At 40.6% G+C, this 72,089-nt stretch overlaps 1 protein-coding gene across 2 annotated transcripts; it reads left to right on the top strand.

The window, feature by feature from the left end:
* The first annotated feature begins 55,610 nt into the window (after nt 1-55,610).
* LOC148033027 (uncharacterized) lies at nt 55,611-59,770 on the top strand. 2 transcript variants are annotated; one of them, XR_015691772.1, is made up of 9 exons: nt 55,611-55,894; nt 56,082-56,206; nt 57,208-57,352; nt 57,582-57,670; nt 57,801-57,872; nt 57,979-58,153; nt 59,121-59,258; nt 59,355-59,447; nt 59,548-59,564. XR_015691772.1 is itself a non-coding variant. In XM_087684221.1 (9 exons), exons 1-9 carry the CDS (start codon nt 55,838-55,840, stop codon nt 59,644-59,646), a joined length of 966 nt encoding a protein of 321 aa, XP_087540347.1. In that variant the 5' UTR covers nt 55,611-55,837; the 3' UTR covers nt 59,647-59,770. The 2 variants fall into 2 exon arrangements, 1 of the variants encoding a protein (XP_087540347.1); XM_087684221.1 differs by having other exon boundaries at nt 59,382-59,447; nt 59,548-59,770.
* Nucleotides 59,771-72,089: the final 12,319 nt, after the last annotated feature.

The following is a 72,089-nucleotide window of genomic DNA, read 5'->3' as shown; positions in this document are numbered from 1 at the left end:
ATTATTGCTGTTTTTTAATGTTTGAACCTTACTAAAAGGTTTTATGAGACAAAAGATTCCTTATAGCTTCTAGAACATTTAAAAATGTGAAAAATGGTATGAGTAGACCGATTGAGCAAAATACATCAATGTAGATCATTTTGAGCATAAACCATCTCTTCGTGCATTAGCAACAATAGCACAATCCATAAACATTGCGATCTCTGCAAATCTTGAAGTTTCTCTCTTTCCTTTCCTTTGTTATAGAAACAAGCACAGTCTCTGCTTAAGGTCCTAGCTTGACTCCTCTACTTAAAACCCTATGCTGGCAACAAGCATAAGACACAAGTTGCTCCCTTGCTTAAGCAAGCCATGTGCTTGCACATATGAAGACCATGTACCAAGATCTCTTCTTGAGTATCCAAAGCTAGGCCATTTTGTTTCAATCCTAGCCACTAATGCCAACCCAAATCAATGCCAAAAAGGTATATTATAGCCCCAAATTAAGCCTCAATGGCTTAAGCACCTACTTGACTCATATCTAGATCCAAGCGATGAGAATTGTACCTCTATCAATGTGTGGATAGTAAGTATCAATGTCAAAAAATAAGCTTGAATCCTCAACCTTTGTAGCAAAGCTTCAATGTGCCCATGCTCCTTGCTCTAAGCATGAGCTCCCACGAACATTGTTCTAATACTAGTTGAGAGGGAAGAAATGGTGCGATACGAGGTATGAGCTATGAAGTGCAAGAGGGCTAAGAGAGAGAAGAATATAAGAGAGTTATGTGGGTGCAAAATAAATGGTACTCTTATTCTTTGATATCTTCACTTATATATGATTGTACATTGTGTATATATACATGGAGTGCTTGAACAACTCTAGGCCATTGGCCTTTACCCCAACACATAATAATCATTTGGAATGCAATTTTAAGCATTAATGATAATATCAAGTTATTTAATGAGATTATTGTTTGAAATAAAAGAGTACTCAAGATGATTGTAAGAAATATATATTCTTATGGCTACTTCTTACTTTCCTTTTGATTTCAACATGTGCATGATGTTTGTAATTAGCTAAGATAATTCAAAACAAGAAAAAGAAGAGGTCATGCTATTTAATCTCGTGTAAGAAAAATGGGCAGGAGAATTTGGCATAAGGAACTATATAAGGGAGCTTGCTCTTTTGGATAACAACAAGTCTTATTAGTAATGCCAACAATCGCAACAATATAGATCACCATAATCTAGATTACTTTTATAGAACATTTCATGGAGACATAGCATACAAAAATCGAGAAAATATACTTGATAGGATATGAGAGAAATGAACTTGTAGTCAGCTTTCTTTTGGAGTGCTTTCGTATCATGTCTAGAGCCCCTTGTTGCACCCCATGGCATCTCCCATGCCTTTTGGGTTGGACATTGGTAGGGTCCAAGATCTTAACAACATGCTCACCAACAAATATTTGGTGCTTAAGGACTCCATTCTAGCCTACTTCACCAAGCTTAGGTTGCCATTACTCGTCATGGGGTTGCTTGGTTCAAAGCTCAATTAGTCCTTTGATGTTGCTAGCACTTGCATAAAGATGAGTGGTTCGAGATTGTTTGTGAGAACACAAAAGAAAAGCTTGAGGTCTTTAGCTTATTACGTCAATGGCACACACTACACATAACAAAGAGGAGTAGCAAGAAGTAGTGCAGGCTGGGGGAGAAACAATAGACATCACACACATGTTGTCAAGTGTTTTCACAAAAACTGAAAACCCCTAGAAAAATTGTAGATAGGATGGAGCTTTGTTAGTTAGATTGTTTGTGTGGTTGCTTGTTTTGTCAATTTGTAGTTGGATTTTTTGTGTTTGTCTAGATTAGGATTTGTTTTTGTCATTTTGTTTGATTTTTTGAGTGTGGAAACTTGATAGCCTTGGTCGAGACTGGTATTTTTTTGGACAGGTTGGAGCTAAAGTTTGATAGAAGATGCCATACATCGTAAAACATGTATGTTTTCTTGTCGAGACTCTTGCACATCAAAGGGATTATGGGTTCACGAGCACTTCATGTTGCACTTGTTCTATACACTGCATTCAAGGGTCGTCTCCTGGTTCTTTCAAGTGCTTCCATGCTAAGGGTTGGGTAGATACACAAATTTTGCACCATCATTGAGAACTAGCATGACATGAGGCCCGATGCAGCTATATGCAGTAAATCTTAGTTGCATGTGCACTTGAGAGAGCATCTTCAATGAGCACACACTATTTCTTGCACAAACGAGATTTGGGATATTTACCACCAAGTTAGGAACCTCTAGTTCTGTGGGAAAGGTAGTTGGGTGAGTTTGAGGGTCGTGAAGAACATTGCCAGTTGTGAGATGGGTTATTTTCTTGGTCAACATCTTGAGGACCATCATTTTTTCTTGAGTGATAGTGAGATTTTGGGTGGGAGGAGGGGAGTACAATTGCTGAGTGTTGAGAGGTGAGGTTAAGGATTAATTCTAATTAAGGAATTGTGTTTGCATTTTACACGATACACGGGCACATGTAGTAGGCTAGGCATTATTTTCCGATGCATCCATATTTTTGTGTGGAAACATTGCTTGTTTGATTGCATAGCATGGATTTGACTTTGCATGTCTTCTTCAATTCATATGAATGATTGAGCACAATGTATATTTTGAAAGCATGTTCTCTAGGACACATTGCATGAATAAAAAAATTAGGTACAAATGAAGAAAATATCAGTTTTTGAAAACTCAAGGGGGGGGGGGGGGGGGCGGTTAACATGAGCCAATGTTATTGACTTGGAGTTTTTTTAATTAAGGCTGGTGCTAGTGACTCTGGTGACCATATTTGAAGTTGACTTTATGAGATTTATGGTGGAAAGCTCTTTGGAGGTAAATGGTGATTATAATGCCCGAGAAAAGGAAGAAAAATGTGATGATAGTGCAAGGGTGGTTGAGTCTTAAACTAGAGCAATCATTTAAGAGGTGAAAGGAGAAAGAAAGTATAATGGAATCTAGCTTAACAACAAATTGTAAATGTAGTCGATCAGCTAGTGAAGTTTTCTTAGAGGTTGATCTTACTAATCAGAAATTATTGGGGATTATCATTTGATCATGCGAATAATAGTGATGGAGCAGTGTATTTTGGAAATTCTATTGGTGCCACAGGAGCTCGTAAGTATTATCAATCATATCACATGTCTTGCCCTAAAAGGCAAGAGGTCACACCTTCTAGAGATGGTGATCTTAGGACTTTGGCTGATTATTTATCTACTACTAAGAGAAATATTGCTACACGTCCTACTGGTATAGAAGATTATGTAGGTAGTTGGACAACTGTGGATTCTTTATAGATGAATGAAAGTGTTGCTGCACGAGAATAGGATTTTGTCCAATCTGATTGGGATGAGGGATTCAAGGAGGCTCCTAACAAAGTTGATCAAAACAACAGAGCAGTGTCAAGCTTCTAGGAGAGAGAGTTGAGGGAGGGTGTGTCTCATGGAATTGGAAGTGCCCTTTCATTTCCTTTTACTACACTGATTAGAGCCTTGAGATTTGCTATTGGTTTGCTAGGGACTCTACAAGGTTCTAGGAGGCGTTTGGGGTTTGACCAAGTGCATTTAGGATCTGATAATCAAGCTTATCATAGGGTGGATTGTGGGAGTCATCAGGATGAATGGAATAGTGGTAGTGAGTTAGCATATGAAGAAAATGAAGGGTTGAAGGACACTTCTTCAAGTCAAAGTCCTGATGAAGCTATTAGGAACACACACGGTTTTGATGGTGTACCTGAGGCTGATGTTAAATGGGCAGAAGCTTCTGACAGTGGAATTGGCAGATCATAGACTGTAGAAATTACAAGGGACATTGTGGAAAAGCTTAATGCAATCATTGAAGACAATGCTAAATATTATTGGAGGGGAAAGTGAATGCAAATATGGCAACCTCAAAAGCATCGCAAATGAACGGGGGAAGGTGGCGACAAAGACAAATTAAAAGCTAAAAAATCTTTATGGAAAAGATTTTAAGTATTTTAAGCCTTAAGATTTACGATTTTTTCCCAAAGCGTTTAAATAATTTAACAACGATAAAAAAAGTAAATGTTTTTTAAAAGCTCCAAAGCAATTCATTCTTCTCATCAGCGATGATTAAAGCTTTTCAAGCTTTATAAAAAGCAAGACGATTAAAAACTCAACGTATGATGATGATAACAAAACTATAAAAATGGATAAAGAGAGGTGGAGAGGGTTGGACCCTTCTTTTGTAATCCAATTTGTACCTTATGTGAGGCGAGAGTGGAGGGTCACATGCAAGCAAGGAGACTTGCTGTGATGGATTTCAAGTTCGAAGATGCAAAGGTATTCAACATGTTGATTTTCAACCGTTTGCAAGGTATGGAAGCTATTCGCAATTGTTTTGATGTTTGTATTTGATGCTCTACCCGAAGTGTATTCTTCATGATTTTTAAAGCTACAAGAGGCTTAGTTGTTTTGTGTGGGTTATGTTATGTTCATGAAACATAAAAAAATTTCATTTTGCGTTATTTGTCAACAAGGTCAATATCCTATCCGGCACTCCTTAACGTCTCATTATTGGGTTGTGTGAGTGAGGCTTGTTATTAATCACAGCTCGCTTAACATATCTTTTTTCGTGCCTGTGCTGAGGAGTGTCGAAAAAGTTGACTTTATGTATGATTTGTGGATTGATTTCTTTTTTGAGATTTTTTTTAAATGGCCAATTCATTTCTTGAATTTCATGGCAAAAAAGGTGAGGATCCTTAGTGATTCCTCAAAAACTTGGAGCTTGGATGTATTATCCAGCGAATAAGTGATTCAACCTTGAAACTCCAAAATCTGAAATTTCAATTGTTGGATAAATGTCGTACTTGGTTTGAGGATTATGAGAAAACTCTTAGATTGAGAAATCCTCATGTTCCTATGGAATATAAAGTAACCAAGCAGCAGGCATTTCTTGACCCATTTAAGGAAACAAACTTCCCAGGACCTTTGGAGAAAAATAGAAACCTATCAGAAAAAAGAAGACCAGACCATATAATTTTTTGCCTTAGAATACACCAGACTTTGGGATTGATGGGATGCATCTCTAGGCCCACGTGAGAGAGCCCCAGAAATGTTGAAAAGTTACAGGAGAGGTGAGAACAAAATTGAAAATTAAGAACCAAGTACTCTTGAGGAAGTTGTAATGATTGACATAGAAAAAATGAGAGAAATTTAGAAAGAGAGAATCATTTAAAACACCAAACAATGAAACGAGAGACCAAAATTGGCAAGGGGATGGAATTTTTTTAAGATTTTAATGAGACAAAATTCTCAACCAGCACCACAGATTGAGGATCAGTTTTGTCAAGAGAAATGCAAAATATGAGATTAGGAGCTTTGAGAGGAAGGCCTTGGGGAAGAGGAAGTGGAGGACTAGTAGGAAAAACTAGTCAGGAAAACATAGGAAGAGGAAGAGGAGGGGAAATGCAAGAGGATATTATCAAAGACCAATGGTGGCTTGTTTTTCTTGTGGAGAGTTAGGCCATGTGAGCACAAGTTGTCCTTATGTGCGTGGAGCACGAGGGGATATGTATCCTTTACCTTAAAACTTTCCTAATAGACAAAATGATTTTGGGATAGAAATAAAAAATGATTCTACATCTCAATTTTTTGGGTTGACTAGAGAGGAGAAAGGAAAAAGTGCCATTAGTTGTATTCTTCTAGAAAATCAGAATGAGGAGAAGAAAACTGTGGATGTAATGCGTGCAATAAAAGAAGGAGAGATGTTGAGAGAGATGAACTTGAAACTAGTAAAGTTGATGAGGAAAGAGGAAGAAAAACAAAGAGAAGAGAGAAGAGAGAAGAGAGAAGAAAATAAATCAAGAGCGCTTAGGAAACATTATCATGTTGCTGCTGTAGATATTCTACTGGGGGAAGGAGAGAGCAACTATGACCTTAAAAGGGATATGATGGGTAAGAAAGTTGATGTATCTTTTGTCTAGTTAATGGAGTTGTGCCCTAAGATGAGAGGACAATGGAAGAAATTAGTGAATTCGAAGTTTAAGGAAAAAAATAAAGGAACAACGAGAGTTTTGAGTATAGAAGAATTGCTTGATATTCATACTATTGTTGATGCTTCATATAAAAATCAAAACATAGGTGAAGCATATATTGATGAAGGAGCACAAATTAGTGTGATTACTCAAGCTTGTGTAGAGCAGTTTGGACATTGAATTTTTGAAGGGTCTAAGTTTCGAATCAGGCTTGCTAATCATGCTAAAGTGAGGTGCTTAGGTATCATTCAAAATTTGGAAGTGAAGGTTTATGGTGTGTCTATGAAAATTGATTGCCATGTTATGACAGTTGGGTTGGGAGGTTTTCCGCTTATATTGGGTAGACCTTGGCTTAGAAAAGCAAGAGCAATATAAGATTGGGGAAAAGGAATCATAACAATTTATGATCGAAGGGGAGTACCAAAGAAATTTGATATATCATCAAGAAAAGAATTGGTAAATAAGGATAACATTGAAGAAGAAGAAGAGGAGGAGGAGAAGGAGGAGACTGATACTTCTGAAGAAGATGATAGTGAGGAAGAGAGTTCACAAAGTGATTCTGATCAGGAGGTGTCATCTATTGCAATTGAGTTAGTAAATCTTGAGAGAAATGGGGAGAGATTAGAGAGTCAAGAAAGTCCTGATGGAAGAAGAGATGAAGAGAGTATTGAGGAGGATTTTTTGAGCCTTTTAGAAGACCATGAGGGGGAGGGATTAGAAACTCTAAGGTTCCAAGGTGAAGTTGAGGGTTCAGATTTGTTGCTTGATGAGGTTGTTGAAATTTGTAGTGAGTTCTTACATGTAGGTGTTGATCAAGAGAGTTTTGAGGTTATGGGTTTTGACTCATGTTGTGATTTTGATGGTGTTGGTGTTGTAGATCTGGTGAGTCTTGTGAGCTGTTTGATAATAGTTTGAGTAGCCTTGGAGAGGCTTCTGTTTGTGGTGTTGTTGATGTTGTTTTGGGTAGACCCGATCTCATCCTTCTTGATAGTTGTGTGGGTGACTGCATGGTTGATTTAGGCAACAATGATGAAGAGAAAACTTCATCCAATAGCCTTTTGGTTTCATTGAGTTATCCTAGAGTTTTTGATGATGTTTGTGATGATTTAATTGGAGTTTTGAGGACCTTGAGAGTGATACAGATGAGAATATGAGAGATAATTTGGGCAAGGCTATGAAAAGTATTGACAAATTGAGGGAAGAGAGAAGGGGAAAGAGTGTAAAAATGATTGTGAGGTTGAAGTTGAAGAGGATTGGATAGTTGGGTATTCAGAAAAGGCCTATGACCTTAATGTTTTGCCTAAGGATTCTGTTTGTGAAAAGTCTCTTGAGTTTGTTTGTGAGAATGCTATGGAAAGGGTTTAATGTGGATGATGGGGTGTTTGGATGTTTTGTAGTGCTGGAAGATGTTTTTCTTGTTTTTTTTGGGATATATGATTTCTATGTGGATGGAAATGAAGTTGGCAACTTAGGGAGGGTTAAAACCTTGTTCCAAAACCTTAGAATTGTATGGTTTTCCCTTTTGAAGGATGGGAGGGTTATGTGGATTATTGTGGATGATGAGATGTTTTGCATTAATAGTGTGGGGTGTTTTGAGAACTTTGGATTTGAAAATTTTGCAAATTTTAAAGAAAATTTGTGGATGATTTTTATGTCTTCACTGAAGAGTTGTTTGAGAATGATGTATCATTGGTTTTTTTGATCTATGAGTTTGAAGAATTTAGGGATGGAGTATTGGATTCAATATTTGATTGGCTCATAAATGTTGCATTGGTTTATGAAAACAACTGCTACACACATTAATGTTTCTAGACTAGGGGGAGGTCTAAATATGTCAAGCATTTTTGCAAAAACTAAAAACCCTTAAAAAAATGTAGATAGGATGGAGTTTTGTTAGTTAAATTGTTTGCGCAATTGCTTGTTTTGTCATTTCATAGTTGGATTTTCTATGTTTGTCTAGCTTAGGATTTGTTTTTGTCATTTTGTTTGATTTTTTAAGTGTGGAAACTTGATAGCCTTGGTTGAGACTAGTATTTTTTTGGATAGGTTGGAGCTAAAGTTTGATAGAAGTTGCCAAACATCATGAAACATGTATGTTTTCTTGTTGAGACTCTTGCACATCACGGGGATTATGGATTCACGAGCACTTCACATTGCACTTGTTCTACTACATTGCATTCGAGGGCCGTCTCTTGGTTCTTTCAAATGCTTCTATGCCAAGGGTTGGGTAGATACACAAATTTTGCACCATTGTTGAGCACTAGCATGACATGAGGCCTGCTGCAGCTATATGTAGTAAATATTAATTGCACGTGTACTTGAGAGAGCACCTTCAATGAGCACACACTATTTCTTGCATGCATGAGAATTGGAATATTTATCACCGAGTTAGGAACCTCTGGTTTTGTGGGAAAGGTGGTTGGGTGAGTTTGAGGGTCGTGAAGGACATCACCAATTGTGAGATGGGTTATTTTCTTGGTCAACATCTTGAGGACCATAATTTTTTCTTGAGTGACAGTGAGATTTTGGGTGGGAGGAGGGAAGTACAATTGCTGAGTGTTGAGAGGTGAGATTAAGGATTAATTCTAATCAAGGAATTGTGTTTGCATTTTACATGATGCACGGGCACATGTAGATAGGCTAGGCATTATTTTCTAGTGCATCCATATTTTTGTATGGAAACATTGCGTGTTTGATTGCATATTAGCATGAATTTGAATTTACATGTCTACTTCAATTCATATGAATGATTGAGCACAATGTATATTTTCGAAACATGTTCTCTAGGACACGTTGCATGAATTAAAAAATCAGGTACAAATGAAGAAAATATCAGTTTTTGAAGACTCAAGAGGGGGAGTTAACATGAGCCAATGTTATTGACCTTGGAGGAGTTTTTTAAATTAAGGCTAGTGCTAGTGACTCTAGTTACCATATTTGAAGTTGACTTTATGAGATTTATGGAAAGCTCTTTGGAGGTGAATGGCGATTATAATGCCCAAGAAAAGGAGGAAGAATGTGATACAGTGCAAGGGTGGTTGAGTCTCAAACTAGAGCAATCATTTAAGAGGTGAAAAGAGAAAGAGAGTATAATGGAATCTAGCTGTATCAGTAATTTGTAAATGCAGTCAGTCAGCTAGTGAAGTTTTCTTCGAGGTGGATCTTGCTAATGAAAAATCATTGGGGATTATCATTTGATCATGCGAATAATGGTGATGGAGCAGTGTATTTTGGAAATTCTATTGGTGCCACAGGAGCTCGTAAGTATTATCAATCATATCACATGTCTTGCCCTAAAAGGCAAGAGGTCACACCTTCTAGAGATGGTGATCTTCGGACTTTGGCTGATTATTTATCTACTACTGAGAGAAATGTTGCTACACGTCCTGATGGTATAGGAGATTATGTAGGTAGTTGGACAATTGTGGATTCTTTATAAATGAATGAAAGTGTTGCTGCACGAGAATAGGATTTTTTCCAATCAGACTGGGATGAGGGATCCAAGGAGGCTCCTGAAAAACTTGATCAAAACAATAGAGCAGTGTCAAGCTTCTAGGAGAGACAGTTGATAGAGGGTGTGTCTCATGGAGTTGAAAGTGCCCTTTCATTTTCTTTTACTACACTGATTAGATGGACTCTACAAGGGTCTAGGAGGAGTTTGGGGTCTTGACCAAGTACATTCAAGCTCTCATAATCAAGCTTATCGTAGGGTGGATTGTGGGAGTCATCAGGATGAATAAGATTGTGGCATTGAGTGGGCATATGAAGAAAATGAAGGGCGGGAGGACACTTCTTTAGGTCAAATTCTTGAAGCTATTAGGAACACACATGCTTCTAATGATGTATCTGAGACTGATGCTAAATGGACAGAAGTTTTTGATGGTGGAAGTGGCATATCACAAATTTTAGAAAACACAAGGGATTCTGTGGAAAAGCTTAATGCAATTGTTGAAGACAATGCTAAATTATTGGAGGAGGAAGCGAATGCAGATATGGCAACCTCAAAAGCATCGCAAATGAACATGGAAAGGTGGCAACAGAGACAAATTAAAAGCTAATTTTTTTTAAATGGAAAAGCTTTTAAGGATTTTAAGCCTTAAGGTTTACACTTTTTTTCCAAAGCATTTAAATCTTTTAAAAACGATAAAAAAGTAAATGTTTTTGAAAAGCTCCAAAGCAATTCATTCTTCTCAGCGTTAAAGCTTTATAAAAAGTAAAACAATTAAAAACTCGACGTAAGATGATGATAAAAAAACTATATAAAGGGCTAAAGAGAGGTGCAAAGGGATGGACCCTTCTTTTGCAATCCAATTTATACCTTATGCGAGGTGAGAGTGGAGGGTCACATGCAAGCAAGGAGACTTGTCATGATGGATTTCAAGTTCGAATATGCAAAGGTATTCAACATGTTGAGTTTCAATCTTTTGCAAGGTATGGAAGTTATTCACAATTGTTTTGATGTTCCTATTTGATGCTCTACCCAAAGTGTATTCTTGATGATTTTTTAAGCTACAAGAGGCTCAGTTGTTTTGTGTGGGTTGTGTTATGTTCGTGAAACATTAAAAATTTTTGTTTTGAGTTGTTCGTCAACAAAGTCAATATCCTATCGTCGGCACTCCTTAACGTCTCGTTATCGGGTTGTTGTGAGTGAGGCTTGTTCTCGATCACTGCTCTCTTAACAACGTGCACACATGTGGAGAGAGAGAGAGAGAGAGAGAGAGAGAGAGAGAGAGAGAGAGAGAGAGAGAGAGAGAGAGAGAGAGAGAGAGAGAGAGAGTGTGTGTGTGTGTGTGTGTGTGTGTGTGGTAAAAGACTTACCATGATTAAGAAAATAGTATGGATGCACACAGTTGTTTAGTTAAGGACAAGTTTCAAAGATGCTTCTATTGGGCTCTATGCACCTAGATTGTTGCTCTACACAATATTGTGCTTCATACTCTCCAATGAGTCATTAAGGCTTTGAACAGAGTATGTAAGGTTATTTTCTTACTTTCCTAGACTTTTACAAATACCATTTGGGTGAAATTACTCATATTGTAAGGGTAATAAGAACATCCATGCTTCTTAGGTGTGATGTCTCCATGCATTTACCATTATTGAAGGAAGCCTCTATCCAACAAAGCCATAGGAAAATGAGCAAAGGAAAATGTATATACAACTACCACATAATCTTACAAATTGAGAAGAAAGTGATTTATATAATAAATAGATCCATATAACTTTTAAAGGGATCCATAAGGGATGAAAGATGTGCCCCTTTAAGGTGTTCAAGCATCTTCTTGGTGGTGCATAAGACTAAACTTTTTTCGTAAAGACCCTACCACTTTAATTTGAAGTATAGAGCTAAGGTGAAAGAAGAGGTTGACATACTTATGAAAGCAACATTCATATATGAAACAAGCACTCAAAGTTGGTATCAATCATGATTCAACTAAAAAGAATGGCAAGTTCAATGTGTATCCATTAGACATGAAGAAAGTAAACACAAACCTTTTAAAAAAAGCTTTAGCTCAAGAAAAAAAAATTATTATGCTAAGAAATCTTGGATACTTATTGATGTTTTGGAAGTGATGATGGTAATCTTCCATGATGATGTGAGATTAATCAAGGGACCAAACATAACTACTGCAATCAACGAGTTCTACCAAGTAGACTCAAGGGACCTAATACAACTATTGCAACCAAGGGAATAGATGGCTACTCTATAGTTTTTATCAATGCCTTCTACCTCTCCATCTCAATAGCTTCATTCGTGTAGTCCTCTTGTAGAATACTTGAGTGATGATGGATTGATCAATGATTATTGGGGGAACTCCCTCTCTCATCGAGTGCATGATGATGGCCTATTCATCCCTTTTCTCTTGTTTTGATCATGGTGATGATGGTGGCTTTTAGGTTGATAACAAGGCAAAGAATATGAAGTCTTCTCTACCATTTGATGATGAGAAGAAGAATTAAAATGATTCAACAAGATTTTTCAATTGTTTACTAAATTATTTGCTCATGATTATTTTTAAGGCTATTGTAAGGCCCTTATTCTGTTGAAAAAATGGATAATAATAAACAATTAAAAAGAAGGATAGTACCATCGTCAGACTTGTGCCCCCATCCCCACACATCGTTAACCCTAAAGGAGTGAAGAAGGATGTAGTGTAAAGTAGAAGCATATTGTGGCAGAATTATTTGAAAAGGATTATATTTGTAGATTACATAAGAATAATTAAGGCACTAACATCTATAAGATGCAATGTCAATGCATTCCAATTATCTACAATTGCACCATTATTTCATAACATTATTTGAGAGTCTGTGCAAATGGTATAATATCCCCAAGTTAGATAGGAAGGCCTATAGCTATATGAGGGAAAGACAACATTTTTCTTTGATGAGTGACGAGAGGTAAGGTTGAGGATCTAAAGTAATCAAGGGATTGTGTTTGCATCTTGCATGATGCACGGGCATATGCAGATAGGCTAGGCACACATTCTTCAGTGCATTCATATCTTTGTGTGTAGCATTGCGTGTATAATTACGTGGTATGGTTTGGACTCTACAATTCTTCTCAAAACATGAGTGACTGAGCACGTTGCTCATCCTGAAAGCATATTTTTTGCGAGGATACATTGCATTGAGACAAAAGTGTAATATGCCCGCTCCTCAAATCGTGGGACACGTCTTAGCAGTCCATCGAGAGATATATCTAGAAGACACCGCCCGGCACTCCCAAGGAATTACACGGGGTTTGCAAACTAGGGTCTCTTGAGTCTACCCCGCAATGAAACTTATCTAACCATTCCCACTAGGATCAATCCCTGAAGTCCGAGTTCCTTGTAATCGGGTCTTCCTAACAGCCTTCTAGCATCGGTCGACAGTCGCTCCACTTTGCATAGATACAACTGGACCCAAGCAGACTCATACTGCACTTAGTTCAAAGAGAATGGAAAATGAGAGGGAGGCATCGCTCGACCTCTCTGCCCGTAGGGCATAGTCCCATTCCGGTCCCCTAAAACGGTATGAATCAGGGTTTCAACTTATAAGTTCTAAGGTCCTTGTCTAACTAACGATCACATCAAATAAATTCCATTGAGTAAAGCTCTCAGCTAATCGAGACCACCCTGCCGTAGCCTCTGGACCCGGCAGTCACATCCACCACGCTTCCCTCGAGGGTCATTTTAGTTATCTAATTACCTACCACATTACGTTTGACACATAAAAGCATCTTCCTTAATTAACTCGTTAATCACAGGTTCCTTTACGTAATTTAGGGCACTGACACGAAGACAATATAAAAAAGATCAAACACTTCCTTAACTTATCTTCAGATTAATGTTTGTCTCCTGCCCATACAGGAGAATTAAGTGTCCCTTTCTGCCTCTGCAGAAATAATCCTTTCGTATCCCAAAATACATCAAGTATCATGCCTGAAGGCTATCCCAGCAATCTACAGGATTGTTGCTCCAAGTTCCGCCCGTAGACTAGTACACGGGCCTCGAGATCCCATCTCGAGTCACGTCGGCCTCTTGTGCAGGATGCAGAGGTAAGGGATTTACAGCCAGAGCCTCCCCTGGCACCCAAGCGTCCTTCTGCTTCAAGCAGCACCCACAGAGAGACCTCTCGCGACAGGTTAGGTCCATATACCTGGTGCGGCTAACAACCCCCTTGGACAGGGCCAGGCAGACAATCGAATGTAATTGTTCTCGCCTCTCCCTCCAGGATTTTAACCTGAAGTATTAAATTTTTTTCCATGAATTAGTTCCTTGAACAAAGGAGATCAAATAATGTGCCTAAGTGTACAATCACAAACATTTCAGAGGCCGTTTGTACGATCGACTGCTAAGGTGTGATTCCTTTTTCCCGAATGCTCCCAGCATCCCATCGTGGATCGTTCGCGACTTGGCGAGATCCCAATAATCTCAAACAAGATCATGCAAGCAAATACTCTTGGTAAGTTAACTCATTTTGACTTGCTCTTCCCATTTACGGTATCTTAACCCTAACACAAAGCATTAAATGGTCAACCAAGGCAACAGACATGCCTTATCCGCAACCCAATCAAGGGTCTTTTATTCTTCCAGTTCTTTATATCATCTCCTTCTAACCAAGTTCAATTAACACACTTGGCAACGCAAGACTTTTCATCTAGTCCTTCAGGATATAGTCTAGATGCATGCGTCCCTTCCATCTCTCTTAGAGCGGTACTATGCAGAATTTTCCGATCAAACTCATCTTACTTGCACTTGGGATTCTTAATGCATTAATACAATCCGTGATCTTTAACTCTTTTCACATTTAGTCAATGAGTAATTAACCCTAATGTGCAGGTACTTGTATGGCCTAAGTTCCTTGCATCAGTGCAAATGCATCCTATGAAATGAAAACCGTATCATTTCATGTGCGTCAATCCATGCAGAATCCATTCTATTTGTCCACTTGACTCCCATTCAATCATCCCGTATTTGCAATATTTCGTGCAACAATATTCATGTACTAGGCTAGTTAATATTTCATGCAACTCATGCACTTGACTTTTCATAATCATGCACTTTAAGTATGGAAGAAAACCATGAACAATAAGCAATAAGAATAGCGGGAGGGTTAGAGGACACCATTTTTGAGGGGATTTCTTGATGGCCACGAACGAGTCTTCGTGTTTGGCCTTCTGATTTCTCTTCGAGTTCTCTTCTTTCTCACCTTTTTCTTCTTCTTCTCCCGATCTCTCTCTCTCTTCTTCTCCTTTTTCTTCTCCTTCTTCTTCTCTTCTATCCTCCCTCTTCTTCTCCTTCTTTCTCTACCTCTTCTTCTCCTTCTTCTTCACCCCTCTCTCCCTCTTCTTCTCTTCTCTCCACCCTCTTCTTCTCCTTCTTCTTCTAGTCCTCTCTCTCCCTCTTCTTCTCCTTCTTCTTCTCTTCTCTCCACCCTCTTCTTCTCCTTCTTCTTCTAGTCCTCTCTCTCCCTTTTCTTCTCCTTCTTCTTCTCTTCTCTCTCCCTCTTCTCTCTCTCCCCCCTCTCTCTCTCTCTCTCTCTCTCTCTCTCCCTTCCTCTTCTTCTTCTTCTTCTTCTCCTTTTCTCTCTCTCCCTCTCCCTCTCTTCTCTCTTCTTTCTCTCCCTTCCTCTTCCTCTTCTTCTTCTTCTTCTTCTTCTTCTTCTTCTTCTTCTTCTCTCTCTCTCCTCTCTCCTCTCTCCTCTCTCTCTCTCTTCTCTCCCTCTCCCTTCCTCTTCTTCTTCTTCTTCTTCTTCTTCTTCTTCTCTCTCTCTCTCTCTCTCTCTCTCTCTCTCTCTCTCTCTCTCTCTCTCTCTCTCTCTCTCTCTCTCTCCAGCAGCATAACTGCATAATCTTTTTTCCCCCCAGCCTTGTGATCACATAGGCCTTATATAGCCTTTGCAAGTGGAGTTGTTCCCTCTCTCTCTCATCGTCTTGGTCGACAAGTGGATGGCGGACTCCACCATGCAAGTGCACGTATTCGAGAGGAGGTGGAAGCTTTGAGAGGAGCTAACAATCATACTGATGTGGATGATAACGATGATAATGACGATCAGGGTGACGATGAGGGTCGTGATGCTAGCGATCAAACACGTGTTTGGAGGGAGATGGAGGCAATGATATTAATCATCATGACAATGATGATGATCGTGGACGTGGCGATGATCGCGAAGCTTCCAAGGGAGGATCGGTGGCGCTCCACGACGGCGTGTAAGTCTTCGTTTTCTTTTCTTTCATTTCTTTTTCTTCAAACATTTTTAGTTTGAAACCTTAATCTCATCCTTTTGATTTTTCTAACCCCTTTTAATCTTTAGCCCTTAACCCTTGTTCTTATATGTAGGGGCGAGGATGAAGAATTTTAAGATCCCCGAGGTTCTTGTGTAGGGCGAAGCTTTGAAATCCGTGTTTTTTTTAAGAGATGAAACTCCAAAGTAGTGCTTACCATGCATATGGAAAAGGAAAAAATTGACATTTTGATTCTTGACTAACCCGAGACGTTACAAAAAGCAAGTTCATACAGGAAAAATTTCTCTATCAAGACTTGGAAGTCACAATTCTTGTTAGTATTGGGTGGTATACAAGAAATGCTTATGCGGTGTTAGGAACATATATTTGATAGAAGTCAAAAGATGTCATAGTCAAGCTATGTTATGCCAGGTTTGGGATCATGAGTTGTTATTACTCGCTTGGTGGAAAAGTTTGAGGAGCTAAGGATAGAAGTGGTGGAGAATGCCTATGTGATGGATTAGGCTTGACATGGGGGACTTGGTATTCTTCATGCTATGCTCTAGGGGATGCGCAATAGGCAGCATATGTTTGGGAGGATGATAGTTTTCCTGACTTATAATAACCAGCGTGTTCTGTGGATGGTGGTAATGATCATGGGATGACGGCAGTAGTAGCAGCTTGGACTTCGGTAGGCATTGTGTTGCTAATGCTAGGAGTGATAGTACTTCAAGGAGGGTGGGTCGATTGATATACGTGGAGCTAGCCGTGGCGGCCATCGTGAGCCATCGACCTTCCGCCTTCTTTCGTAGCTCCCCGTTCTTTTGTTTGATGAAGACCCGATAGCTACGACGCCGGAGAAGGATGGCTGTCGTGATTATAATCGGAGGAATGCCGTGATCACGATAGGGATGTTCGTGTCTTCATCAACACGAGATAATTCAGAGATAATACTGCATGCTCTCGAGAGAAGCTATCGACATATAAATTTTAGGGAGTATTGAGGTACGATAATAGACACCGCGAGCTCAGCATATTTTGCTATAGCAATCAACCCGATGATGCATTATACTCAACCTGTAGTGCCAGCTTGACCTACTTATGCTGACATTAATGGTCATAATGCAGTTCTCGCTGACTGCAACAATATGCAGTAATGAGAAGTGTTCCATCATTCACAGCCCTGGCATAAAAAACGGTGCTGTACTGCTGGTCGATTTACCAAGACTGCGCTCATGAAGCACTAATATCGACGCTGATGATTAGCAAGAAGAGTGGCGCTTTTAGTGAACAAGCTCATCTGAAAGAACAACCGAAGTTCTGGTGACAATGCGGATGTTGGCCTGCGTGAAGGAAAGGAAGTGTGCTCTGTGCACTCCTCTTCATTCTGTAGCAATATAAAAGCATCTTCAGAAAAGCAATAATGCTTTTAATAATGGTCAGAACACAAAAGGAGAAGCTCGGGATTTTAGAAAAGCAAAACATAATGAAAAGCAATTAAACTTTTGGTGTTAGAGAAAAAACCTATATAAAGGAGAGAGTTGTGAAGAGATGGGAGGGCCCTTCTCTTGCAATTGTATTTCCCTGTTTTTATGAGAAGAGGAGGGTCACATACAAACTTTTGGCCTTAGGTCTACTTTTTTAAACCTCTTCGGGCACAAAATCAATTTGTTCGATGTCCATCACAAAAACTAGAGGTACAAAGATTAAAAGAGGTTATGCTTTTGCTGGACTCAAGCCTTTAATATGCTTTGATGTTTGAAGATGCTCTATTGTATGTGATTTTGGTGTATCTGAGGCTACGAGAGGCATAGTTGATGTATATTCTTAATCAGTTTTACTAATGTTTTGGTTGTCAATTTTCGAAGTTTCTCGTCAAGTATAGTATTTAGACAAACTCAATTACTCCACCGACATTCCTTATTGTCTCGTTTTTGGGTTGTGTAAGAGGATTATCTTCGATCACCGCTCGTGGTAAAACATCGTCTATCTCCACACAAATTCTAACTTATTGCAAAACACTTGCACTACAAGGATATCACGCCATAGCGATGCCGATTAGCGACGATAAATAGCAGTGTCGCTATTTGTGTCGCAAATGTGACGCAAATAGCGACGCTCCACAGAGAAAAAAACGCGGGTCGAAACCCGAGCGCATTTCATTTCGCGTATTCGTGAAAGTTTTCGAGAGGGAGAGTGAGAGAGAGAGAGCGACCGTTTTGCTTAGAGGGAGAGAAAGAGAGAAAGAAGGCTTCTCACCGCCGCCGCCGCCGTCGTTCGCGAAGAAGAGGAGCCGCCGTCGCGAAGAAGAACCGCTAAACCCTCCTTTGAATCTTTACGGTGAGTCCATTCTCTCTCTCTTTTACTTGTTTAGGGTTTAATTTGTGTATATTGAGAGAGAGAGAGGAAATGAGAGAGAAAGAGAGGGGGAGGGAGGGGGAGGGGGAGGAAATGAGAGAGGGAGAGGGAGAGGGAGGGGGAGGAAATGAGAGAGGGAGAGGGAGGGAGGGAGAGAGAGAAAAAGAGAGGGAGAGGGAGAGGGAGGGGGGGAGAGGGGGAGGAAATGGGAAAGGAAGAGGGAGGCAGAGAAAATGAGAGAGAGAGAGGGAGACATTAAACATAATAGGAAAATGAGAGAGGGAGAGGAAATGAGAGAGGGAGAGGGAGAGGGAGAGGGAGACATTAAACATAATAGGAAAATGAAAGAGGGAGAGGGAGGGAGAAGAAATGAGAGAAGGAGAGAAATAGGGCAAAAGGAAATGAGAGAGGGAGAGGAGAGAGAAAAAGAGAGAAAAAATGTTAAACATAATAGGAAAAGAGAGAAAGAGAGGGTGTGGTGAGGGAGGGAGAGGAAATGAGAGAGGGAGAGGAGAGAGAAAAAGAAATGAGAGAGAGAGAGAGAAAGAGAGAAAAATCATTAAACCTAATAGGGAAAGAGAGAAAGAGAGGGTCAGGGTGAGGGAGGGAGAGGAAATGAGAGAGGGAGAGAAAGAGAGAAAAGGAAATGAGAGAGGGAGAGGAGAGAGAAAAAGAGATAAAAATCATTAAACCTAATAGAGAAAGAGAGAAAGAGAGGGTGAGGGTGAGGGAGGGAGAGGAAATGAGAGAGGGAGAGAAAGAGAGAAAAGTAAATAGGACCTTACAATAAGCTCATCCTAGGCTCATAGAGGTTAGACCGATCCTCAACAAACCTAAGGGATATATGGCTAGAGAGCCCTAGCATACTTGCGTCTCCTAGCATAATGTTCCTCCTGCAAAGAGACCTCTCATACATGGGGCTTGTCCTAGCCTCCACCACGCAAGTATACAACGAAGGCAATCAGCCTATCAGTATGAAAAACATTCATTTTTCATAACGTAAATCCAAAAATAACTTTGGATATTCCATAAAAATCAATCTCTTCTTAAAAAGACAAGTACAAAAAACTAAAACAGCATCATTCATATGCTTCACAAAACTAAAACATCATCACCACAAGATCTCTTAGGAAACTCATCTTCAATTATCAATTTTAATTAATAAATATAATATAAAATCACTTGCAAGGAAGGACACTCTTTTATCATTAACCCTCTTTCTTCCTTAGAATAGTCTTAGGAACAAATTTTTGCTCTAACAAGCATATATTTGAGCATAATAACTATTTTAAGGTTTATTTCACGAGTAATAGTAGTATATATGCAACCATCAAGCTAGAGATCATGCTTTGGTATCTGTAGAGATCCCAATCTCATGCCCTCATAGAGATTATAGTGTGCAATAGTGTGGAGAGAAGGTGGGTGAGTTGTACATGGTAAAGGATAATTCTATTGATGATGGAGAGAAGATGAGGTGAATCGCCAATCCTATTCTTAGTGAGTGCAACCTACCCATAGTATGGCATCCATGACCGATTGAAATCAATAAGACTTTGAAATCCTACCTCAAGTATTATAACCATTGTTTTGTGGTGGATTTTCTTGCCATAATTCAATGTCAATTTATACTTGTGTTTTCCATGGTGTGTTGACTATGGGTGTCAAATGCTCTAGTAAGGTCTCTCTCTCTCTTTTCTCTCTCTTCTCTCAACTCTTGTCTCTCTCTTCATCTCTATATAAGTAGTCGTGGTCGTGGTCGTGGTCGTGGTCGTGGTCGTGGTCGTGGGTTGTGGTCATGGTCGTGGTCGTCATAGTCGTGGTCGTGGTCGTCGTAGTTGTGGTCGTGGTCGTGGTCATGGTCGTGGTCGTGGTCATGGTTGTCGTAGTCGTGGTCTTGGTCGTGGGTCATGGTCATGGTCGTCATAGTCGTAATCGTAGTCGTAGTCGTAGTCGTGGTTGTAGTTGTAGTCGTAGTCATAGTTGTAGTCGTAGTCGTAGTCGTGGTCGTGGTCATGGTCGTGGTCATGGTCGTAGTCGTAGTCGTGGTCGTGGTCGTGGTTGTAGTCATCGTAGTCATAGTCGTGGTCGTGGTCATGGTCGTGGTCGTGGTTGTGGTCGTGGTCATGGTCGTGGTCTTGGTCGTAGTTATAGTCGTGGTCGTGGTCGTAATTGTGGTCATGGTCGTAGTCGTAGTCGTAGTCGTAATGCAGAAAAAGAGAGAGAGATTACAATTTAAGAAAGAAAAAAAAAGAGAGAGATGGAAGGAGATGAGAACAATTTAAGAAAGACAAAAAGAATGATAACAAAAACAAATTGATTGTCGTAACGTAGACAAAATGAAAAACGGTAAAGATCCTGTTGTTCAAGATCGTGAGGCGTATCTTAATCAACGTGTCCCATGTCCTTGCTCTCAATACAAGCTAGCAATTAGACAAAAACGTCGATTGTCTATAGAACACATACGACGATTTGGTAAATTTCAATCTGAGATCATTGATTAGGCAATTGCGGGTTTTCAGCAAATAGTAAGAAAAGTTAATATCAATCATGCATTGTACTCGCAAGCTAATTGAATTCCATATACAATAAGATTAGGTTTGGCTGACAAATTTTCTATCCAGGGAGGTGACGTCTCGTTCCAAGGAGGAGTGCACCCTTTGCGGCCAATTAAAAGAGTTCGTGGGCGTGCGATGGATGGAGTGTATGAGCCAATTCACAACTTACAAGGGCAATCTATACCGTCAATGCCAGAGGAGACATGCAGCCTTCCAGACCTACCTACAATCTTGGAGCCTGAGATGGAGGCAATGATCGATGCATTGATTCCCATGGATGTCAAGACTTTTGATCCGCTTAGAGAGGAAGCATCCATACTATTATATGATGGGTGCCGAGTATCTCGCCTGAACACTCTGTAATGCAAGCAAAATACGGGTGGAGCGATGCGAGTGTGATCGAATTGTTTAGGTACCTTGTACATACGCTTTAATGATTTTTTTGGCACTATTATTAAAAATATTTGTGCTTTTTCAAGGTGTTTTATGATGTTTTTCAGGTTATTGAAATATCATATCTTACCACGTGCAAATATCATGCCTGAGTCTCGTGATGATGCACGACATGTTTTACGAAAGCTTGGCATGGACTATAACAACATCCATGCATGTATCAACGATTGCATACTGTTTCGAGGAGAATATGAGACTATGGAGATATGTCCAAAGTGTAGTGCTCACAGGTATCGACAGGACTTGCAAGGGCAAACCATCCCTCAAAAAGTTATCAAATACTTTTTGCTTATCCCCCGCATAAACCACATGTTTCGTACGTCCGGCATGGCGAGCTTGACAACGTGGCATGTGCAGAATAGGTCTACGGATGGAGTTCAACGAATATCAGTGGATTCACGTACATGGAGCCACATTGGCTCTACCTTCCCATGCTTTTCTCGAGAGCCAAGGAATCTTCAGATCGGACTTGCAATGGATAGCGTGAACCCATTCAATCTGCGCTCAACTTCTTACAGTGTGTGACCTATAGTCCTTGTCAACTACAATATCCCTCCATGGCTTTCTACGAAGAAATGACATCTCATCCTTAGCTTACTCGTCCCCGGCCACTACAAAGTCAAAAATATGGATGTGTATCTTCGTCCATTAGTCAATGAGCTTAAGATTTTGTGGGAGGAGGGGGTCGCCGTACAAGATATGAGCAAGCGTGATGGTCGGTGGTCTGCCAATATTCGAGCCATTCTCGGGTGGACGATCCATGACTTTCTGGGATTCGGAGAGTGTTCAGGTAAATAGGCCTCCGTTCTCGTTGGTAATAACTATATTTTATCTCGTTCAAGCTTGTATTCACTGGGTTGTGGTGTTGGAACAGGTCTGGTTACCTCAGGTTATCATGCATGTCTATTGTGCGGGCCACAGTTAGACTCCTGAAGGTCACGAACCATGAAGAAGATGGTATATCAAGGACGTGCCGCTTTCTTGTCAGAGGATCATGAACTCAGGGAAGGTTTTCTTAAACGACCTCCAACACGTATGAATGCCACAACTGGTACGAGCTGAAAATGGTCCACACGGACTCACATCCAAATGGAATGCGACGGTTCTCAGTTTTACGAGTTGCCATATTGGACCCACTTACAGGTCAACCACTAATTGGATCCCATGTATATTTTCAAGAATGTGGGCAGCTTGCTATGGGACCACATCACAGAAAAGAGAGACACTATAGGGGCACAAATGGATTTGAAGGAGGTAGGTAAGATGGAGGCGCTTTGGTTGCAGTCGAGTGCTGATGGTCGCGTGCAGCTACCTCGCACTCCTTGGGTTTTGTCCACTAAAGAAGAGCGCATTGTGAAGCAAATAGTTAAGTCTATCCGCACTCCGACGGGTATGATGCGTTCTCTCAGGTTTGAATTTTCTAAAGACGACCAATTATCAGGGCTAAAATCCCATGACTAGCATAAGATATGTCAGGTTTGTACTACAAATGGATTGTAATTAGCATGCACATTTTGCTATTTGGAGTGTAGCCATTATTCATAATGCTTTCTCATTTGTGGCAGTTTGTACTACCGATCGCGATCGCAGGATGTCTTACTCCAGAAATACATGGGGCCATTTATAGGTTGTCGACTTTGGTGCAATGGATCTCACAGAAGGAGATTAAGACGTCCTCTATTGAATCCGCGAGGCGGGGAGCAATGGAGACGGTCTGTCTCTTTGAGAAATATCTGTCTACTGGCATGCTCACGATACAAATCCACCTTCTTGTGCATCTTGTAGATGAAGTGGAGATTGTTGGACCTGTCCATACGCGATGGATGTTCTTCTTGGAGCGCTTCATGAAAACCCTGAAAGGATTTTGCGACAACGAGCTCGGACAGAAGGTAGCATGGCTGAAGGTTGGTTGGTGTCTGAGGCGCTAGTGCATATTTCACAATGGCTACCAACGGTGGATCCAGACAACAAAATGCTATGGTTGCTAAAGGACGATGATAGACTGACTGGAGATGTGGTGGTTGGAAATTGGGTAGAAAAAAGAATGGATGCTACAATGGAGGAGAAGGTGAATCGCTTTTGTATGTTGCACCATGCCTCTATGGAGATGTGGCTCGCCAAGTACCAGATCGCTAGGCAAGATCGAGAGGAAGCGCGATCTGAATTCCTATGTAGTACGTGTCATCAACCGATTCGATATGGATAGAGGTCTCAATGGAAGAGTGGGAATTCTCGAGGGGATGTAGTCCAAAGGTGATGAGATGTTTAGGATTTGTCGTATCTATATTTTATATGCGACATATAATTTGAGTGTTTCAATGTACAGTATAAAATATATAGTGCAGCATGGTTGCGTGGACGGCATTTTTATGTGGAGCATATTGACAAAATGTGCTCCACAATGGACTGTGGTATCATGGTAGGGTTCGAGCAAGAGAGCCGATGATGAGCAACGGATCCAAACATGGTTATAGATGAGATGGAGTATTTTGGGAAGTTGCAAAGTATTATTACGGTGGATTACCGTAGCTTCTCCATGATACTATTCGATGTGCAGTGGTTCAAAGTGGTACTTGAAGGAGCTGGAGCAACAATTCGATGAGGTCCATATGGATTTCTCGAAATAGATTTCGAAAAAAAATGGACGGATTTGCGCGACATCTTTGTGTTGTCAGCCCATTGTGAACAAGTACATGGACTCATTTATTTATTAATTGTATTACGATATGGTACATGTCACAATAGTTTAAACTCTCTTGTACGTATTTGTGAACATGTAATCTTCTATCCAAACCCCAGACAACCTTGATGGTGGTATGTTATACCTTCAGTTTCCCGAAGTGCGAGAGTATATGATCAAAGCAATGTTCCGAGCATAGATGATGACAATATGCAAATTGAGGGGTTGATATTGCAAGGGGTGGAGGCCACCGAAAGCTTGGAGCCAGCACCGGCTAACAATGATGGAAATACAAGAGTCCAAGAATTCTTTGAGAACGAGGTGGACTCAATTTTTTGTGATGACATGTCTATTGACCTTCCAGTGTATGCAGAGTTGTGTTAGGAGATTGACATGGGACCATATGATACTTCATACTTGGAGCATCCACTTACTCAATTCGTTGACCAATTGCTTATAAGGGTACATAAGATATGCATTTTAAGTGAGATCATTTTTTTAGGATTTATATTACTGTGCTTTGTATGATTTAAATTGATTATTCTAACATCATTTTTTGTCTGTGCAGGTGACATTTTCAAGATGAGTCAAGGAATGAGCGATGAGGAGTTGCAGGATATCTTCACGCGCATGTCTCCATACCAGATCGTGAGATTCAGAGACATGGAAGACTAGGAGCTGTCTCAGACATCGTTAGGCTGCTCTGCTAGATCTACTTCAGTGCGATCAGATGCTTCACCTTCGAGCAGACAAGGTCGATGCTCCAGACTTAAGTCAGAGGGAGGGAGTGCTTCAGGGTTAGGGGGATGCTGCAGAGATATGGAGGCAGTGAGTATAGACGCGTTTTCAGACGTGTAATTATTTAACCACCTGAAATTGGACTTAATATAATAAAAAAACCAGAGTTAATAATTATTTTTGCATTGCTCTCTAATGAATGGCAGTTCCTCCAGTTGACAAGCCTGATATAAGTAATTAGCGACAAGTGACACAAACCTTATTATACAATTAGTAGCAAGCATTGCATGTATCTCGTAATTTCTCTACTTGAAGATGATAAAAAATACTTCATTTTTTACTATTGATTCTTGAGTATGCACATGTGCATATGATATTTTCCATAGAATTAAGAATACACATTGAATCATTAAGCGAATTAAGTTGTTTCCTTTTGGAAGCATTTGTGATAATAACCTATATATATTTTTAAAAGTGAGTTAAAAAACCACCAACATATATTTGTGTCTGATTTCAAAATAGAACAATTAATATTATGATTCATAAGCCAAACTGAATTGATACCTACTTCAATAACGCATTCAAACTGACATTACTCCATCCATAAATTGTTTGCAAGTTAAGCATCTCGAGGGACGGACGAAGAACGGAGTACATACAACCTTCATACAACGGAGTAGATGACGCTACGTATAGTGGGTCATCTGGCTTCGTAGAGTGACTCTCTCCCTGAACCGGTTGCGAAAATAGATCGTGTACCATGTTGTCCAAAATCTCATCCTCTACAACTTGATGGGGCATTTCATGAGGGCTACTATCATGGTCGTCAGTCTCCACTCTTCTTGAAGACTCTGCCTCCTCGCGTCGACGTTTTGCAACCTCTCAATGCCCGGGAGGGAGCATCAGAGGATGTGGCACCGCATCCTGCTCAACCACAAAAGGGAGTTACATGTACGTTGATATATATTGAGTAACATAGACTAGCAATCTTAGTGTTAAAAACAATGAATATCGGTGATTTTTCTCGGTCCCAATTCTCCATACATGCTGAGGTGTGACATTGCAACTCGACGTGCTCGAAAAATACACCCTCAATAACGATCACACATACATTTAATTTTTTTTCGTAGCCATGTATATCGATTATGAAGACGTAATGTTTTATCCTCACTTGAGGATGTGCTCGTTGACTCATCAGCATGCATCGCACTAGGTGATGACGACGACATGATTAAACCTAATGCATGACAACATCAAATTTGTTATTTATATGTTTACATAAAAACTTCAAGGCGTATTAATTATTCTAAGATCTCAATTTTAAATACACAAAACTTATCATAAATACATAAAAACTTATGATAAGAACTTACTATCAAAACTTATCTTAAATAAAAAAACTCATGATAAAAACACAAGCGCGCTAAATGCGCGTCTATATGTGTGTTTAACTACGCGTCTAAATCCGCGTCTATAAGCGCGTTTACGTAAACGTAGACGTGCATATACGCACAAAAATAGACGTAAAAGTCAAAATTCAAAAGATACTTGAATCATTTCTTTTCAAACCGCACCTATCCTGCGTTTTTTGCGCGTTTTGAAGCTCAAGTTCAGCCGACATGCAGTCTACCTCCACTAGTCTCTTCATGACTCACCTCCTCATGACTCACCTCTTCTTTCACTTCAAAGAGATAAGAGGGAAAAGAAGAAAGCCAAGGAGAGGAAGAAAGAGAGAACAAAAGAGAGGAGAACAAGAGGAACAAGAAGCAAAGAGAGGAGACAACAAGCAGCAAGCATCAAGGGAGAACAACTCACCAAGAAGAGGAAGAAGGGGAAGGAAGCAGTGCCACCACCCGTCCACACCAAAGACCCAAGGTGAGTCCTCTCTCTCTCTCTTTCTCTCTCTCTCTCTCTATATATTAGGATCTATGATTGAAGTTCTTATATCACAAATAAATCATGGATGGCGGTTGTCAGATTGAGAGCAGCCGACTTAGCGCGTTTGACAGCGCATGTAGATTTCAGTGCAGACGCAGACATAGACGTGCAACTATGTTTGTTGTCATCGCATCTCCAAGCGCGTGTATCCTGCATCTCAGATGCGAGAATATACGCGCTCTGCCCAGAAGCTTTGACTTGAGACACGCGTCTGAGAGCGTGTCTATTCTGCATCTCAGACACGAATATACACGCGCTCGCCTAGAAGCTTTGACTTTTGGGACGCGTCTGAGAGCGCGTCTATTCTGCATCTCAGACGCGAATATATACGCGCTCTGACCAGAAGGTTTGACTTCAGGGAAGTGTCTGAGAGCGCGTCTATTCTGCATCTCAAACGCGATGATACACGTACCAGCTCTGATAAAAAATAATTTTTTATTTCTGGAATTGTACAAATATATTACACAATCATACAGTTTACACAGTATTGTAGTTTAGCAAATTTGTCTTATTCATGTGTTTTGTTTGCAGATGTTGCATCCTGGTTCATCTAGCAATGACCCAGATTTGGATCGCATGAATGATACATTGGGCTTGTTCAGCAGAGGGGTCAATGCTTTTTTTGGAGGTTTTCCTAGTAAGGAAGACTTCATGGGAGAGATGACTAGACACCTTGGCCACTCTCCCACACCAAACGAGGTGTTCAACGTCATGTCTGGAATGCCTTTGACGTCTTTGCCTGGCACTACTTCCCAAACACCAAATGTCCAAACTCCAATTGCAGGTACTCCACGTGCAGCGCCTGTACATGCATCGGCTAAAGCACAAGCATCAGCCGCGACACACGTGCATTTGCAGAAGCACGTGCATCCAACGAGGCAGAGGGTAGTCGACAGAGAGGGAGGAGGGAGAGTCAAGGGCGAGGACAAGGCTTGTGTGGGGGTTTTCTAGGAGGTGGCGAGTGATTACCCTCACTAGAAGATCACGTAGAGGAGCCTGTACGCCAGTACTATAGAGTTACAGATACTGGTGGCATCTTCCATGATGATGAAGGAAGGGATGTAATGGCATACATGAGGAGCCTCGTACATGCGATATATAAAGATTGTTTCATTTACTTCAAGAATTAGAAAAGCGGCTTGTGGCAGGAGGTGTTGAGGACAGTCCATAGGAGGCATCCAAATCCTGAGGGTCAGCGATTCTCGGATGATTGGGGATGCACAAAAGTGAGAGATTTGCTTCACAACAAAAGATCCCACCTCATGGCACGCGCCAAGGAGTCACTGCGGAGACAGAAGGAGGGGCATGGAGCCTATAGCCAACCACCTATGTGCCACCGCATAGAGTGGAAGAAAGCCAAGAAAAAAGCAGTAAAGAAAGTGAAGAGTCGCCATCACGCAGAGGCGCGACGCATCCAAATGGAAACCATGGAATCGTCGCATTACGGATCGGGCGGCAGAGAGTCGTGGGAGGCAGAGTTTGTAAGTATATTTTGATTTTTAGTTTTTTAAATTTTATATTTCTTTCAATTCTTTATCTAATTTGTTCTAATACATTGTGTCTCATAATTGTTTGTATATATCATAATTGTTTTGCAGACTACTATCGTTGGTAGGATACCTGGTCCTAAAGAGGTAGGTTACCATCGAGGCCATAACCGCGCAGCCACATGGCTTCACTTCTATGAGGAGAGTCTCATCACTGAGGAGCAATACAAATCCGGCTATGAGGATTCGACAACCAGAGGAGATATGTTTTTCTTGCTTTCCTATTAAAAGTATAGCTAATTATAACTTTTTCTTTGCAATTGTACGTAAGCAACCTTGATCTTTTGTGTGTGTAGGCAAACCCCGATGTGGAGCATAGCGAGGAGAGGGATAGCGATGCTAGTAGCCATGGTGGTGCTAGCAAAGATATTTCTTCTTCAGATTCGTAGAGGAGCACCATACCTCCTCTATGGCCTTGTTTCCTTGTATATCTATTATCCATCTTTGAGCCTACTGCTTGCGGCCACGCTTTAGGTCGCAAGCACTTAAACTCCCCATGTAAATGCGTTTTATATATAATGAAAAAATAGATTTTTGTTTTCAATTCTCGTGCCTTCAGATCCATTGTGTTTTTCCCAAATGCACAATTTGATGTATGGGAGGGAAACAAAAAAACCAGAGAGCACATGCTCTCTGGTTTTTTTTTCCAATTCTGTACTTCGCGTCTATTTGCGCGTCTAAATTGTAAAAAACGCGCGTCTATACTCACGTCTAAAATGTAGAATACACGCACCCATACACCTGCTATATAATTCAAATTAATTTTTAAAAATTAAATATATATTTTTTAAATGAGATTTTTGGTTTTGCGTTCGTGTCTACTTGCGCATGTAAAAGCGCGTCTATAAACGTGTCTATGTGCCCGTCTAATTTTCCATGTAGACGCACTTATAGATACACAAAAGAAATTAAATAAATAATAATTTTGGTTTTCGTATGCGCTTGTATTCATGCGTGTATATGCACATCTAAAGCACATCTATTGGTGTGTGTGGATTTCCTCATACATGCGACTATAGACGCGAAATGGTAGATGCACAAATAGACGGGCTTGTAGAGGCGCCCATAAGATTTTCTCTCAATTTAAAAATCGCGTCTAAAAGTGCGTCTAAGAGGCCTTTTTGTTGTAGTACTGGTCCCAGCCTCAGTAGAGAGATTTTCTACGGGTTGGATGATGGATTGCATGCGTGCATATATGTCACACAGATGATCGGACGCACGCAAGGCACTCAAGAGTAGGGCTGCAAAGCCCGAGTGGTTAGACGCGGACGACTGGCGCCGACTGAGGGAGGAGGCTACAAATTCTCTTGGAAGTTGGAGTCAACAGCGTGAGGCGGCGAGGGCACGACTCGAGGCCAGAGTGGTCCATCATCTTGGGAGCGGCGACCACAAGACATATTTGGAGGACTTTATAAGTTTTTCTTTTGTTTTGCTTATTTACTTTTTTGTAATATCCTTTGTACTGTTGACAATCATGTTTCTAACAGTTAGTATTTTATTTTCTTTGCAGCACTCCATTACAAATCGCGATCCGACCGGCCTTGAGACTCGATATGCAGAGAGGTATGGTCTCACTGCATTGATCGACCGATTGTATAGACGCGGCGGCCCTGTAAGTCACTCATCTTTCTTGTTCGTAGTTACCATGTTTAATTAGAATGCATTATTGTATGGTGAACTGATGTGTTGTTGTTTCTTTTTTTGCAGAGTCCGTTCGATGCTCCATTGCGGCGGGACAAGCTTTCGAATGGTGAGGATATGTAGCTCGCCCTTGGATCCCTGGAGCTCACACATCTTTCTTTTTTGGTTACCTGATCTATGTAGACATTTTCTATGTATTAGTGATATCTTGTCATAATTGTACCAGTCGCTTTCATTATGCAATCATGTATTTATTTCATGTATCAATGTTATGATTTCAGTATACTTTGTTTTTGTTTGCACGAGCATTGTACACAGTGTAGACACTATTTTATATGGCCCAAATAAAGCACACAATTTTTTAAAAAAATCCCTATTACCGTCGCTATTAGCGTCGCAAATTTACTGCTCGCATCATTATTGGCATCGTTATTATGGTCGCAGATCGTTGGTATCATTGTTGTTATTGGCGTCGATACCGACGCCAATAATGACGCTGATACCCGTTGTTCTATAGCATCGCCAATGACGATGCTTTTTGCAACGACGGGGGTAAATTTTGTTATTTACATTTTCATCGCTTTTAATGTCGGTATAAGGCCTATATCTTGTAGTGTTGATACCATATAAGTCTTCTACGTTCTTTTGTCCATATTTCAAAAGATAATTTAATAAGTTTCAAAATATAATTATTTTTACCTAAATCAAACAATACTAATATGAAATAAGCTTACCTTTCTACTACACCAAAAAGTTGAAGCTCTTTGTACTTTTGCTTTCCATTAATAAAAGATGCTACCATAGATTCAGCAGGCTCCAACAATCATTCTATGTGGCTAACTCATGCATTCGAGGCTAGCAAATGAATTTAATTATTAAAGACTTGTTCCATATATTCCATGGACTCCAAGAATTAGCCCACCTTCTTCATCCATTGTTAGTAATAGAAATACATGCATAATGATGAATATGCAATCAAGTAATGAAAGGTCTACATGAAAGGTGTCATCTTTGTGCATCCCAGCCACCTCATCACATCCTTCTTCAAAGTTAGAAATAAAGAAGTCCTCACTTATATCCTTACAAATGAGAATGGAGGGAAAATTATGTGTATGAGTGGTTTTGATTCTATAAAAAAAGACATGAATTGGCACAAATAATGAAAGGTTAATAGATTTTGAGGCTTTTCAAATTTCAATGACCTATGAATGCCGTGCATGATTTTCAACTTCACTATTTGAAACAACAAAAAACCAAAAACTAAGAACATGAAAGTAGTGACTTACAAATTGAGAGGAAGACTTGTCAAGTTTCAAGACCATTGCACTATATACATGTTGAAGTGATGGAATAGGACCACCATTTTGAGTCTCCCAAATCTCAAGCACTCTACCCTTCCAATGATTTTATAGTACACCATGGAGACAAACTCGATGAGGAGGAATTAGTAAAGGTTGCATGTAGATCCATGAATCCTTCTCAAACATTGCTCCTTCCCTTTTACTATGCTCATTCTTTGTATTGTGTAATGAAGCAAATTATCCACATTAGTTCATTTACCTTTACCAAAATAAACCATGTAAATACCGTAGCCATGATGGCACTAGGGTTTACTATAAAAAGGCAAGAAGTGCTAATGTAGGGATATTTTTGACACCTGCACTAATTTTGGGAAATCTCTTGTCCATCATCATCTTGGGGTGAGTACCAAGCTTTGCTTCTTATATCTTCATTTCAGCTTCCATGGCTACGTTTGTGCTATAGTATAATGGAAGTTATTTATGGCATGGCCATGATTGAAGCATTTCATGTTATTTTCCTATTATTTTCTTAGTTCGGTTCATTAGTTTTCTTGTCGATTTCCATGGTATAATAGGCCTTATTTACATATTAAAACATGATTGAGAATACCTCTTGTACTTGGAGTTGAAGTATATTATTGATGACGAACCCTTTGATAATAATTGCTTCAATTCAACCTCAAATAGACCAAGATTCTTCATTATAAGCTTGCTCCATGTTGGATATGACTCCCTGCAACATGTTTTTCTCCTTCAAGCTCCCTAGGTACTCCATTGAGCCAAGATTGGTTGAATGTAATCAAAATCCCCTTCCATTTTGATGAGAGCAATGTAAAGAAGGCCTATGCAATAACTGCCTCTAACATACACTTAGTTTGCAAGAGTTTGAAAAGGTGACTTCACCGACCCAATCCAAGCAAAAACTCGACAGTAAGAACTACCCAACGAAGGATTCAGTCATACTTATAGTCATTGTTTCTTTTCAATATGTGAAGAAGACCTATTCTACCATGGAAATCAACAAGAAAACTAATAAAGTGAACTAAGAAAAGAATAGGAAAATAACATGAAATGCTTCAATCATGGCCATGCCATAGACAACTTCCATTATACCATAGCACAACGTAGCCATGGAAGCTGAAATCAAGATACAAGAAGCAAAGCTTGGCACTCACCCCAAGATGGTGATGGACAAGAGATCTCCCAAAATTAGTATAGGTGTCAAAAAGATCACTATATTGGCACTTCTAACCTTTTTATAGTTAACCCTAGTACCATCATGGCTAATATATTTACATGGTTTATTTTGGTAAAGGAAAGTGAACTAATGTGGCTAATTTGCTTCATATTACAACCCATCCCTTCCCAAAGATGGTTTTGTCCTCAAAACAGAAGATAATGGGGTGTTAAACAAGTCATTAATGAAGCAAATCATGTCAATGAAGATCCATAAGCATGTGGAATAACTTTCCATGAAGAAATAATGAAATGACTGCTTGTTGTCCAAACATGGCTGAATTCGTAAAATTGCCATAACTTTTGATTGGAGTGTCCAAATTGAGTGTTTGAGGTATAAAAATGAAATACACAACCCAAGGCATCAGCCCATACCATCAAAACCACTTTTTAATGTCATTAAAGCAATTTAATTCATGACATTATTTTTATACAACAAGTTGTTCCTGCATAGATTGTCATAATTCTTCTTGCAAAAGCCATAGGAAAGCATCCAAATATGAAGAGGGTTGCCAAGTGGAATCTTCCATAGGTAATCCCTTCCAATTGATCATAAATTCAGTAAGTATTCAGTTCCTAAGAACTTCTCATGCTTTCTGATTATTTTCTCAGATTCATAGACAAGAAGCCCTTCTTCATCTAAGTGGTGGAAGCTCATCAATAACCTATACATCTAGCTCATCAAGTGGTGGAAGCTCATCAATAACCTGTACATCTAGCCCAACATATTTCTTCAATTGTAATATATGAAAGACATTATGTATGTGGGTAGTAGAAGGGAATTGGAGCTTATATGCAAACTCTCCAATCCTTTCCAACACTAAGTATGGGCCATAAAACTTGTGAGCCACCTTGTTGTGCTCTCCTTTGAGGGAAGCATAATAAGACTTGGGAACTTTAAAAAGACCCAATCTCCAACATCAATTTCCATGTGCCTCCTCCTATCATCATCATATGATTTCATGACATCTTGTGCCTTTCTTATATTCTCTTTACATTGTTTTATAAGCATCTCCATTCTCTCTAGCTCATCCTTTGCTTGTGGATTTACCTCTTCATGAGACATGGCTGAAGGAATTTGAACCATGTATCCATAGAGTGCCTCAAATAATGGAGCCATCCCAATCCTCATATGATATGTATTGTTGTAACAAAATTCAAGAAGATGTAACCAATTATCCCAAGAGGATTGAGTGTCATGACAAAAGTATCTCAAGTAGACTTCTACCCAACAGTTAACCCTCTCAGTTTGGCCATCAGTTTAAGGGTGGTAAGCGCTACTTAGAGTGAGAGTAGTGCCCACGGAAGTAAACAAACTCTTCCAAAAAATTTCCATGAATCTAGTATCTCTATCTGACACAATCCTCAAAGGCATTCCATGTAGCTTGAATACTCCTTCCATGAATTGATTGGCTACTTGCTTGGCTAAAAACTGTGTCTTTGTTGATAAAATTGGTTGATTTGGTAAGTCAGTCCACAACAACAAAAATACTATTCCAACCATGCCTTAAAGTAGGGAGGTCTATAATAATAAAACCCATAGAGATATCAGTCCACTTCCCTTATGGAATTGGCAAAGGTTGAAGGAGGCTGACTGGTAATAAAGAAGAATCTTTATTTTGTTGGCCGTTCCAAACAATGAGAGACATACTCCTTCACATCTTGCCATAAGCCCTTCCAATAAAAACTCTTATGCACTTTGTCAAAGTTCTTAAAGAGACCAAGATGACCAGCCAAGGGTGAATAATGCATTTCTTAAAGGACTTTGAACTTAAAATTACTTTGAGGGATCAAGTAGACCTTCCCTTCATACCATAAAAGTCCATTATGCCATTTGAAGTTTGGGTACTCTTCATTTTTCCCTTGCTATAATTTTTTCATTATTATGGCAGCATGCTCCTCCATCAAATATTATTATTGTATGTCATTATCCAATCCTTGTATATAGTAGAGATGATAGATATATTGCAAGCCCGCATCCTAGAGAGCACGTCCACCACTATATTGTCTTTTCTAGCCATATATGCAATCTCAAAATCATAAGATTGAAGGGTTGCCAACCATATTCTTTGTTTAGGAGACAAGTTCGGCTAAGAAAGAAAGTATTTCAACACCCCTATGATCACTTTTCACCTTAAAGTGACTCCCATAAAGATAATGATGCCACTTTTTCACTGCATATAATATAGCCAACATCTCTTGCTTATATACATGCATTTGCTTTTCTTTTCCATCAAATTTCCTACTTTCATAGGCTATGACACCATGCTCTTGGGCTCAAAATCCCCCAATTCTCTTCCACTAGCATCTGCATATATACATGCGTTTGCTTTTCTTTTCCATCAAATTTTCTACTTTCATAGGCTATGACACCATGCTCTTGGGCTCAAAATTCCCCAATTCTCTTCCACTAGCATCTGCATAGATAGTGAAAAGACCTTAAAGAAGTTAGGGTAGACCAAGATAGATGCTGAAATGAGGAGTTACTTCAACTTATTGAAGTTTTTGTCGACTATTTCATCCCAAAAGAAAGCTTATTCAAATCATGATAATCTATGCATATGCAGAATGATCCATCCTTCTTCTTCACTAAGAGGATAGGAGAAGCAAATGGAGATTGACTTGGTTGTATGATACCCATCTCAAGTAATTCCTTTACTTGGCACTCAACTTCTTCTCTCTCCACATTTGAGAGACAATATGGAGGCTTATTGATAGGCTTGGTATTTGGAAGCAAGTCAATGGGATGATCCACTTTATGTTTGGGAGGAAGAGAAGAGGGAGGTTGATATAGATCATCATAATCTTCCAACATGTAAAGGCAAAGGATGAGCAAAGGATCTATGTCCTTGGGAGGTGTAGAGGGCTAATCCTCATCAATCTTAGACAAGAGAAGAGTGAACTGTCAAGATTGTGGGAGAGAAGGAAGGAGTCTCACTTGTAGCTTTCTTGCTTGCACAATGGGGGAATGCACACAAAGGTGGAGGCTGAAAACAATTTTCCTCTTCTTAGTTTGTGTAAGCCAAAAAGAAGTCAAGTACATAGAAATAGAAGAACCCTATATATGGGTCTTAAACCAAACTCAACTAACTAAGGTGGCATGCTAACTGAGCCATGAACTAGAGTAGATAAGGATAGCTGTCATCTAGCTATTATTCATGGGCGGTGTACCAACCGCATCTGCAACAACTGACAAGTCGGTGACATAAATGCACAACGGTCACCCTGGCATATCACGAGTGGAGCTTGATATCTCAACACTCCCCCTCGAGCTCAATCCCACGAGCTCAATCCCAATTCCTGCACACCAAGCAGGTCTCTGAACTTGCGCAGCTTCTCTGCACCCAATGCCTTTGTGAATATGTCAGCTACCTGATCCTCTGTGCTGACATAAACTAGATCAATAAGACCTAGTAAAACCCTCTCCCGCACATAGTGATAATGCACCTCAATGTGCTTTGTTCTAGCATGATAGACTGGGTTATTTGCCAAGTGTATATTGCTCATGTTGTCACAATAAATGACAACTGGCCCATCTGTAGGTTGATGCATATCATAAAGTAGCTTATGCAACCAAGCTACCTCACATGCAGCCATTGCTACGCCCCTGTACTCAGCCTCTGTGCTCGACAAGGCAACTGTAGGCTGTTTCTTGCTACTCCAAGTGACTGCAGCACTCCCAAAAGAGAACACATATCCACTGGTAGATCGTCTATCAGAAATACTACCAGCCCAATTAGCATCAGTGTATCCATGCAACTGTATCTGAACCCCAGTATCATAAAGTAGTCCATACTGCAATGTGGACTTCACATACCTGAGTATGCGTCTAGCTGCATCCAAATGTGGTTTCCTTGGAGCCTGCATAAACTGACTTACCAATCCAACAGCATAGCTCAAATCTGGCCTGGTAATAGTCATATAAATCAAACTTCCTACTATGCGTCTGTACATAGTAGGGTCTTCCAAAAGCTCACCTGCATCTACGCTCAACTTCACATTCTGCTCCAAAAGAACTGAAATAGGCTTATAGCCTGTCATCCCATATTTGGACAACATGTCCAATCCATACTGCCTCTGCAAGAGCCGTATCCCACTTGGTGATCTAATCACCTCAATGCCCAAGAAATAACGTAGCTCTCCCAAATCCTTCATCTCAAACTTCTACTTCAATAGCATTTTCACATGAAGGATATCTTCATCACAGTCACCTGTCATAATCAAACCATCAACATAAATGACAAATAGCATAATACATTTCTCTGTTTTTCTCACATAAAGTGAGAAATCTGCCTTGGAAATTTGAAAGCCAATAGTGACAAGATACTGTCCTATCTTGTTAGACCATACTCTAGGTGCTTGATTCAAGCCATACAAGGCTTTCTTCAACCTGCAAACAAACTCAAGATGAACAGCATGCACATAACCTGGTGGCTGCTCCATATATACCTCTTCTTGCAAATCACCATGCAAGAAGGCATTCTTTACATCCATCTGATGTAAAGATCATTCCTTTGATGCAGCCATAGCAATGACTAATCTTACAGTTGCCATCCTTGCAACCGGACTGAATGTTTCTTCATAATCAATGCCATATGTTTGTGCATACCCCTTGACTACTAATCTTGCCTTGTATCTGTTCACAGAACCATCTGCATTGTGCTTCACCTTATAAACCCACTTACAACCAATTGCATTCTTACCTTTAGGCAAAGGTACCAATTCCCATGTAGCATTTGCTTCCAAGGCATCCATTTCTTCATCCATGGCTTTCTCCCATTTTTCTTTTCCCATGGCTTGCTCAAAAGAAATGGGTTCTGGTTCCTATATCACTTTGACCATATAGGCATAGTGAATGGCTGTAAATCCATCGTATTTTAGCCTATCCATATGATACCTAGCTCTGGTAGACCTGTGCAAAGTAGGTTCACTCCCAAGTGCTCTCAAAACATCCCTGGTCTTCCTTACTCCAGGTATAACAATAGAAGGAATACCCAACTCATCATCAATGCTCTATTCTGAGCCACTGGATTCACCATCCACATAAGAGTGACCTGCATTCACATCAAACATGGGCTGATCTACCTTCTCTTTTTCTTTTCGTGATACCTGAATACCACTATCTGCATTGCTTTGAGAAGATTCTCCTAATCTCAATCTGCCTGTCCATGGCGAAGAATGTGAACCACTGCTAGAGGACGCTCCAGGTCCACTAATATCTTGTGACTGCTGCTGTGAATTATGTGCAGCATTACCATTTTGTGCATCTACATTATCAATCACATTTATTGGTTTATACCAGCTACTCATCTCATCAAAAACAACATCTCTGCTCACTGTAAACTTACGAGTAGAAGGGTTATAGCATCTATACCCTTTCTGCTGCAGAGAGTAACCAATAAAGATGCACTTCTCAGCTTTTGGATCCAACTTGGATCTCAACTCATCTGGCACATGAACATAGGCAATGCAATAAAAAATCTTCGAATGAGAAATATCTGGTTTCCTACCAGTATACCTCTCCTCTGGAGTCATCCCATGTATTGTTGCAGTGGGAGTCCTGTTCATTATGTAGAATGCTATAGCAACTGCTTCAGCCCAGTAAAAATCTGGCAAGTCTTTTTCGTTTAGCATGGCACGAGATACCTCTCCAATATGCCTGTTTTCCCTTTCTGCAATTCCATTTTGTTGTGGGGTATGACTGCATGAATATTGCTGCTTTATGCCATGCTCCTGCAGGAACCTTGCAAACTCATTTGAGAGGTACTCTCCCCCTCCATCTGACCTTAGGCATTTTATTTGCAGGGCTGTTTCTTTTTCAACCATAGCTTCAAGAGTTTTGAAATGCCCAAAAACTTCACTTTTCTTTTTCATAAAATACACCCAAACTTTTCTGTTATAGTCATCAATAAAAGTGACAAAATAATGATAGCCTCCAAGAGATGCAGCTTTAGTAGTCCACACATCAGAGTGGATTAATTCCAATGGCTTCTTACTCTCTTGAACATGTCTAGGAAATGGTTTCCTTGCCTGTTTTCCAAATTGACAGGCTTCACATACCTTATGCATTTCTGCAACCTTGAATTTAGGCAATCCTGCAACAATATTTTGGGCCTGCATTGATTTATATCACTGTACATTAACATGACCAATGCGTTTATGCCAGATATCAATATCTGCAACTACACCGATCCCATGTGCAAACATTGCTGCACTCAATTCAGGCATGTCTGCATCCAACGTAAACATTCTGCCTTTCTTCTTTCCTTTTGCTATCAAGCGACCTTTATTTTTCATATCCTCAATAAAGCATCCATGAGAATTAAATCTGACCTGCAAGCCCTGCTCAACCATTTGACCAACAGAAACTAGGTTCTTGGTGATATTCGGGACATGAAATACATCCGACAGGTATTTCTTTTTCCCATCTTGCATAGACAAAGGAATTTTTCCAATCTGCATAATAGGATGTGCAGTATCATCACCAGTCTCCACAAATCCTGGTTTTTCCATTTTCCTTGCATCCTGCATCCATTCTGCATAACCTGTCATGTGGTTTGATGCACCTGAGTCAACATACCACACATCGTTGCTTTCTTTTGCACTTGTCACTGAATTGGTCATGTGCTGCACCATAAACAAATGCTCATTTCTGTCATCACCCTGTCTACTAGAAGATGCATAATTTCCTTGTTGCAATTTCCCATTCATGATGTCATTCTGCTTTTTATAGCAGTCTTTAGCCATATGACCCATTTTACCACAATAGTAGCATTCAACATTGCTGTTTGCATTTTGGCCTCTTTGCCATCCACCACGACCTCTTTGGCTCCCCCTGCCTCTAGAGTTACCACGTCCTCCTCCATAGAACTGGTTTTCTTGAGTTTGCTGCATATTCTGATTTCTACCACGGCCTCCAAATCGGCCTCCTCTACCTCTGCCTCTACCTCTTCCAGCATTTGAGTAGAAGACAGTTTCTTTTGAAATTCCTCATGAAGAAGATGCACCACCATTTCTCTGCTCCTCAGAAATTAGAAGAGCAATCAACTCCTCAAAATCAGGAAATCTTTCACGGACGGAAATGGATGTTCGGAACTGTGCATAATCCTTTCCTAGACCATTCAAGGTCACGGAAACTAAATCATCATCTTCCACTGGCGACCCAATGGAAGCAAGTGCATCTGTAATCTTCTTCACCTTCATGTGGTACTCATTAATGCTCATACTTTCTCTTTGTACATTGTGCAACTCTTACTTGAGCTGCATTTTCCTGGCTTGCGTATTTGTGCTATACATTTTTGATAAAGTATCCCATCCTCCTTTGGCGTACTTGCATCCTGAATATGCACAATCATAGATCTGAAATACTGATAGACAGCCAGTACATAACTTTTTTGGCTCTCTCATGCCATGCTTTAAATGCCTACATTTGCTATTGATTGGGAACATCAGGAAGAACTGGTTCTTCTTCATTTCCTGTAACAAATTTCCAATATCCTTTTCTAATAAGGAAATTCGTCATTCTAAACTTCCATGCTTGGAAGTTATTCTTGTCAAGCTTTTCAGTGAAAATCTGTGAAAGAGAATTAGACGCCATTACAGAACACTGCAAAAAATTCTTTCACTGTAAAAAGCACAGCTTCAGCCTCACAAGGGCAAATCTGCAAAACTGACGAAAGTGGTATTTGACCACACAGTCACTTCCTAGTGACGATTTTGCATCAACAGGCAACAAGGATGATTCTGTAACTCCCAGTGTCTCTACGCACAGGCATACGATGCAATTTCTACAGTAACTTTTCACCGACGTGTAGAACAGTAGTCGCACAGCATAAAACTGGGCCTTTTCCTAAGTGCGTATGCAGAAAACTTCCGCCTCTAAAACAGGCCCCGAAATGGCCTCAAATCAAAAAAACAAAGCAACTAAGGGCTAAAGCCCTTGCACGCAGCATATACTGCCCTCTTGCTACACCGCGAAGGGCGTCTCAATCTGAGACAATGCACTCTTGTACTTTCCGGCTGTGCTACCTGCAGAGACTTGCTCCCAAAATAGAAAAATAAAAGCAACACTGGTCCTCTTACCAGAACACCGCGAACTTGGTTTGCTTTCTTGAGCTCCTTACCACGAACAAGGCTCGATACCACGTCAAGATTGTGGGAGAGAAGGAAGGAGTCTCACTTGTAGCTTTCTTGCTTGCACAATGGGGGAATACACACAAAGGTGGAGGCTAAAAATAGTTTTCCTCTTCTTAGTTTGTGTAAGCCAAAAAGAAGTCAAGTACATAGAAATAGAAGAACCCTATATATGGGTCTCAAACCAAACTCAACTAACTAAGGTGGCATACTAACTGAGCCATGAACTAGAGTAGATAAGGATAGATGTTATCTAGCTATTATTCATGGGTGGTGTACCAACCGCATCTGCAACCAACTAACAAGTCGGTGACATAAATGCACAACGGTCACCCTGGCATATCACGAGTGGAGCTCGATATCTCAACATGAACATACATGCCTTAGCATTGATTTCCCTCTTAACCTTCTTGGGATTGATCACCTCCAACTTCTTCTTCTCAATCCCTTGAAGAATAACTTGATGTTCATGCCATTGATTTCCCTCCAACTTCTTGGGGCTGATCACCTCCAACTTCTTCTTCTCAATCCCTTGAAGAATAACTTGATGTTCATGCCATTGAAATTCCATTTGCAACCTTCCCAAATCCTTAATAAATGTGCCAATATTCTTCAACCAATTACAGCCAAGTATCACATCAATGGGGCCCATCTCCAAGGCAATAAGACTCACCGAAGTGGTACATAACGAAGATAAAGTGATAGGAATGTTAGAGAAAATCTAACTAGTGCTCTCATAAGCTCCATTTGGCACTTGAATCCATAGAGAGGAAGGCATTTCTTGAGTGCTCAACTTCAGCCCATCAAGAGACCTTGTTTTTATGAAGCTATGAGTACTCCAGGTGTCGATAAGAATATGAGAAATTGTTCCATTGATGTAGCCTCTAAGGCATAGGGTATTATCCCCTTTGGAACCATCCCATGCGTCATGGAAAATAAAGCATAGCTTCAAGGAATCTAGATCATCCATATAATATCCACTTGGGTCGAATGGAAAACCATCCATGAGATCATAAAACTCATCATGAATGTCCTCTTCATGTTCATGCATCTGTTCAAGAGTGGATGGGCTCTCAAGCTGAAATATATTTCCTTCATTTGCTTCCAGTATGTCCTCCTTGTCTTTCTGCTTTACGTTCATCAGCCATATTATCAAATTGTCCAAGTATCCAGCCTCTAAGAATCTCTTAATAAAGAGATTCTTGAGGTTATTGAAATTATTGCGCTCTACAATGTCTAAACTTGTGTACCAAGTCCTACCCTTATCACCTAGGCACAGACCAAAAGCTTGCAAGCACTGAGCGAGATCAGTGAGGCTGTTGGCCTTGTAGAGCTGCTCGAATTGCTCCATGAAACTATACGGGTCATCGTTTGGCTGATACTTAATCTAACTTCTTAGCAATAACATGGATTTTCGATTAGCTCTTAGAGCCATGCACTACAAGATATAGGCCTTATACCGACATTTAAAGCAACGAAAATGCAAATAACCAAATTTGCCCCCGTCGTCACAAAAAGCGTCGTTATTGGGGACGCCATAGAATAGTCGGTATTACCGTCGCTATCAGCGTCGGTATTGGCGTCAGTAGTGCGACGCTGATACCGATGCTAATATCGACGCTGATAGCGATGGTTTGTGACGTACATAACGACGCCAATAACGACACGAGCAGTGAAATTTGTGATGCTAATAGCGACGGTAATAGGGGAAAAAATTTTGTTGTGTGCTTTATGAGAGCCATACAAAATAGTTTCTGCACTACTGTGTACAATGCGCTTGCAAACAAAAACAATGTATACTGAAATCATAAAACTGATACATGAAATAAATACATGATCGCATGAAAAGCGATTGGTACAATCATGACAGGATATCACTTATACATAGAAAATGTCTACATAGATGAGACGACTCAAAAATAAAGGTGTATGAGCTCCAGAGATCCAAGGGCAAGCTACAAATCCTCGTCCCCCGAAAGCTCGTCCCGCCACAAAGGAGCATCGAATGGACTCTGCAGAAAAAGAAACAACACATCACTCTACCATACAATAATGCATTCAAATATCTCATGGTAACTACGGACAAGAAAGATGAGTGACTTACAGAGTCGCCGCATCTATACAATCGGTCGATCAATGCAGTGAGACCATGCCTCTCTGCATATCGAGTCTCAAGGCTAGTCGGATTGCGATTTGTTATGGAGTGCTGCAAAGAAAACAAAATACTAACTGTTAGAAACATGATTGTCAGTACAAAGAATATTTCAAAAAAATAAACAAGCAAAACAAAAGAAAAACTTACAAAGTCCTCCACATATGTCCTGTGGCCGCCACTCCCAAGATTATGGACCACTCCGGCCTCAAGTCATGCCCTCGCCGCCTCGCGCTGCTGACTCTAACGTCCTGGAGAATCTGTAGCCTCCTTCCTCAGTCGGCACCAGTCGTCTGTATCTAACCACTCGGGCTTTGCAGCCCCACTCTTGATTGCCTTGCGTGCATCGGATCGTCTATATGACATGTATGCATGCATGCAATCCATCATCCAGCCCGTAGAGAATCTATCTACTGCTGCTAGCATCGGAAACTCCTCGTGCAAGGATGCTAGTATGTAGTCCTTACTCCCCTCCGGTATGTTCTTCCAATGATCCAAGACGTTGTGCCAAAAAACTTATTGGCACAACTCTCTCATGCGAGCCATCACCCTCCTCCCCTCATCATTCATGATGATGGCTCCTGACCTACTATCGGCTAGATATCTATAACCCCCTAGAGTCTGCCTAAGATGGGTCCTCTCCCATCTGCGTCTACGCTTCTGGACATATCTAGGAGACCCCTGTGCATCCAGTGTATCGACAGGGGTAATATCTCTCGGAGTGACACCCACAGGGTTGCCACCTATTGACGGCTGCGCAAAAACCGGAGTAATTGGAGTAGACGTCCCCACAGGTGTGATAAATCCTGGAGGTGACGCAGCTCCAACTGAACGACAAGACGGAGACACCGCGTCCGTGTCTCCACAGCATCCACCTGAGCCTGAGGCACGCTCCCTGGAAGGGTCACGAGAGCGAGGAGTCGCACCTGTATCCCGTGTCGACTGCGGGCTCACTGCCTCTGTATCTCTGCAGCATCCCCCTGATCCCGATGCACTCCCTCCCTCTAGCCCAAGTCATGAGCGTCGAGCTCGTCTGCTCGAAACCGAAGCATCCGATCGCACTGAAGCAGATCTAGTAGAGCGCCCTGACGAAGACCAAGACAACTCCTGGTCTGCCATCTCTCTGAATCTGGTGAATTGGTCTGGAGACATGCGTGTGAAGATGTCCTGTAACTCCTCATCGCTCATCTCTCCACTCATCCTGAAAAATGTCACTGCACAGATAAAAAATGATGTTAGAATAATCAATTTAAATCATACAAAGCACAGTAATATAAATCATTTAAAAAAATCTCACTTAAAATGCATCGATCATGTACCCTTATAAGCGATTGGTCAACGAATTGAATAAGTGGATGCTCCAAGTATGAAGTATCCTATGGTCCCATGTTAATCTCCTGACACAACTCCGCATATACTGAAAGGTCGATAGACATGTCCCAGAAAAAAATGAGTCCGCCTCATTCTCAAAGAATTCTTGGACTCATGTATTTCCATCATTGTCAGCCGATGCTGACTCCAAGCTTTCGACGGCCTCCACCCCTTGCAATATCGACCCCTCTATTTGCATATTATCTTCATCTATGCTCGGAATATCGCTTTGATCATATACTCTTGCACTTCGGGGAGTTGAAGGTATAATATACCACCATCGAGGTTGTCAGGGGTTTGGATAGAAGATTACCTGTTCACAAACACGTATAAGAGAGTTCAAACCATTGTGACATAAACCATGTCGTAATACAATTAGCAAGCAAATGAGTCCATGCACCTGTTCACGATGGGCCGGCAACACAAAGGTGTTGCACAAATCCGTCCATTTTTTTTCGGAATCTATTTCGAGAAATCCAAATGGACCTCATCGAACTGTTGCTCCAACTCCTCCAAGTACCACTTTGAACCACTGCACATCAAATAGTATCATGGAGAAGCTACGGTAATCCACCGTAACAATACTTTGTAAGTTCCCAAAATACTCCATCTCATCCACAACTGTGTTTGGATCCGTTGCTCGTCGTCGGCTCTCTTGCTCAAACCTTGCCATGATACCACAGTCCATTGTGGAGCGCATTTTGTCAATATGCTCCATGCAAAAATGTCGTGCACGCAACCACGCTGCACTATATATTTTGTACTGTACATTGAAACACTCAAATTAGATGTCTTATATAAAATTTAGATACGAAGATTCTAAACCCCTCATCACCTTTGGACTACATCCCCTCAAGAATTTCCACTCCTCCATTGAGACCTCTATCCCTTCGCGAGACGCTGCCGTCAAAGCTCCATGCAACCATCACATTAACATAAACCGCGGCATCTCCTCCATGCCTTCGGGATAACGAATCGATTGATGATGCGTACTACATCAAAATTCAGCTCGCGCTTCCTCTAGATCTGGTACTTGGTGAGCCACGTCTCCATAGAGGCATGGTGCAACATACAAAAGCGATTCACCTTCTCTTCCATTGAGGCATCCATTCTTTTTTCTATCCCATTTTCAACCACCACATCTCCAATCAGTCTATCATCGTCCTTCAGCGGACCATAGCATTTCATTGTCTGGTTCCACCATTGGTAGCCATTGTGAAATATGCATTAGCGCCTCAGACACCAACCAACCTTCGGCCATGCTACCTTCTGGCCGAGCTCGTTGTCGCACAAAGCCTTTCAGGGTTTTCATGAAGTGCTCCAAGAAGAACATCGATCTCGTATGGTACTGATGGTTTACTCCTCATAAGTCGGGAGATCATCATCAGGGGGTGTTCTATCTACTCCCATCCTTCATATCTCTCCTCCCCTTCAGGCAATGGCTGATCTTGTGTGGTTCGCTATGTATGGTAGAGGCTAGACCCCCATATTCAGACCCCATACAAAAGTGCTGGTGTGACCAAGGTATCAAAGAGCCATAGCTTTGTTCGAGGTTCTTGAAATTGTAGACACGCACATTAGCGTTCCATGGATCCCAGGGCAGCGTAGCGACATGTCAATCAATTTGCTGTGGCCTTCCTCAAGGTGAATCTTGGCCCTGAGAATGTGATCCCCAAGTAAACATATTTTTGGACCACCTCAACTATATCCTCTCCATATTTGAAGTGGGGCATGGACAGGTCCAGCAATCTCCACTTCATCCACAAGATGCACAAGAAGGTGGATTTGTATCGTGATCATGCTAGTGGATAGGTATTTCTCAAACAGACAGATCGTCTCCACTGCTCCTCGCCTTGCGAATTCAATAGAGGACGTCTTAATATCCTTCTGTGAGATTCATTGCACCAAGTTGACAACCTGTAAATGGCCCCGCGTATTTCTGGAGTAAGACATCCTGCGATCGCGATCGGTAGTACAAACTGCCACAAATGAGAAAGCATTATGAATAATGGCTACATTCCAAATAGCAAAATGCCCACACTAATTACAATCCATTCGTAGTACAAACCTGACATATCTTATGCCAGTCATGGGATATTAGCCCTGATAATTGGTCGTCTTTAGAAAATGCGGACCTGAGAGAACGCATCATACCCGTCGGAGTGCGGATAGACTTGATTACTTGCTTCACAATGTGCTCTTCTTTAGTGGACAAAACCCAAGGAGCGCGAGGAAGCTGCACGCGACCATGAACACTCGACTATGGTCAAAGCACCTCCATCTTACCTACCTCCTTCAAATCCATTCATGCCCCTATAGTGTCTCTCTTTCCTGTGATGTGGTCCCATAATAAGCTGCCCACATTCTTGAAAATATGCATGGGATCCAACAAGTGGTTGACCTGTAAGTGGGTCCAATATGGCAACTCTCGTACCAGCTTGCGGCGTTCATATGTGTTGGAGGTCTCCAAGGAAACCTTCCCTGAGTTCATGATCCTCCAGCAAGAAAGCAGTGTGTCCTTGATATACCATCTTCTTCATGGTTTGTGAGTCTAACTGTGGCCCGCACAATGGACATGCATGATAACCTGAGGTAACCAGACCTGTTCCAACACCACGACCTAGTGAATACTTGATTGAATGAGATAAAATATAGATATTACCAGCGAGAACGGAGGTATGCTCACTTGAGCACTCTCCCAATCACGGAAAGTCATGCATCGTCCACATGAGAATGGCTCGAATATTGGTTGACCGCCGATCATCGCGCCTACTCATATCTTGCACGGTGACCCCCTCCTCCCACAAAATCTTAAGCTCATCGACTAATGGACAAAGATACACATCCATATTTTTTACATTATAGCGGCCTGGGATGAGCAAGCTAAGGATGAGATATCCTTTCTTCGTAGAGAGCCATGGAGAGATATTGTAGTTGACAAGAACTATAGGCTACACACTGTAAGAAGTTGAGCGCAGACCGAATGGGTTCACACCATCCATTGCAAGACCGAGCCGAAGATTCCTTGGCTCTCGGGAAAAGCCTGGGAAGGTAGAGTCAATGTGGCTCCATGCGCGCAAATCCGCTGATATTCGTTGAACTCCATCCATGGACCTATTCTGCGCATGCCACGTTGTCAAGCTTGCTATACCAGATGTTCAAAACATGTGGTTTATGCGAGGCATAAGCGAAAAGTATCTGAGAACTTTTTGAGGGATGGTTTGTCCTTGCAAGTCCTGTCGATACCCGTGAGCACCACACTTTGGACATGTCTCCATAGTCTCGTATTCTCCTCGAAACAGTATGCAATCGTCGATACATGCATGGATGTTATTGTAGTCCATGCCAAGCTTCCGTAAAATATGTCATGCATAATCACGAGACGCAGGCATGGTATTTGCAGGTGGTAATATATGATATTTCAATAACCTGAAAAAAATCATAAAACACCTTGAAAAAGCACAAATGTTTGTAATAATAGTGCCAAAAAAAAAATCAATGAAGCATATGTACAAGGTACCTGAACAACTCAGTCACACTCGTATCGCTCCACCCCTATTTTGCTTGCACACTTAAGAGTGCAAGTAGTATCTTTAGCGGAGATACTCGACACCCATCATATAATGGTATGGATGCTTCCTCTCTAAGCGGATCAGAAGTCTTGACATCCATGGGAATCAATGCATCAATCATTGCCTCCATCTCAGGCTCCAAGATTGTAGGTAGGTCTAGAAGGTTGCATGTCTCCTCTGGCATTGACGGTGTAGATTGGCCTTGCGAGTGGTGGATTGGCTCCTGCACTCCATCCATCGCATGCCCACGTACTCTTCTAATTGGCTGCAAAGGGTGCACTCCCCCTTGGGACGAGACATCACCTCCCTGGATAGAAAATTTGCCAGCAAGACCCAATCTTATTGTATATGGTATTCAATTAGCTTGCGAGTACAATGCATGATTGATATTAACTTCAAATTACTGTTTGCTGAAAATCCTCAATCGGCTAATCAATGATCTCAGATTGAAACTCGCCAAATTGTCGTACGTGTTTTATAGACAATCGGTGTTTTCGTCTAATTGCCAACTTGCATTGAGAGCAAGGACATGGGACACGCTGATTAAGATACGCCTCGCGGTCTTGAACAACAGGACCTTCTTCGTTTTCCATTTTGTCTACATTACAACAAACAATTTGTTTTTGTTATCATTCTTTTCTTTTCTTAGATTGTTATCCTCTCCTTCCATCTCTCTCTTTTTCTATGACCTAGCATATAGTATCATAGAACACTAGTACTTAGTACCTAGTACTCGGTACACCTAGCACATAATATTTCGTTTTCTCTCTTCCTCTCCCTCTCTCATTTCCTCTCCCTCCCTCGCCCTCACCCTCTCTTTCCCTATTAGGTTTAATGATATTTCTCTTTTTATCTCTCATCTCTCTCTCTCTCATTTCCTTTTCTCTCTCCTGTCTCTCTCATTCATTTTTCTCTCTCCTCTCCCTCTCTCATTTCATTTTTCTCTCTCCTCTCCCTCTCTCATTTCCTCTCCCTCCCTCGCCCTCACCCTCTCTTTCTCTCTTTTCCTATTAGGTTTAATGATATTTCTCTTTTTCTCTCTCCTCTCCCTCTCTCATTTCATTTTCTCTCTCCTCTCCCTCTCATTCCTCTCCCTCCCTCTCTCTTTTTCTCTCTCCTCTCTCTCTCTCATTCCTCTCCCTCCCTTGCCCTCTCTCATTTCTTTTTCTCTCTCCTCTCCCTCTCTCATTTCCTTTTCTCTCTCCTCTCCCTCTCTCATTTCCTTTTCTGTCTCCTCTCCCTCTCATTCCTCTCCCTCCCTCTCTCTTTTTCTCTCTCCTCTCTCTCTCATTTCCTTTTTCTCTCTCCTCTCCCTCTCTCATTTCCTCTCCCTTCCTTGCCCTCACCCTCTCTTTCTCTCTTTCCCTATTAGGTATAATGATATTTCTCTTTTTCTCTCTCCTCTCTCTCATTTCCTTTTCTCTCTCTACTCTCCCTCTCATTCCTCTCCCTCCCTCTCTCTTTTTCTCTCTCTTCTCTCTCTCATTCCTCTCCCTCCCTTGCCCTCTCTCATTCCATTTTCTCTCTCCTCTCTCTCTCATTCCTTTTTCTCTCTCCGCTCCCTCTCTCATTTCCTTTTCTCTCTCCTCTCCCTCTCATTTCTCTCCCTCCCTCTCTCTTTTTCTCTCTCCTCTCTCTCTCATTCCTCTCCCTCCCTTGCCCTCTCTCATTCCTTTTTCTCTCTCCTCTCCCTCTCTCATTTCCTTTTCCTCTCTCCTCTCCCTCTCTCATTTCCTCTCCCTCCCTCGCTCTCACCCTCTCTTTCTCTCTTTTCCTATTAGGTTTAATGGTTTTTCTCTCTTTTTTTCTCTCCTCTCTCTCTCTCATTTTTTCTCTCTCCTCTCCCTCTCTCATTTTGTTTTCTCTCTTCCTCTCCCTCTCTCACCCTCACCCTCTCTTTCTATCTCTCTTTCCCTATTAGGTTTAGTGATTTTTCTCTCTTTTTCTCTCTCCTCTCTCTCTCATTTTTTCTTCTCTCTCCTCTCCCTCTCTCATTTACCTTTCTCTCTTTCTCTCCCTCTCTCATTTCCTGTCCCTTCTTCACCCTGACCCTCTCTTTTTCTCTTTCTCTATTATTTTCAATATTTTTTTCTCTTTTTCTCTCTCCTCTCCCTCTCTTATTTTTTTCTCTCTTCCTTTTCCTCTCTCATTTCCTCTCCCTCCCTCGCCCTCACCCTCACCCATACCCTCTCTTGCTCTATTTTTCTATTATATTTAACATCTTATCTCTTTTTCTCTCTCCTCTCATTCTTTCTCTTTTTCTCTCTCCTCTCCCTCTCTCATCTCCTTTTGCTCTCTTCCTCTCCTTCTCTCATTTCTTCTCCCTCCCTCTCCCTCTCTCATTTCCCTATTATGTTTTCGTCTCTCCCCCCTCTCGCTCTTCCTCTCTCATTCCCTCTCCCTCTCCCTCTCCCTCTCTTTAATTTCCCTCTCTTTCTCCCTCTCCCTCTCCCTCATTTCTTCTCCCTCTCTCATTAAATACAAATTATATAAAAAATAAATAAATAAGAGGGAGAATACACTCTCCCTCTCTCATTCCCTCTCTCTCTTCCTCTCTTTCTCTCTCGTTTCCTCCCCCTCCCTCTCCCATTTCCTCCCTCTCTCTCTTTAATTTTACTCTCTTTCTCCCTCTCCCTCTCCCTCATTTCTTCTCCCTCTCACATTATATACAAATTATACAAAAATTAAATAAATAAGAGAGAATACACTCTCCCTCCCTCTCGTTCTCTCATTTCATCCCCCTCCCTCTTCCATTTCCTCCCTCTCACTCTCCCTTCCTCCCCCTCTCCCTCCCTCCCCCATTTCCTCCCTCTCCCTCTCTTTCTCTCTCATTTCCTCTCCCTCTCTCAATATAAATACACAAATTATAAAAGCAAAAGGGAGAGGGAGAGAGAGAATGCACTCTGCCTCCCTCTCCCTCTCTCATTTCCTCCCTCTCCCTCTCCCTCTCCCTCTCCCTCTCCCTCTCCCTCTCCCTCTCCCTCTCTTTCTCTTTCTCTTTCTCTCCCTCCCTCTCCCTCTCCCTCTCTTTCTCTCGCATTTCCTCTCCTAAACAAGCAAAAGAGAAAGAGAATTAAACCCTAAACAAGCAAAAGGAGAGAATGGACTCACCGATGAGATATGGTGAGGGTTTGGCGGCTCCTCTTCGCGACGAAGGCTCCTCCTCTCCTTCGCGAACGACGGCGGCAACGGCGGCGGCAAGCCTTCTTCCTCTCCCTCTCTCACAACGATCGCTCTCTCTCTTGCTCTTCCTCTCAAAACGATCGACGAAAATGCGTGAAATGAACACGCGCTCGGTTTCGGCCTTTTTTTTTCCCTGTGGGGCGTCGCTATTTGCGTCGCAAATGCGACTCAAATAGCGACTCCGCTACCTGCGTCGCTACCCGCCATCGCTATAGGTTTAAATCCTTGTAGTGATGGCTAACTCCTAACTGTAGAAAAGTGATTCAACAATGAATCCCTATTTGCATTCACTGCCAAAGTCTTCAATGTTGAACTAAAATACTTCAATGCATCAATAAGCATACATGTTGCCCTGCATATCTCTGCCCATATTTGCCAAGTGTTTCATGCTATCATACATTTGCTTACATATCATGATGCCATACAAATTATCCATACATTTGCCAAATATATCATGCTACCCATACATTTGTCAATACATCATGGAGCCATTTGCCAAGTACATCATGATGTAGACCAAAATACCTTCAGTAGCAATGACTCATTGCATTACAATCTTTTCCACTTACCATTGGGCACAAATTTTATCATGACATTTGAGACAACAATCAAACAAGGCAATGTCAAGGTTAGGGAAAAATAGATGAGAAATCGGAAGCTTGGAGTATGATTATGGCAACGAAATCAGAGTGGTTTTGTAATCATTAGCATGTATGAATGCTCTAGGGAATGATCATGTAATGCATTTAGGAATATGGATCAATTTTTTATCAATTTAACCTCTCTTTCCATTAATTGGATAAGCTCAACGATAGGATATTCAAGAGAATCTAAGATTAAAAGATGATTGAGAATACCTCTTGTACTCGATGAGAAGGAATTAGTAAAGGTTGCATGTAAACCCATGAATCCTTCTCAAACATTGCTCCTTCCTATTTACTATGATCATCCTTTATATTGTCTATGTAGATAGCAGAGATAGAATCACAAGGTCACGTTTGCTAACATCTAGAGGCCATTGGAATGGATTTGAGAAGAATGCTACTTAGAAGGAGAGGAATGCTAGTGAGAACACTTTAGAATAGTGAGAAATAGAGATGAAAGAAATGAAAAAGTTGGGATGTGTATAGAAGATATTAGTGGCTACATGGCTATCTATGGCTATGTGATCACAGAAGGAGGGATTGGATGAGAAGATTTATGGAGTGGAAGTAAGAGAATGACCAAATAGACATCATTTCTTGTAGAAATTTTTTTTTAAAAAAGTTTCTTTTGACTATACATGACATAAAAGAGGATTTGGGGGGAGAAATTTCCTTTTTAGAGATGGAAAATACCCCTATGTCTCGTGTACTACCCCTATGCCTAGTGGGATCCACCTGACATAGGGGTAGTAAAAGTGCGGGAGAAGGGGGAGTAAACGAGACATAGGGGGGATAAGCTTATAAGTGATAGGCTCAATGCAAAAAAGTAAGTGCATAAAATGTGTAGTACACCAACCCCTCTCCTATTGATTGAGCTCTAATCTCTTGAATTAGATAAGTTATCATCTCCTAAGCTAAAGGGTCCTTTTTGAGTCCATTAAAATGAGTCTTGTATGTGAAAGCATTCTTTATTGAGGGGAAGATGAATAATAAAAACTTTGAGATATTTGATAAGAGAGGTAGGGATAGAGTTTGGCATCACAAAAGGTATTGTAGGAGGAGGCACTAGAGTGTGAGACTATTGCCCAACTATTGGTTGCAACATTGGAATATAGGTAGAAGGTCCACTATGTATGAACATATGTGCAAACTATGATTATCAGCTGGTCAACACTAGGGGATGGATATGTTTGGATAGGGAACTCATGTGAATAATACCCCAAAGGTGCTTTCATTTGGAGATGATTCCCCATCCTTAATGGTATAGAGACATGAAACTAACAGGGCTCTGGTTATATAGGTAATCCCTTGACCAATAGTCTTAAGCTAGAGAAAAAAATTCCATGTGAGATTCATTCTCAGTGTTGAAAGGCCCAATTGTATATTAGGTGATTGGGAATCTATCCTAAAGAAAAGCTAAATTAGGTGATTGAGATTGATATCTGAGTGTGGAAAGGTCCAATTATATAATAGGTGATTGGGAATGGATCCCAAAGAAAAGCTAAATATAAAAGAAGCTTATCTAATAAACCAAAAAGCATAATCAAAATAATCCTTTCATACTTGCATAAAAAAGAACTAAACTAACAAAACTACGAAAAAAAAGGAGAGAAAGAAGAAAATATTTACGTTGTTTAAGAAAGATAAGAAACAAGAAGCCTCGAGGGAGGAGGGTCATTCATTAATATATGTGTATTATGTGGGTTCAACATAAGAGATTATTCAAACATCATTTTTACACATTTTTGACATGCAAAAGGGTATCATATAAAAGAATTATTTATAGATTGAATAGAGAATGGTTGTGCTTTATTCAGTAAAAATTCATAGATAAGGATATTTATGCATAGGCCTTGAACACATGTGATATAGAGGATATCTATATAGTGAGTATCCCGCCCCCCCCCCCCCCCCCCCCCCCGCCATGAGAAAGAAGTAGAGGAGGAGAAGAAGAAGAAGAAGAAGAAGAAGAAAAAGTAGAAGAGAATATAAAAAATATGTGGTTTTTTATGACGTATAGCATCCCCCTCTTTCTTGTTGGTGCACTCAATTGTCCTTTACTCATGGAAGAAAATAACTCCTCTCTTATCTCTCTTGTATCAATGAATTTTCCCTCCATAGTCTCTTCTCTCTCTTTTCTGCATTAGCATGGCTATTAGTGTGGCTAAATTTCAAACTGGACATCTTGATACATGCAAATATATATGCACTCATAAAAGCATATGGAAGCTTTTTGTTGTAGTGATTCTTAACCTTTTGCTCAATATACTTAGAGGTATTAAATGGTGCCAACTTTCATGCTACATCATGGTTTCATCACTTTCAAGTGATAAAATAGTGTCAAGATTTTAAGTGGTAGGAGACATGTCCCCGATCTTTTAGAAAGAGAAGTTAATGCACAAGAGATAAGTGATTGTATTATACTGAAAGATCCTTTGGGCACAATTAATGAAGCCTCTTCTCAACCAAGAATAGTTTCTTAGCATAGTCCAATAATGGGTTGTATACACATCAGAGAGAGTGAGAGAGAGAGAACAAGGAACTAAAATAAAAAAATGCAGGCACCTCTATGTGGCTATTAATGTAGTGTCTTGAGACCCACATCTATTAGCATGTCACCCTAAAAAACAGCCATGAATTTAACCATGGTTATAGCCACTATCATAGCCGTGCTCATAGATTTGCATAAGCTTATTGAAGATACAAAAAATATATGTGCACAAAAGTATTGTTTACATCACAATCTATACAAGTAATTGCTACTCCATTTGTACTTAAAAGGTGAACATACATATTACTCCATTCGCACAAAAGCATTTCTAAGGTTGGGTTTGGGTTGTTAATAGTGTTTGTAAAGCCTATGCATAGTCTAGCTTAGTCTACTCGATGCTTAGCCTAGCCGTTTGCTATCCATAGGCAATGTGTTTTCCTAGTGAATGCCTATGCTAGGCCATTATGTATGCATAGCCTAGAGTAGCCTATGCATTTGTATAACCTACTCTAACCTAGCCTAAGAATAAGCATATATATCTTAGGATTAGTATATATAGGCTAGGCTACACATCATGGTAGGGCTTATTGCTCCCTCTTGCATCTTTCCCTTAAGATGCATTTGCAAAGTTGTTTCATTCTCTTTTGCAAAGGTATCTTAAGGGCTAGATGTAAGAAGAAGAAATAAATAGCATGAGCCCTATCCTACCCTACTCTAGTATATATATGCCTTGAGATATGCCTACACTAACATCTATATGTTTAGGATGAAACTAAACTTAGGCTAGGGTTAGACAAAGCATACACTAGGATCTATAAGTGTGTTTTAAACTATGGCTATAAGCATAGCTATCGACATGACTACAAGCATGGTTGTGGTTGCACTTATAGGCATGGTTATAAATGCAAAGATAGACATGGGCTTAAAAACATATGTATGGTCCACATCTACAATAAATGCCATACACTAGGATCTATAAGTGTGTTTTAAACTATGGCTATAAGCATAGCTATCGACATGACTACAAGCATGGTTGTGGTTGCACTTATAGGCATGGTTATAAATGCAAAGATAGACATGGGCTTAAAAACATATGTATGGTCCACATCTACAATAAATGCCTACAGTGGAGAGAGAGAGAGAGAGAGAGAGAGAGAGAGAGAGAGAGAGAATTTTGCCCCGCAAGCATGTGACCATCATGAAATAGATCCAAGTCTGAGTACACCCAGTGCAAGATAGCAGGCTTGATTACTTTTCACTCACTTAATATATTTATTCTTCCCAATTATGTTCAAGGAAGATATATAAAGTGAATAATGAACAACCTCATGTGAAGCATATATTGTAGCCAAGCTTACATTTCAGAGTAATTCAAGGTTGAGTGGGTTTCATTGTTCTATGTTGATATCTTCAACAAATATTGAAGTCATCTGGCATGCCCAGTGCAGAAGGATAAACATCAACCAGCAAGTCTTTTTTAAAGATCAACACTAACCGGATTTTCAGAGTACATGATATGGTGGCTTATTGGGCACCCTTATAACATCCCATATAGGTAGAGCTATAAATCAACAAGTTCGTCTAGGGAATCAAATTTGCTTTGGAGCGTTATGCACACAAATGCCTTATGGGCTACTCTAAATGGGGATGGGTGACCAACACTAATCGTTGATTGTGTACAAATTCAATGACAAATGATGAACGCCAGCACAATGGAATGATACATGGAAAGGAGTGAAGGCTTGAGGTCAAGAGGAGTGGGAAAAGGGAGACTTGGAGGACACACAGATCTCATGGGTTGCGATCCTTGGGTTGTTGGTGGGGATGCACTCTTTGATCCCCCCCCCCCCCCCCCCCCCCTCTCTATAATCGTCTCATTCAGCGTCATTGTCTCTTCCCCGTCTCTCCTGTCAGTGATCAGCTACGTCTCACGCATCATCTTCTTCCTCTCCTGCGGTAGAATCATCGCCCCGCGACCCTGCCAGGGCGCTTCCACAAAAGAAACGTCGATCGAAAAGGGCCCACGAGAAAAAAATTAAAGAAACAAATGAAAAAGAAAGATTTTAAGAAACCCGCGTAATATTGTGATCAGCCAACCGATCATCCACGATGGCCAGCGCAGCCGCCACAGGCCTCGGAAGATTCCAGTCCACGTACATGCGCGACGTAAGGCCAATTTATCATTATTCACAACAATTGTGTTTTAAGAAAGACAAAGATATGATCAGAGCGAAAGAGGAGCTGACCGTTGTAGTAATTCTCGTGGCAGCAGACCATTCACGATCATTAAGGATCAATAATAATACTGTGTGTATATTTGATTTTGTGGGTGAAATATGAAATCGATTTCCAGATGACTGAGCCGGGGGCTGAGGACTATACGGGTGCGACGAGGCATGGCGTGAGAGACACAGAAATCCGGCGTCGAGAAAACGTCGCCCAGAACTTCAAGTTCCCCACTGGAATCTCCGGCTACCAGTAAGCGCACACACCCACATATACCCTCTCTCTCTCTCTCTCTCTCTCTCTCTCTCTCAATTGTGGGATAGGCATTCTTCCTACCATGGAAAATCTAAATCTCTCTCTCTCTCTCTCTCTCTCTCTTTCTCTCTCTCTCTCTCTCTCTCTCTCTCTCTCTCTCTCTCTCTAAATTGTGGGATGGGCATTCTTCCTACCATGGAAAATCTCTCTCTCTCTCTCTCAAAATTGTGGGATGAGCATTCTTCCTACTATGGAAAATCTAAATCTCTCTCTCTCTCTCTCTCTCTCTCTCTCTCTCTCTCTCTCTCTCTCTCTCTCTCCCAAAACCCTCCTCAACATAACATAATGGAGCCCTTCTCATGAGTTTCACACCCCAAACAGCTCCTCTTGAGAGACATTTCAAACCTCATTGAAGAGCTTTTTGCGAGGTCTCCTCAATTTGTTGCAAATTTGTCCACATGAAGGGTTTTAAAAACCCTTCAAAATAAAAGATTAACACACATCTTCTCTAAAGAATCACTTGATTCCTCTTCCCTTAATTGGGAAGCATGACCTTTACTTTTGCCCTTTTTTTCATAAGAAGGTGGTGGTTTCCTATGGGAAAATGGGGTTTGGCAGCTTTTCCAAAAAACCATTATTTTCTAAGAAAATAAAAAACGTATCCATGTAACCTATAAGCTCAACACAAAGCACCATTAGCTTTTGCTAGCTAAGCCAAGCTAACAATTTGTCCTTTTTTGGAGTTGTAACATTTTCTACACAATTTTTAACACATATATCCTTCATGCATTTTTAACAAATTAATATATTAAGAATTCCCACGATAAATATAAGTGATGCCTTGTAGACCCAACAGTCTCATCAAGCTAGGCCCAATTTAAGTGCTTTCATGTATATATTGTGTATATGTGAATTCCATATAATCATCTCAAAGCATATTTATCTAGTTCTCATGAATTCTTTGTTCTTAATAGCACATTTGTCCTTTTCCTATACAGGATTGATTACAACCATAACCAACAACCATCACTTGATAACTATGGATACAACAAACAACCCAAAAATGAGCATAATGTCCCGTGTGCAAGACTTGCAGGGTATCAAACTACGTATGGTGATCAGAGCTTGTTGCTTCAACAAAAGGTGCTCTGTAACTAATGCCACATGTACTAAAGAAGTGCATACCCTTTCCATATAATCTCCACTCAATGATTACTACATTTTCTCACTATCTACAAGCTTGGATAAGCAAATATGGCACTTTGACAACCTTTTTAAACACAAATGAATAGCTTAAAGTTGCACACACATTGAAGAATAATGCAAGTAGTGTAAACTATTTTAGTCATTAAAGTTTCTTTATGAGTTTTAGGATGGACTAAAACATTATGAAGTCAAAAGCTTAGAACCTATGTCACTCTCCACAAAGAGTTTGGAAGCATCAATTGAGAGTGTACCTAAGTAAGCACTTCTTTGAATTAGCTTTGACAATTGTACTTACCAATTTGATTCATTAAAAAGTACTTGTTTTCATATGTGATTTTTTCTTTGCTTTTGAACATCACTTAGAGATAATTTGAGGCACATGTAGGCCATTTGGTCCATGGAACTATACTGGACAACTAGAAGAAAATATCCGCATTCAAAGAGATAGACCCTTTAGGTAAGTGAAATGACAAACCATTGATTTCACAAGCATGTAATTCAATTTTACATATTAGAAAACATGGAATTAGAGAGTTTTGTGAGCTTTATGGTTTGCATGGCAGGGCAAGAAAAGGGCTTTGCCACCTTCCAGGCTACATGGGTCACAAACCCCTTCACAACCCACCATCTAAGACAGCTTTTGAGCCAAGAAAGCCCGAAAAGGAAAAACTGCTCCTTTATGACCTTGACCAATATTCAAGAGAACTATGGCCGCACTATAAAGGCTTCAAACCTCAGGTAACCTTTGAATATTAGGCCTTAACATTCACCTAAGCACATAACTTTCCATTCACATACTAAAAGTATCTAACCCAGTAGTATATATAGGCTTAATATGTCATGGAATATTCAAAACAATGTTTTAACTAAGAATTACACACATGCCCACACACGTGTGTATGCGTGCAAATGCACGTGCATGTGCACACGTGCACACACACACAACACAAACACAAACACAACACGTGTGTATGCGTGCAAATGCACATGCATGTGCACATGTGCACACACACACAACACAACACAAACACAACACACATCTCTCTCTCTCTCTCTCTCTCTCTCTCTCTCTCTCTCTCTCTCTCTCTCTCTCTCTCTCTCTCTCTCTCTCTCTCTCTCTCTCTCTCTCTCTCTCTCTCTCTCTCTCTCTCTCTCTCTCTCTCTCTCTCTCTCTCTCTGTGTGCGTGCGTGCGTGCGTGCGTGTGCACGTGCGTGCGCACCATTATTGACATAATTGTGAATGAGAAGCACAAGCATAATATTTTTTTTCTCTCATATACTTATATACTTGTATAGATTGAAACAATTTCACCATGTAAAGTTTTATATTCAAACATGACATTATTATTTATGAATTAAGACAAATAGTATTAAGGAGATAAGATGACCTTTGTAGATATATTCCCTCAAGGAACATCATGTAGACAATTATTTTCCACATGGAATCTCGGAAGAGTACAATATGTAGTAGATGTTATAAATTAGATAAGGCAAAAATTTCACTCCGAACTCAATGTATGTCATATGGCTAAAAGAGCCTAAAATTAACATTTATTACAAGGCCACACATATGATCTTTGTAAGGGTATGCTTTTTGTGTCAAAAATTGTTTGCCAATGCAATAATAACATGATTTTTAAGTACAAGCGCTTGGTAACAAAGAACATGATAAGATATTTTCTAACTTGGGTATTAGAAATTGCAGGCAATAACAAATGTAAAGGCAACTCCATCTCCCACTAGAGAAACGACATACGGGCACACAAACTATATGATGCAAAAGCAACAAGCTTGGTCAAGAGAGCATAGGCATAAGAGTACTGCCACACTACCTACTCAACATGTAAGCATGCTTCCAAGATGTCTAATAGTACCTATTTTAGTATTCTTCTAGTAATAATGTGAAGTTTTTAGTAGCAAGGTTTGGATTCATGATTAGGTTGGGATCATGGCATTGTATTTATAGAAAAAGGGAGGAACCAAAACGTTTTTCACACAAGGAACTACTGGTGCTACTTCTGCAAATGGAGAGGTGCCCATTCATCAAAACAAATACTACTTTAAACATTCGTTTTTTGCGAGACTTTATACTTCAAACAAAAAATTAAATATGTTTTCTTAATGAATTATAGATGATGGCAGAAAAATTCTATAGATTTTGTCGACCTTTGGAAGGAACTTTAGTCTCCTTTAGAGCAGACAAAATGTTAGCATCAAAGTACTTGGAATAGGTTTTGATTATCAATGTCTTTCTATATTTGGCACTTGCCCAAATATGATGGCTATGTTATCCATGTACAAAACTATGAATATTTTCAATATAGTGAAGTCTCAACATCTCAAAATTGCATGCAAGAATGTCTACTACTAGAATAGCACGAGTGTGAGTCTTATGATGCACACCCATAGGCTACAAACTCATCTATTTGTGCAAGATTTATCCAATAATAAAGGTTGATTGTATTAATATTTAATATTGTAGTATCCATCTCATGAAAGACACTTTTTAAAATTTATTTTATGTAGTGTGTTGTTTACATATGCATACAATATAAGTGCACTCAAAGTTTTCATGCATTAAGGGCACACATAACTTGCATTGTAATGTGTGTTAAGTCACCTTCTATACGTGCATGCTTATTTTTGCAAATCATATAAAAGAGTGCCATCCATATCATCATTTAATATGAATCCATGGATATAAGAACATCTCATTTTGCTCTAGAACTACAAATGTTGAAGATACAAATTATAGTGTTGGCACTCCCAACTACTTTAGACCAACAAAATTTAAAAATAGTAGTCCAAGCATGATTTATCTTCAGCATGGTTAAGCATTATGGCTCTTGAAACACCTTTGAAACATCAACTTAGCTGTAATTGTCAAAAAATCTCAAGGGCCATGTATTTGATCCAATTTAAAATATCATGCATTTGGTTTTAGTCTAAGAGCAATTTATGTTTAAACATCTTGTCACATATTCAACCATCAATAAAATCTTATCATACTTACACATATGAAATTATCTCATTTCATGCATTTGGTTTTAGTCTAAGACCAATTTATGTTAAACATCTTGTCATCAGGCCTAAAAACAACTCTTGGTAATTACACATTGTTTGCATACAAGGCAGTGGTAGGTTCCTTTTATCTAAATACACATTTTTTTCATTATTATGGAAATCCATATATATGATAATTAGAATGCATGCACAAAATGATTTTCATTCTTTAGTTTTCTAGCATGTGCTATAGCAAATAGTAAACATTATTTTTTCTACTCATTAGTTTGTTCATTTCAATTATCCAAGTTTCTAAATCCCTTGCTATATGGTTTCCATTGTGAGCTATCATTATGTGATACAATGGGCCTTTCTCCACAATACGTAACCAGCTTGTGCACAATATTCTAGGAAGTCACCCTATCAAGATAGGCCCATAACAACCACTTTGCTGGGATGGACCTAGAAGCCAATGTACATGATTGCTAACAACAATGGTTGCACACAAATCTCTCACTTCTTCCTTTGTCAATGCTAAAGAGTTTCTTCATAACCACCATTGCATTCATATCACTAGGAATAAAGCACCTACCTATCTTGATTATCTTTCAAGGTCTTTCTTGATAACATATATTTAGGGTCCTTACTTATAACACTAGTGGACTTATAAGTCTCTAAACCATAGATTTTTATCCATGAGATACTCTCTCATCTCTTTGTCAAACATTTTAGAAACACGTCTCCCCAATGTCGCTAGGGGTTTCCAATTGAATTGATCGAATCAAGTTTTTCACTATTTGGTCTAGTCAAAACCAAGTCCTTAATCTTTTCTCTACAAAGAGTTATCCCAAGCATCTATTCTTTGGTCTAGTCAAACCAAGTCCTTAATCTTTTCTCTACAAAGAGTTATCCCAAGGATCTATGATTTGGTGGACTTTAATTCTCAAATATTTACTTGCATGAAGGTACATCCACATGCTATCACACTTTAGATTATGTATCATTTACTCTCTAGTTACTTGCCAAACCAAGGAATGAGTTCTTCTAAATTTTACTTACATAGGGTATATCCACATGCTATTGCACTTTACATGACATATCATCACTCCTTATTTACTTATCAATAATAAAAGAGTTCTGCTAGGGAAAGGGGTCTAATTTTGAAATCCACAAAGCATAAAAAATATCTCAATCATTCAAATTCCTAGTCAATGTCAAGCTATATCATGATAATTTCATTATTTTTCCTTCTTACTTGCCATAATTATGTTTATTTTTCATGTAAATAGTATTGTTAAGCAGACCATGTGATAAATCTAGCATCACAAATATTAAATACAAACAATGTTAGGAAATATAAAAGAATCAAATAAGTTAAGAGATTCAAAAAGAACAAGAGAAAACATATGATAGGGCCCAACCTCCCCCATGATAAAAGTCATGGTTTACCATCCTCTATTATAAATATTATTTACATACATATATACATTTATATCATCTATCTAATTACAAATAAAATATAAATATCAATCAAACTACAAATTTTTGTATATTAAGAGATTTCATGTAGCTTATTGAAGTTGATGCAGAAAACTCTATGTTAAATCATGATGTTATGATATCATCATCATGTCTCGAATGTGCCAAAAACCCCAAAATGACTTTGAAAGCTCTAATTTCAACTCTAGATAAGGGAGAAAAAATAGAATTGAGTTTTTACTCTGCTCTCCTATTTTGCAAGCGATCCTAGTGCTTTTGTAAAGAAAGCTAAGAAAGCTTTCTAAAAATGAATTACATAAAGAAAATAACAAAGCATCGAATGTGCCAAAAACCCCAAAATGACTTTGAAAGCTCTAAATTTCAACTCTAGATAAGGGAGAAAAAATAGAATTGAGTTTTTACTTTGCTCTCCTATTTTGCAAGCGATCCTAGTGCTTTTGTAAAGAAAGCTAGGAAAGCTTTCTAAAAATGAATTACAGAAAGAAAATAACAAAGCATCTCATGAATTTAATAATGAAGATCAATTATTCATTTAAAATTACCTCTAAAAAAGCTTAAATTTCTAATTTATAAATAAATTAATAATTTTAATAATACAAAATAGCGGCGCTAATAGCGATGCATATAGTAATGCTAATAGTGACGCCAGTCTGAGGAAAAAGTTTCGAAAACCCGAGCGTAATATTTGCCGAGAAAACATTTGCGAGAAAGAATGAAAGAGATCAGAGCGAGAGAGCTTAAATCTTTGAGAGGGAGAGAGAGAGAGAGAGAGGAAGAGAGAGAGAGAGAGAGAGAGAGAGAGAGAGAGAGAGAGAGAGAGAGAGAGAGAGAGAGAGAGAGAGAGAGGGAGGTCATCACCATCGTCACTGCCGCCGTCGCTATACATGAAGAAGAAAAAGAAGTGTGCAAGGGAGAAGGAAGGGAAGGTGCAAAGAGAAGGTACAAAGGGTTTCATCTTCAGGCCTTTGAGGTAAGTACATTGCCTCTTCTTCCTTTATTTTTGTGTTCTCTTGTTTTCTTTTTTTGTTTTTCTTTGCAAAGAGATACATGGAAAGAGAGAGAGGGAGGAAGGGAGGGAGAAGAATGAAGGGAGAGGAAGAGAGAAAGAGGGAGAGAAAGGAAACAAAGAGAAAGAGGAAGAGAGAAATGAGAGATGAAGGGAGGGAGAGAGGAGGATGAGTGAGAGAAACAACAAGAGAGAGAGGGGGGAGAAGCAAAGAGAGAGGAAACAAAGAAAGGGAAATAGAGAGAGAAATAGAGGGGGAGAGAAATAGAGAGAGGGAGAGGGAAGGAAGAGAGAAGGAGGAGGTAGAAAAGAAGGGTGAGGTAAAGAGAGGAAGGAGAGTGAAAAGGAGAGACACTACAAGGATTTGAGCTGGTAGCGACGGCGATTAGCGACGCCGTCGCTATTGGCGTCGCTATTTGCGTAGCGACGCTCCACAGGGAAAAAAGTGGGCTGAAACCGAGCGCGGCTTTATTTCGCATTTTCACGTTTTGTGTTTTGAGAGCGAGAGCGAGGAAGAGAGTGACCGTCGTGAGAGTAGGAGAGGAAGAAGACTTGCCGCCGTCACCGGCGTTATTCGCGAAGGAGAGGAGGAGCCTTCATCGCAAAGAGGAGCCGCCCCACACTCACCATATCTCATTGGTGAGTCTCCCTCTCTCTTTCTTTTGATTGTCTAAGGTTTAAATCACTTTCTCTTCTGCTTGTTTAGGAGAGGAAATGAGAGAGAAAGAGAGGGAGAGGGAGAGAGAGGGAGAGAAAGAGAAAGAGAGGGAGAGAGAGAGGAAGGGGGAGGAAATGAGGGAGGGAGAGAAAGAGAAAGAGAGGGAGAGGGAGAGGGAGAGGGAGAGGAAGGGAGAGTGCATTCTCTCTCTTCCTCTCCCTTTTGCTTGTTTAAGGTTTAAATCACTTTCTTTTTTGCTTGTTTAGGAGAGGAAATGAGAGAGAAAGAGAGGGAGAGGGAGAGAGAGAGAGAGAGGGAGAGAAAGAGAAAGAGAGGGAGAGGGAGAGGAAGAGGGAGGGAGAGTGCATTCTCTCTCTCCCTCTCCCTTTTCCTTGTTTAATGTTTAAATCACTTTCTTTTTTGCTTGTTTAGGAGAGGAAATGAGAGAGAAAGAGAGAAAGAGAGGGAGAGGGAGAGGGAGAGGGAGAGAGAGGGAGAGAAAGAGAAAGAGAAAGAGAGGGAGAGGGAGAGGGAGAGGGAGAGGGAGGGGGAGGAAATGAGAGAGGGAGAGAAAGAGAAAGAGAGGGAGAGGGAGAGGGAGGGAGAGTGCATTCTCTCTCTCCCTCTCCCTTTTGCTTTTGGAGAGTGTTAGGATATATTGTGATAGGGAGAGGAAATGCGAGAGAAAGAGAGGGAGAGGGAGAGAGAGGGAGAGAAAGAGAAAGATAACATATATTGGAATGATAACATATCCATGATTATGGTAATGGTATCCACTTTGCTTTTTTTATGGGTACCATTACATCGACTCCTTAAGAGGGCTAAAAATTAGTCATACACTCTATAAAGTCTAATTACGAGATTTAATATGCACGATAATAGACTTATCGATAATGGTATGCAATGTGCTTTGCCATGGGCCACGTACATTGGTGACTCTTTAAGATGGTTTAAAATTGGTCATATCCTTCATAATGTCCAAGTAGGGGATCTAATTGTGATATGCATAATTCATTGTTTTTGTATTAACTTTATAGGCATAACAAATTAGAAATCATGCCAACTAGTCAACGGAAGGACTAAAAGAAAATGATACCCTAGCTAATGGTCATTATGGTACTTCATCAAAATGAACCCAAAAGTATTGCTATAGAAGAAGAATCCCTTAAATTGAGCATAGGATATTTTCTTCAAATGTTATGACTATGAGTAGAATTGATTGAAACAAATTTTATTACTATAGTTGATAAATTTCATAGATGGCATTAATTTTAATACATGGACCTAGGACAAAAAAACCACATTTCTAAGATGCTTTTTGTTGAGACTAATTTATTATTAGACTAAGAGATCCTCAATGATGCTCATAAATGGATTACTTATACTCAAAGCCCTCTAGTGCAGTTGTATAAGTAATCCTAGTAGAGCCCCTCTAAGATACTCAAAGTACATAACCTAGAGACCGTAGCTAGGTATATAAGGTATAATGGTTGTACAAAAAGACACCTCAATAATTGACTTATCACCATTAAATCCCAAAGAAGAATCGTGTTCCATCCCCTTCAACTCTATATTCACCTCATGAAGAACTTCATTAATCATAGATGCATCAATATCAACCTCAATGTTTTACAAAATTTGCTTCTCAAGCTCTTGCAGAGGCTAAAACCTCTCAAGCAAGAGCTTATGGTCAACTTGCAACTTGAAATACATCTCCATAAAGCTATCCATTTGAGCCTCGTTTGTTGTAATGTAGATAAGATGGAAAATGAAGAAGGTCTTATTGTTCAAGATCGCGAGACATATCTTAATCAGCGTGTCCCATGTCCTTGCTCTCAATGCAAGTTGGCAATTAAACGAAAACGTCGATTGTCTATAGAACACGTACGACGATTTGGCGAGTTTCAATCTGAGATCATTGATCAGGCGATTGCGGATTTTCAGCAAACGGTAATTTGAAGTTAATATTAATCATGCATTGTACTTTTGCAAGCTAATTGAAAACCATACACAATAAGATTGGGTCTTGTTGGCAAATTTTCTATCCAGGGAGGTGATGTCTCGTCCCAAGGGGGAGTGCACCCTTTGTGGCCAATTAGAAGAGTTTGTGGGCGTGCGATGGATGGAGTGCAGGAGCCAATCCACCACTCGCAAGGCCAATCTATACCGTCAATGCCAGAGGAGACAGGCAACCTTCTAGACCTACCTATAATCTTGGAGCCTGAGATGGAGACAATGATCGATGCATTGATTTCCATGGATGTCAAGACATCTGATCCGCTTAGAGAGGAAGCATCCATACCATTATATGATGGGTGCCGAGTATCTCGGTTGAAGACATTGCTTGCACTCTTAAGTGTGCAAGCAAAATACGGGTGGAGCGATACAAGTGTGGCTGAGTTATTCAGGTACCTTGCACATAGGCTTCATTGATTATTATTTTTTGACACTATTATTACAAACATTTGTGCTTTTTCAAGGTGTTTTATGATTTTTTTCAAGTTATTGAAATATCATATATTACCACCTGCAAATACCATGCCTGAGTCTCGTGATGATGCACGACATGTTTTACGGAAGCTTGGCATGGACTACAATAACATCCATGCATGTATCAACGATTGCATACTGTTTCGAGAAGAATACGAGACTATGGAGACATGTCCAAAGTGTGGTGCTCACAGGTATCGACAGGACTTGCAAGGGCAAACCATCCCTCAAAAAGTTCTCAGACACTTTCCGCTCATCCCCCGCATAAACCACATGTTTTGTACGTCCGGCATGGCAAGCTTGACAACGTGGCATGTGCAGAATAGGTCCACGGATGGAGTTCAATGAATATCAGCGGATTCGCGCGCATGGAGCCACATTGACTCTACGTTCCGAGACTTTGCGCGAGAGCCAAGGAATCTTCGGCTTGGTCTCGCAATGGATGGTGTGAACCCATTTGATCTGCGCTCAACTTCTTACAATGTGTGGCCTATAGTCCTTGTCAACTACAACATCCCTCCATGGCTTTCTACGAAGAAAGGACATCTCATCCTTAGCTTGCTCGTCCCAGGCCACTACAAAGTAAAAAATATGGACGTGTATCTTCGTCCATTAGTCGATAAGCTTAAGATTTTGTGGGGGGAGGGGGTCACTGTACAAGATATGAGCAGGCACGATGGTCGACGGTCAGCCAACATTCGAGCCATTCTCATGTGGATGATGCATGACTTTTCGAGATGGGGAGAGTGCTGAGGTGAGCAGGCCTTTGTTCTCGCTGGTAATATCTATATTTTATCTCATTCAATCAAGTATTCACTAGGTCGTGGTGTCCTTACAAGTTTGGTTACCTCAGGTTATCATGCATGTCCATTGTGTGGGCCACAGTTAGACTCCCGAAGGTCACGAACCATGAAGAATATGGTATATCAAGGACACGCCGCTTTCTTGCCGGAGGATCATGAACTCAGGGAAGGTTTCCTTGGACGACCTCCAACACGTATGAATGTCGCAAGCTAGTATGAGCTGAAAATGGTCAACCCGGAATCACATCCAAATGGAATGCGATGGTTCTCAATTTTCTACGAGTTGCCATATTGGACCCACTTACAGGTCAACCACTTGTTGGATCCCATGCATATTTTCAAGAATGTGGGCAGCTTGCTATGGGACCACATCACAGGAAAGAGAGACACTATAGGGGCACGAATGGATTTGAAGGAGGTAGGTAAGATGGAGGCTTTTTGGCCGCAGTCGAGTGCTGATGGTCACGTGCAGCTTCCTCACGCTCCTTGGGTTTTGTCCACTAAAGAAGAGCGCATTGTGAAGCAAGTAATCAAGTCTATCCGCACTCCGACGGGTATGATGCATTCTCTCAGGTCTGCATTTTCTAAAGATGACCAATTGTCGGGGCTAAAATCCCATGATTGGCATAAGATATGTCAGGTTTGTGCTACAAATGGATTGTAATTAGCGTGGGCATTTTGCAATTTAAAAATTTGCCATTATTCATAATGCTTTCTCATTTGTGGCAATTTGTCCTACCGATCGCGATCACAGGATGCCTTACTCCAGAAATTCGCGGGGCCATTTACAAGTTGTCGACTTTGGTGCAATGGATCTCACAGAAAGAGATTAAGACGTCCTCTATTGAATCCGCGAGGCGGGGAGTAGTGGAGACGGTCTGTCTCTTTGAGAAATACCTGCCCACTAGCATGCTCATGATACAAATCCACCTTCTTGTGCATCTTGTGGACGAAGTGGAGATTGCTAGACCTATTCATACGCGATGGATGTTCTTCCTGGAGCACTTCATGAAAACCCTGAAAGGCTTTGTGCGACAACGAGCTTGGCCAGAAGGTAGCATGGCCGAAGGTTGGTTGGTGTCAGAGGTGTTAGTGCATATTTCACAATGGCTACCAACGGTGGAACCAGACAATGAAATGCTATGGACGCTGAAGGACGATGATAGACTGACTGGAGATGTGGTGGTTGGAAATGGGATAGAAAAAAGAGTGGATGCCTCAATGGAAGAGAAGGTGAATCGCTTTTGTATGTTGCACCATGCCTCCATGGAGACGTGGCTCGCTAAGTACCAGATTGCAAGGCAAGATCGAGAGGAAGCACGAGCTAAATTCCAACATAATACGCGTCATCGACTGATTCGATATCCCGAAGGCATGGAGGAGATGCCGCGGTTTATGTCAACACGATGGTTGCATGGAGCCTTGACCGCAACATCCAACGAAGGGACAGAGGTCTCAATGGAGAAGTGAGAATTCTTGAGGGGATGTAGTCCAAAGGTGATGAGGGGTTTAGAATCTGTCGTATCTAAATTTTATATGCGACATCTAATTTGAGTGTTTCAATGTACAGTACAAAATATATAGTGCAGCGTGGTCGTGCGTACGGCATTTTCGCGTGGAGCATATTGACAAAATGCGCTCCACAATGGACTGTGTTGTCATGGCAAGGTTCGAGCAAGAGAGCCAACGACGAGCAACGGATCCGAACACGGTCGTGGATGAGATGGAGTATTTTGGGAACTTGCAAAGAATTATTACGGTGGATTACTGTAGCTTCTCCATGATACTATTCGATGTGCAGTGGTTCAAAGTGGTACTTGGAGGAGCTGGAGCAATAGTTCGACGAGGTCCATCGGGATTTCTCAAAATAGATTCCGAAAAAAAATGGACAGATTTGCACGACACCTTTGTGTTGCCGGCCCATTGTGAACAGGTGCATGGAGTCATTTGCTTGCTAATTGTAATACGATATGATTTATGTCACAATGGTTTGAACTTGCTTTGTACGTGTTTGTGAACAGGCAATCTTCTATCCAAACCCCCGACAACCTCAATGGTGGTATGTTATACCTTCAACTCCCCGAAGTGTGAGAGTATATGATCAAAGCGATGTTCCGAGCATAAATGAAGATAATATGCAAATAGAGGGGTCGATATTACAAGGGGTGGAGGCCGTCGAAAGCTTGGAGCCAGCATTGGCTAACAATGATGGAAATACAGAAGTCCAAGAATTTTTTGAGAACGAGACGAACTCATTCTTTTGTGGTGACATGTCTATCGACCTTCCAGTGTATGCGGAGTTGTGTCAGGAGATTAACATGGGACCATAGGATACTTCATACTTGGAGCATCAACTTACTCAATTCGTTGACCAATCTCTTATAAAGATACATAAGATATGCATTTTAAGAGGAATTTTTTTAAAATGATTTATATTACTGTGCTTTGTATAATTTAAATTGATTATTCTAACACCATTTTTATCTGTGCAGGTGACATTTTCAGGATGAGTCAAGGGATGAGTGATGAGGAGTTGCATGATATCTTTGCACGCATGTCTCCAAACCAGCTCGCGAGATTCAGAGAGATGGCAGACCAGGAGCTGTCTCGTTCTTCATCAGGGCGCTCTGCTAGATCTGCTTCAGTGCGATTGGATGCTTCGGCTTCGAGCAGATGATCTCGACGCTCACGACTTGGGCCAGAGGGAGGGACTGCATCGGGATCAGGGGGATGCTGCTGTGGAGACACGGATGTGGTGTCTTCGTCTCGTCATTCAGCTGGACCTGTGTCACCTCCAGGATTTGTCACACCTATGGGGACGTCTACTCCAGTTACTCCGGCTTTTGCGCAGCCGTCAACAGGTGGCACCCCTTTGGGTGCCACTCCAAGAGAGGTTACCCCCATCGGTATACCGGATGTAGAGGGGTCTCCTGGATATGCCCAGGAGCGTCGACGCAGATGGGAGAGGACCCATCTTAGGCAGACTCCTAGGGGTTATGGATATCTGGTCGATAGTAGGTCAGGAGCCATCATCATGAATGATGAGGGGAGGAGGGTGATGGCTCGCATGAGAGAGTTGTGCCAACAAGTTTTTCGGCACAACGTCCTGGATCATTGGAAGAACATACCGGAGGGGAGCAAGGACTACATAGTAGCATCCTTGCACGAGGAGTTTCCGGTGCCAGTCGTAGTAGATAGATTCTCTACGGGTTGGATGATGGATTGCATGCGTGCATACATGTCACATAGACGATCCGACGTACGCAAGGCAATCAAGAGTGGGGCTGCAAAGCCCGAGTGGTTAGATGTAGACAACTGGCACCGAATGAGGGAGGAGGCTACAGATTCTCCAGGACGTTGGAGTCAGCAGCGCAAGGTGGCGAGGGCAAGACTCGAGGCCAGAGTGGTCCATCATCTTGGGAGTGGCGGCCACAGGACATATTTGGAGGACTTTGTAAGTTTTTCTTTTGTTTTGCTTTTTTGTTTTTTTGAAATATTCTTTGTACTGAAAATCATATTTCTAACAGTAAGCATTTTGTTTTCTTTGCAGCACTCCATTACAAATCGCGATTCGCAAGGCCTTGAGACTCGATATGCAAAGAGGCACGGTCTCAATGCATTGATCGACCGATTATATAGATGCGGCGGCCCTGTAAGTCACTCATCTTTCTTGTCTGTAGTTACCATGAGATATTTGAATGCATTATTGTATGGTGGATTGATGTGTTGTTTCTTTTTCTGCAGAATCCGTTCGATGCTCCTTTGCGGCGGGATGAGCTTTCGGGGGACGAGGATTTGTAGCTCGCCCTTGGATCCTTGGAGCGCACACACCTTTATTTTTTAGTCGCCTGATCTATGTAGACATTTTCTATGTATTAGTGATATCCTGTCATGATTGTACCAATCGTTTTTTATGCGATCATGTATTCATTTCATGTATCAGTTTTATGATTTCAGTATACATTCTTTTTGTTTGCAAGCGCTTTGTACACAGTAGTGTAGAAACTATTTTGTATGGCTCTCATACAGCACACAGTGCTATATGTGGCAGGGCAGCTTGCTGCCCTGCCATAAAAAAAAATTTATCCCTGTTACCGTCGCTATTAACATCGCAAATTTACTGCTCGTGTCGCTATTGCGTCGCTATGCACGTCGCAAACTTATTGGTTACGTCGCTATTGGCATCGCCAATAGCGACGTTTCTATGGCGTCGTTAATAACGACGCTTTATGCAACGATGGGGGCAAATTTTGTTGTTTATATTTTTGTCGCTTTAAACGTTGGTATAAGGTCTATATCTTGTAGTGAGAGAGGGAGAAAGAGAGATAGAGAGAAAAAATAGAGAGGGAGAGAGAGGGAGAGAGAAATAGGAAAACAATGAGAGAATGAGAGAGAAGGTTAAGAAAGAAAAGTAAAGGGAGAGGGGGGAGAGAGAGATAAAGAGAGGTGGGGTGACATTTCTTTCAATATCTTTGTTTCTTAAGCTTTTTATTTTCTATCTTTGATTATCTTTGCAATGAGATGAGTTGAGTGAGAGTGAGGAGGGAAGGAGGGAGAGAAATAGAGAGAAGAAGGGAGGGGAAGGAAGAGAGAAATGGAGAGAAATAAAAAACGGGAGAGAGAGGGGCTTCATAAAAAAGTGTCAAAACCCGAGCATGGTATTTTACAGGTTTGTAAACAAGAGAGAGAGAGAGAGAGAGAGAGAGAGAGAGAGAGAGAGAGAGAGAAAGAGAGAGGCCGCCGCCACCGCCGCCATCCACAAAGAGGGAGGAGACAAGTGTAAAGGAGAAGGAAGGAACTCCCGAAGGAGAAAAAAAATGAGAGAAGTACGAAGGGATTCTTCTTCAAGCTTTGAGGTAACTGCATTATCTCTTCTCTCTTTGTTTGTCTCTTTTCTTTACTTCTCTTTCTTTTTGTTGATGAAGAGTGTATAGAGAGAAGAAGTGAGAGAGATCAACGTGCGCAAGGGAGATTGAGAGAGAGAGAGAGGTCGCCGCCACCGCCAATCCACCACAAAAAGAGAGGGGACAACTGTAAAGAAGAAGGAGGGAACCCGTGAAGGAGAAGGAGAGAAGCGCGAAAGGATTCTTCTTTAAGCTTTGAGGTAAGTGCATTATCTATTCTCTCTTTGTTTTTCTCTTTTCTTTACTTCTCTCTTTCTTTTTGTTGATGAAGAGTGTATAGAGAGAAGAAGTGAGAGAGATCAACGTGCAC

This window comes from Lygodium microphyllum, chromosome 8 (genome assembly GCF_053477565.2).
Source record: "Lygodium microphyllum isolate KBCC chromosome 8, Lygodium_microphyllum_v1.1.10, whole genome shotgun sequence".
Classification (NCBI taxonomy): Eukaryota; Viridiplantae; Streptophyta; class Polypodiopsida; order Schizaeales; family Lygodiaceae; genus Lygodium; species Lygodium microphyllum.
Note: the sequence above shows the minus strand (reverse complement) of the source record. Positions and strands in the feature narration are given on the sequence as shown.

What these genes read in the sequence shown, in the direction of transcription:
- LOC148033027 (XM_087684221.1), top strand. Translation starts at nt 55,838, where the DNA reads ATGGCCAGCGCAGCCGCCACAGGCCTCGGAAGATTCCAGTCCACGTAC. An exon ending in ACTGGAATCTCCGGCTACCA is followed by an intron (nt 56,207 to 57,207) that starts GTAAGCGCACAC and finishes TTTCCTATACAG; the next exon opens with GATTGATTACAACCATAACC. An exon ending in ATAAAGGCTTCAAACCTCAG is followed by an intron (nt 58,154 to 59,120) that starts GTAACCTTTGAA and finishes TAGAAATTGCAG; the next exon opens with GCAATAACAAATGTAAAGGC.